Source organism: Rhineura floridana, chromosome 6, assembly GCF_030035675.1.
Source record: "Rhineura floridana isolate rRhiFlo1 chromosome 6, rRhiFlo1.hap2, whole genome shotgun sequence".
NCBI lineage: Eukaryota > Metazoa > Chordata > Lepidosauria > Squamata > Rhineuridae > Rhineura > Rhineura floridana.
The window spans coordinates 5,300,114-5,368,805 of NC_084485.1; the positions used below are offsets into that span (position 1 = coordinate 5,300,114).

General features: G+C 48.1%; 1 protein-coding gene and 1 pseudogene across 2 annotated transcripts; one reads left to right on the forward strand and one right to left on the reverse strand.

Moving 5' to 3' along the window:
* Nucleotides 1–7,779: 7,779 nt before the first annotated feature.
* LOC133388113 (5S ribosomal RNA) lies at nucleotides 7,780–7,898 on the forward strand (annotated as a pseudogene).
* A 28,025-nt stretch (nucleotides 7,899–35,923) lies between these two features.
* On the reverse strand, nucleotides 35,924–38,581 carry ID1 (inhibitor of DNA binding 1). 2 transcript variants are annotated; one of them, XM_061630195.1, is made up of 2 exons: nucleotides 38,082–38,581; nucleotides 35,924–36,463 (listed from the first exon to the last, which is right to left on the reverse strand). In XM_061630195.1, the coding sequence occupies exons 1-2, from the start codon at nucleotides 38,483–38,485 to the stop codon at nucleotides 36,337–36,339; spliced, it is 531 nt and encodes a 176-aa protein (XP_061486179.1). In that variant the 5' UTR covers nucleotides 38,486–38,581; the 3' UTR covers nucleotides 35,924–36,336. The 2 variants fall into 2 exon arrangements, with proteins under 2 accessions (XP_061486179.1, XP_061486178.1); XM_061630194.1 differs by having other exon boundaries at nucleotides 36,333–36,463; nucleotides 38,087–38,564.
* Between the last annotated feature and the right edge of the window lie 30,111 nt (nucleotides 38,582–68,692).

Sequence of the window (68,692 nt, forward strand, 5' to 3'; positions counted from 1 at the left end):
AACTCTCGGGTGGATGCCATCCGGACCCGGTGATTTGTCAGTTTTTATATTGTCCATTAAGCTTAGAACTTCCTCTCTCGTTACCACTATTTGTCTCAGTTCCTCAGAATCCCTTCCTGCAAATGTTAGTTCAGGTTCAGGGATCTGCCCTATATCTTCCACTGTGAAGACAGATGCAAAGAATTCATTTAGCTTCTCTGCAATCTCCTTATCGTTCTTTAGTACACCTTTGACTCCCTTATCATCCAAGGGTCCAATTGTCTCCCTAGATGGTCTCCTGCTTTGAATGTATTTATAGAATTTTTTGTTGTTGGTTTTTATGTTCTTAGCAATGTGCTCCTCAAATTCTTTTTTAGCATCCCTTATTGTCTTCTTGCATTTCTTTTGCCAGAGTTTGTGTTCTTTTTTATTTTCTTCATTCGGACAAGACTTCCATTTTTTGAAGGAAGACTTTTTGCCTCTAAGAGCTTCCTTGACTTTGCTCGTTAACCATGCTGGCATCTTCTTGGCCCTGGCGGTACCTTTTCTGATCTGCGGTATGCACTCCAGTTGAGCTTCTAATATAGTGTTTTTAAACAACTTCCAAGCATTTTCGAGTGATGTGATCCTATGGACTTTGTTTTTCAGCTTTCTTTTTACCAATCCCCTCATTTTTGTGAAGTTTCCTCTTTTGAAGTCAAATGTGACCGTGTTGGATTTTCTTGGCAATTGGCCAGTTACATGTATGTTTAATTTAATAGCACTGTGGTCACTGCTCCCAATCGGTTCAACAACACTTACATCTTGCACCAGGTCCCGGTCCCCACTGAGGATTAAGTCCAGGGTTGCCGTCCCTCTGGTCGGTTGCATGACCAACTGGTCTAGGGAATAGTCATTTAGAATATCTAGAAACTTTGCTTCTTTGTCATGACTGGAACACATATGCAGCCAGTCTATGTCCGGGTAGTTGAAGTCACCCATTACTACCACATTTCCTAGTTTGGATGCTTCCTCAATTTCATATCTCATCTCAAGGTCTCCCTGAGCATGTTGATCAGGGGGACGATAGATCGTTCCCAGTATTAAGTCCCTCCTGGGGCATGGTATCACCACCCACAACGATTCTGTGGAGGAGTCTGCCTCTTTTGGGGTTTCGAGCTTGCTGGATTCAATGCCTTCTTTCACGTATAGAGCGACTCCGCCACCAATACGTCCTTCCCTGTCCTTCCGATATAGTTTATATCCAGGGATAACCGTATCCCACTGGTTTTCTCCATTCCACCAGGTCTCCGTTATGCTCACTATATCAATGCTCTCCTCTAAGACCAAGCACTCCAGTTCTCCCATCTTGGTTCGGAGGCTCCTAGCATTAGCGTACAGGCACTTGTAAGCAGTGTCTCTCTTCAAGTGTCTTTGACACTTGTGGTTAGGCCTGCGGTAATTTTGCTCTTCTGAATTTATATCCTGTGCCCCTGCTCTCACAATGCCTACTTCTAGGCCTACGCCTTTTAAAATTTCATCATTTCTTTGGTTTTTATCCCAGGGGGGAGGTTTATTCCGAACCGGACCTTCCTCAGCTCCTGTCGGGTTTCCCCCCTCAGTCAGTTTAAAAGCTGCTCTGCCACCTTTTTAATTTTAAGTGCCAGCAGTCTGGTTCCATTCTGGTTCAAGTGGAGCCCGTCCCTTTTGTACAGGCCCGGCTTGTCCCAAAATGTTCCCCAGTGCCTAACAAATCCAAACCCTTCCACCCGACACCATCGTCTCATCCACGCATTGAGACTGCGAAGCTGGGCCTGTCTGGCTGGTCCTGCGCGTGGAACCGGTAGCATTTCAGAGAAAGCCACCTTGGAGGTCCTGGCTTTCAGCATCCTACCTAGCAACCTAAATTTTGCTTCCAGGACCTCACGGCTGCATTTCCCCATGACGTTGGTGCCAACGTGCACCACGACCACTGACTCCTTCCCAGCACTGTCTACCAAACTATCTAAACGACGGGCGATATCCGCAACCTTCGCACCAGGCAGGCAAAACACCTTGCGGTCTACACGCCCATCAGACACCCCACTGTCTATGTTCCTAATGATCGAATCACCCACTACAAGGATCCCTCCACCCCCTGGAGATATATCCTCGGCATGAGAGGATAGCTGCTCATCCCCCAAGGAATGGGTCCCTTCTAAGGGATCGTTTCCCTCTTCCTCAGCTGGATGCTCTCCTTCCCCGAGACCATCGTTGTCCATGATAGCAGGAGAGCTATCATCGTTGGAGTGGGACACAGCTATAACGTCCCTGAAGGCCTCCTCCACACACCTCTCTGCCTCTCTCAGCTTTTCCAGGTCCGCCACCTTGGCCTCAAGGAAATGGAGGACCTCATTGCACCCAGAGCATACCCACGACTTCTGTCCAACAGGCAGATAGTCGTACATGCTGCAGGCGGTGCAAAACACTGGAAAGCCCCCACACCCCTGCTGGCTTCTTACCTGCATAGTTTTGTTTAAGGTTTATTACATCAATGGGTTGGAGACTGCGGTTTAGTTGAGGTCAGGGAACAGACGGGCAGAGTGGGGGGCCCTGGCTGCCTCACCCTGCTGCCGAACTCGCCCTGCTGCCGAACTCGCCCTGCTGCCGAACTCGCCCTGCTGCCGAACTCACCTTGACACTTTGTCAGCTGGGGCTCCCTCTAGCTCACGGAGCAGGCTCCCTCGCTAGGGTGCTCTGACTTTATATGTGTGGCTGGTTCCTCCCAGCTACTGCTGCGAGCCAATGATGTGTTACTTGAGGCTGATGGCTATCAGCTGGGGCTTAACTCTTTAGTATTCTCACAGGCTTCCTTCCTTCCTGAGCGAGGGGCAGGGCTGTTTAAGCTTTTGGCTGCTTTTAATCTAATCAAGGGGCTAGCCTTCCAGGCAAGTCTTTTGTGTTTGTTGTTTTCCCACCTAGAACAGCCTGACCTTTCTTTAACCTAGGGAAACAGAGCTTGTGGTTGTGTTTCAGGAAGGCTGTAGCTGCCCTTTTTAGCAAGGACTGAGCTGACTCTCTCCCTGTATGTATCGGTGGAGTTTCCTTTTCCCCCTTCTCTCCGACTGGAATTTAGCCTTGTTTACAGTGTCCCCTGAAGCTTTCCTGCTAGGGTGGTGTGGAAAACTAGCTTTCTATACGCTTCCTTCTCCTAGGATCTGTCTCCTAAGATATAGGTTCTTTCAGGATTTGGCTCCTAGCTCAGGGTGACCTTGGGCTGCCCTTATTAGTTATTGCTCTGAGGTGTTTTACTTCAATTCAATAATGGAATAAATGGGAGCTACTTACCCTCTTTTCGCTCTGCTGCTTAACTCGACTTGATGCTTTGTCAGCTGGGGCCTTGATGCTTCGTCAGCTGGGGCTCCCTCTAGCTCGTGGAGCAGGCTCAAATGTATGGTGTGACTGTGCATTATGGCTTAATGCAGGGGTGGGGAACTCGTGATGCTTCAGATGTTGATGGACTCCAGCTCCCATTAGCCCTAACCAACAGGGCCAATGGTAAGGGATAATGGGAGATGGGAGTCCTAGGGAAATCTGGAGCGCCACAGCTTCCCCACCCCGGGTTTTGCTGTAGGCTCAGGCAGAGAGTGATTGACCCAACACTTTTGCTGTGGCAGCCATGAAAAATCTGAAGCCAGCAGTGGGGAAGGGAGGTGTATCCAGCCAAGAGCAGAGTCACTTCCACACACAGCCAGAGAAAACATCCTCACTGTTTTTAAAAAAGCTAGTACCCACAGCCAGAGCTTGGAAAAGTTACTTTTGTGAACTACAACTCCCATCAGCCCAATCCAGTGGCCATGCTGGCTGGGGCTGATGGGAGTTGTAGTTCAAAAAAGTAACTTTTCCAAGCTCTGCCCACAGCCTTACAATCAACTTCTGGATGGCACCGTATTGGCTGCCTCTGCACTGTAGTAATAGCAGCAGCAACATTTGGCTGTTAGTTTTGTCTTCTGTTGTCTCTTGGCTTTCATAGTTGGTTGTTTCGGTAGTGATAAAGCTGCTTTGGATCAGCGTGGCATCTCCCAGCCTGATGACATCCATCTGTTTTGAACTACAACGGGTTCAGGCTGATGGGAGTTGTAGTCCAAAACATCTGGTGCAGTCATTCCCAACCTTTGGGTCTCCACAACTCGCTGGACTTCAACTCCCATCAGCCCCAGCCAGCATGGCCTATGGTCAGGAATTGTGGGAACAGTAGCTCAGCATCATCTGGGGACCCAAAGGTTGGGAAAGGCTGATCTGGAGGGCACCAGGTTGGGGAAGGCTGGAATAGTGTATGATCCCTTTGAGGTTGCAATTTTATTTGATTTGTTTTGTTTTTATATTTTCTTTGACACAAATTGCCTTGAGAGCCTGCGGTAGAAGGCAATGAATAAATAAAATCATTTACAGTGAGCAGGGGGTTGGACTAGATGGCCTTATTAGACCCCTTCCAACAATGATTCTGTGATTCTAAGAATAATATGGAACTCTCTGACTTTAAATGCAGTTGATCAAAACTGAAAAATGAAATGGACTGCCTTGAAGTCGATCCCGACTTATGGCAACCCTATGAATCGAGTTTTCATGGTAAGTGGTATTCAGAAGGGGTTTACCATTGCCTCCCTCTGAGGCTGAGAGACAGTGACTGGCCCAAGATCACCCAGTGAGCTTCGTGGCTGTGTGGGGATTCGAACCCTGGTCTCCCAGGTCGTAGTCAAATACACTAGCCACTACACCACACTGTCACTCCCCAAATACAAAGCTGCACAGAAAAAAAATGTGATCAGGAAATGATCAAGTTAGAATGCTGTCCTTTGTTTACAGGGCTGGGGCTGTGTCACCTGTAAATCCAATTTGTAAAGGTTGTGCATGACAATAACACTAAATCACTGAGAACTCAACAGGAGGTTGGTCAACTCACCCATTGCATGTACATCAATGAGCATAACAGGAGCCTGGATTCCACAATGTATCAGAACATGGGTGGTGATGATTTCACCATGAATATGTGAAAACTGTTGCCTTCCAGATAATCTTGTTAGTGCAGCCTTTGCCAGCTTGGTGCCCTCCGGATGTTTTGGACAACTCCCATCAGCCCCAGTCAGCACATCAACAGCCAAGAAAATAAAGGGCTCTATACATGCAGGGACTAGTCACTGCCCCATACTGCAGAACTTCTCCTGGGTAAACTGCAAGGAGTTAAGGTGAAGTGGCTACCCACCAGGGATGTAGTCGTCCAGGGGTCTTAGACCCCCTACTTTTTGGGGAGCAAGGTCCCAGCAGGGTCCCTATGTCTCCAGCATCCCACAAGCCAATCAGTCTGAAAGGGGAGTGTGTTAGCCACTGAGAAGAGTCTTCTTCTAACATGCTTCCTTGTCTTTTCCTGCTGATTGGAGCCAATCAGAGTGAGGAGGTGAGCCAGCTTCTGAGAAGACTCTTCTCAGTAGCTAACACTCTTCTTTCACACTTATTGGCTCCTAGGGACGTCTCTGGTTGTGGGAGAAGACATTAACAAGGACCTCATTCTCAACCCTGCAGCAAAAAAAAGGGGAAGGGGCGCGGCTGTGTCTATCATGAAGGGACCCTCCACTTCTGAATTTGCCACTACACTGCTGCTACACGTGTCAAATACTGGGTACAATTTCAAAAGCAGACCAGGCTGTAAGGCCTTTATCAACATTTGAGTTGATTGTGCTCAACAAACCAACAAATTTTAAAGGGTTAATTTCCCGTAAATACACTGATTTATTGGGACACTCTATTAAACCCCTGGATGGCCTGAGGGCAATTTGAGAAACAGTTCTGAGTGAATCCATCGATCAAAATAAATGGAACTCAGCATGGGATAAAAAGCTCTTCTGACTCCACAGTGCTGCGGGAAAAACCCTTCAAGACACTTCACAGGTAGCATTGCACACACCCCTTGCACATGGCAAAGATATGGGGAGACGTTTCTGTAGGCTGCTGGAGGGGGTGTAGATTTAAAGCATCAAATTTTCATCTGTGGTAGGAGCACCCCATGGCTGATGTACTGAGAAGATGCAATTGGTGAAATCAGCCTGATAATTTGCTGTCCAGTAGTGAAAGCCCTATAGCTCCATCTCCTTTCGTTGTTATTGGGGTGAAATAGGGACACCCCCTCTAAGGACTTTACACGATCCGTGCTGGTGGCAGCAAACCCTGTAATCATCCAATATTGGAAAGATGCAGCAGGTTTAACCATCCATCTCTGGTACAAAAAGCTATGGAACCTTGCTGTTATGGAGAACTTTACATGCCATTTAGGAACTTTAAAAGACCATAAAACCACCAACTCATTTAATAAAACTTGGCAAGATTTTATTTCCTTTATTGACAACAGTGTTACAGAGCTACAAGTGCCAAACCAGTATGCTGGCTTTTGGAGTTCATAAATATCCCTTCTAGGAAACAGTAGCGAAACCAGTTGCTTGCACTTCATCCAGAACAAACAGGGAAAACACTCACTTGCAAGAAGGCAAAATGAGAGCTTTTTAGTTTAATCTCAACCTACTTCTCTGCCCCCCAAAATATACCCATCTCCTTATTTAACCTTTTGTCATTATACATAGACAATGGCACAGTTTTTGTTATTGTTTTGCTTTATGTTGGCATTGTTGGCATATCATCATCATCTAAAAACAGTTTTTTAAAATAGTATTATTTATTAAATTTATATCCCACCCTTCCTCCCAGCAGGAGTACAGAAAAATTGCACACCTAAGGCAGAGACCTTTTCATCCAACTGGAAAACCTTGTCAAAAAAGATGTCTTCATTTGTTTCCGGAAAGTACAGATAGTGGGTGCCTGGCGACTGGCATATCTCAACAGGAATACTGGTCCACAGAACAGGAGGAGCCACACTGAAAGCCCTGCTCTGAGTTACTCAGGAGTGGGCTTCTGATATTTTGGGGACTTTAAGGAGAAACTCTCTTGCAAAATGCAGTAGTCTACTGAGTGTATCATGGATAAGGGCCATGCCTCTCAAATGACACATTAACTGCTTTGTTCATGCCCCTAAGACAGCCAGTGTGGCGTAGTGGTTAAGGTGCTGGACTACAATCTGGAAGAACAGGGTTCGATTCCCCACACAGCCATGAAGCTCACTGGGTGATCTTGGGCCAGTCACTGTCTCTCAGCCTCATGAAAACCCTATTCATAGGGTCACCATAAGTTGGGATCGACTTGAAGGCAATCCATGTCCATTTTTTATGCCCCTAAACGTATTGCTTACAACCTGCGCTGCTTGTGCAGCTGTGCACCTCTTTTGCAAAGAAACCATAGGTTGCCTCCAGGCTGTCAGTATTTTGCAGGAAGGATTCAAGCGCATAGCAAGAATTTGCACAATTAAATTTTCTAGGTCTGTTTGTTGTTGCAGTTAAAGTGGATTAAAAGTGCTGTGTTAACCTAGCAGAACAAATCCACTTTAAAAAGAAATAAATAACAGACTTTTTGCGGTTTGGGAAGTGACAAGGAAGTGCACTGGACAAGTGTGGAGGGAATGAACGATGAGCAGGCAGACATGCAAGCACCCCACCAGCAAATCAGGATGAATGGGAAGGGGCATAGCTCAGTGGCTGAACATATGCTTTGCATGCAGAAGGTCCCAGGTAGTGATGGTAGAGAAACTCTATTCAGCTCGTATTTCAAGCTGAATCTATCAAATTCACACTTTCCGAAACAGTATGAGAATCGAAACTCAGCCATCCTTTGAAATTTGCAGGTCTCCAAATAAGTTCTCTAACTAAAGAATGTTTACAGAAATGTATGTATTAGGGGAGTGTATGCAGCCATACTATCCTGAATACGCCCGATCTCGTCTGATCTTGGAAGCTAAGCAGGGTCAGGCCTGGTTAGTACCTGGATGGGAGACTGCCTGAGAAGACCGAGTGCCGTAGGCTTAGAGGAAGGCAATGGTGAACCACCTCTGAATACCTCGTACCATGAAAACCCTATGAATATATTCAAAAAAGGTTCATAGGGTCACCATGAGTCATAATCGACTTGAAGGCATATAGGATGCATAAAAATGAATATATTTTTGAAAATAACATACAAAATGCATTATACTGGGAGAAATTGCTTGTAAAATGTGTGCATTAGTCAAAACGTCACACAAAAATGTGTTTATTAGGAGGCATTTGCATTAAAATGCTATAAATGTTTCATGAGGATTTTTTTTAAATTGCAATTGCTGCACAAATGTGGAGAACTGACATAAAGATGGGGGGAATGAAAAAGTGGGAGGACCGCAATGGCCAGACCCTCTGTCCCTGGTCCCGGGGTTGATCCCCGGCATCTTCTGGTAGGGCTGGGAGAGAACCCTGTCTGAAATTCTGGGGAGCTGCTGCCGGTCAGTGTAGACAATAATGGGCTATGTGGACCAATGGTCTGATTCAGTATAAGGCAGATTCCTGTGTTCCTGCGTTCCTAATGCAGGTCAAATGCTCCTTATTCTATAACTGCCCCAGAAACTAATGCTGAATACAGGCCAGATGCACTCTAACCACTGCATACGCTTTGTACAAGCCAGTGGCAGGACCAGGAGCGTAGTGGGAAAAGTGCAGAGTCCCTTCATGACAGTCACAGCCATGCCCCTTCCCCTTTTTTTGCTGCTGGGTTGAGAATGAGGTCCTTGTTAATGCCTTCTCCCACATTAGACATCCTATAGGAGCCAATCAGCACAACAGGGGCATGTGTTAGCTACTGAGGAGAGTCTTCTCAGTGGCTGACAACTCCTTTGATTGGCTCCAATCAGCAGGAAAATACACAGAAGCATGTTAGATTCTTTCACAGAGGCTAACACACTCCCTTTTCATGCCGATTGGTTTGCAGGATGCTGGAGACATAGGGACCCTGCTCCTAAAAAAGTAAGGGGCGTAAGAGCCCCTGACACCCCAGACAACTACACCCCTGGGCAGGACAAATGCAGAACAAACAGGTTGCCTGGAGGGGCTCATCCAGGCTAGCGTTATTCTCCCACCCTTGGAGCTGGGCAGAGAGGCCTCTGCCTTTCAACAAAGAGGCCAACGTGAATATTTTACACCTGGGGAGGCCTCTGAAAGGCGATGACTCCGGAGACACGTTTGATGTTTTCAGGCTCTCCCTTGCAGTCTGATGAAAAGAAAAAGGCAGGAAAACAGGCATCCCCTTTTGAAGTGCAGCCTGCTAATTGCCACCACGATGGGCCTCCTTAAACCTTTCCGCCAGGTGCAGAGGCCTCCCCATCTCTGATGTCAACAGAGCCCAACGGGATGAAAGGTTCCCCTCCTTGCTTTACCACCAGTTTGTTCAGAATCCAGGCAGACTGCAGGTGGAAGACAGGCAGAATTTTTTTTTGTGTGGGGGGAGAAAGATTGAGAAAGATACTCTACCAAGATGAAAGGTTCCCACAGCCCAGACATGAACTTCCCTTGACCTTGGGTGGAGGAGTGGGAAGTGGAGAGATGTTGATGTTACAGAGGGAGGCGTTGTTTACTTGTTTGTTTTTATTATAAGATTCATCTTCCGCCCTTCCAAAAGATTTTTCTCTGGGTGATTATAACATGAGTATAACATGAAATGCAATCAGTGAAAGAATTCAGTGGCATCTTTATGTAATATAATTGTGTTGTTGTTGTGTGCCTTCACGTCGATTATGACTTATGGCGACCCTATGAATCAGTGACCTCTAAGAGCATCTGTCATGAGCCACCTTGTTCAGATCTTGTAAGTTAAGGATGTAATATACTAGCCGTATATAAAAACAGCATAAAACCAGAGTGAGTAACGGCTCCTTCAGATGACCTGTTTATTCAGCATTCATCCTAATTTGCTTGCACAAAGCTTATGCAGTGAACACTCATTCTGAATTGTTTGCTGGGTGGTTATCTCACACTGAGCATTGATCCTATGTTTAGCCTAATTCGTTTGAGTAGTATTTACACATCTTGCTGTTAAACTAATTTGTTCATCCCACAATTTTCAGTGTATTTCCCTGTCACTTTCCAAACCACAAAAAATCCTTTAAAAAAAAATGGATTTGTTGTGTGAGGGTGACAGAGTGATTTAATCCACTTTGATTGTGCAAACCTAACCTTCTGGTATGTGCTTGAACCCTTCCCACAAAATACTGATAATCTGGAGGCATCCAGAATATGGAGGCAACCTAAAACTACTAAAATGTCTGGGAAAATTAAAGATTTACAACAGTTCATCCCCCATCTGTTCAGGCTGTTCTCCAAACAGGAGCTGCTTGGGGGCAGCAGAGGAGGTGGAGGACATATTCAGCACCCAGCTTAGGACAAAAGTTGGGGTTGTAGTGGACACCTCGATGAAGATGTCGACTCAGTGTTGCAGCAGCTGTGAAAAAGACAAATTCCATGCTAGGGATCATTAGGAAAGGAATTTAAAATAAAACTGTCGATATCATAATGCCGTGATACAAATCTATGGTGCAGCCACATTTGGAATACTATGTACCATTCTGGTTGCCGGACCTCAAAAAGGATATTGCAGAGCTGGAAAAGGTTCAAAAAAGGGCACCCAAAAAGATCAAGGGGATGGAACAACTCCCCTATGAGGAAAGGCTGCAGCATTTGGGGCTTTTTAGTTTACAGAAAAGGTGAGTCAGAGGGGACATGATAGAAGTGCACAAACTTATGCATGGCATGGAGAAAGTGGATACAGAAAAGCTTTTCTCTCTCTCACAATCTAGAATTTGTGGACGTCCAATGAAGCTGAATGCTGGAAGATTCAGGACAGACAAAAGAAAGGACTCCTTCACACAGCACATAGTTAAAGGATGGAATTTGCTCCCACAAGAGGCAGGGATGGCCACCAAATGTGGAGGCTTTAAAAAAGGATTAGACAAATTCATGGAGGATAATGGTATCAAAGGCTATCAATGGCTGTGCTCTGCCACCATAGTCAGTCTGCTTCTGAAAACCAGTTGCCGGAAGCCGCAGGAGGGGAGAGTACTCTTGCACTCAGGCCCTGCTTATGGGATTCCCATCTTGGGCGACTGGTCGGCCTCTGTAAGAATAGAACAAGACTAGATGGGCCACTGGCCTAAGCCAGCAGGCTCTTTTTATGTTCTTATAGAGGAGATGCCAGTATCCCCTGGCTGCCCCCTTTCCAGGATCAAAGCTGTGAAAGAAACAAGGAAGCCTATTCAAGTCCCTAAAACTCAGCTAGCATCCGTCCCACCAAATATTACCTCGTGCCCTTCAAGTGCCGGTGTATGTTATTATTGTTTGCAATTTGTTTGCTAAGAATCAAAGATCATATCAGCTTACTAAAACAAAGTCCTGGAGATGCGGGAAAGATGTTAAGAGGGTGTCTACACTTTAAGAAAGGCTGGCTAAAAATAAAAGAGTTACATCAACAAACCCTGCCAAGAAGGGAACCAAAAATCACTTCTCTACCATCTGGGGATAAGTAAAGGTGCGAAAAACAATAGCAAGACTCCTGTCACTGGTCTGAAGAGCGACCTGTGAAAGGCGAAGCAAGACTTGTTTGTGCCATTTGTTGTCCTTTTCAGCACCAGCCTTACAGTAGGATCAGGCTACACACAAAATACTGATGCTGCGGACCAAAAATAAACAGGCAAACAAAACGTTCCAGAAGGTAATGATTAAAACAACAAAAAGCAATTTATCTTGTTATACTTGGAACCATAATCAGAGGTTGACACAACCGGGCACATCCCAAGCTACTGGCTGTAGCTCAGTGGCAGAGCACCTGGTTTGCATACAGAAGGTCCTGGGTTCAAGTCCCGGGTTCAGTCCCTGGTGTCCAAGACCCAGGTGTGAAATCCTGCTGCTGGTCACTGCAGACCAGGAGTTCCCAAACTGTGGTCCATGGACTACCAGTGATCTGTGAGTTTCATTCAGCGTATCTGTGGCTTTGTGGCTGAAGGTGGGAGACGACACGTTCACCACATTAAATATTCATATTGATTTCTAATTGCATTTTCATTGCTGCGTTTAGTCCTTGTTCTGTATTTTATTGTATCACGGTTAGAATCCTATGGAATTACAGTGAGTACAACAGGCACAAAAATTGTTCAGTGGCCTGCCAAGACCCTCAGCAATTTTCACGTGGTCCGTCGGGGAAAAAAAAGGTTTGTGAACCACTGCTGTAGATGATCCTGATCTAAATGGACCAATGGTCTGACTCAAGATACCTCCATATGTTCCAGCAGGGGTCCACGGTCAACTCTTGGAGGCCCCAAGCATAGCTGCTCCTCTTCCTTGCTGGGACTGCCTGTTCAGCTACTAAGCAAGCGGCAGGGAAGAGATCACGGAGAAAGAGCGTCAGCCTATATTCTCACTTTCTGGGTGGCTATGCAAATGCTCTGCTTCCTTGCTGACGAATGTGAGCTTGTGGAAGGAGTTTTGCCTGACAGCTCTCCAAAATCTGGAAATGACACTGGAGAGAGCCCTCGAGACTAAGGATTAATTTTAGCCTTGAAAAGCACATAGAGCTGAAAGAGGAAGTGGGAAAGAGTGTCACTCTTCTAACTTCCTTCCAGTAGTGTAGTGGCAAATTCAGAAGTGCAAGGTTCCTTTATGATAGTCACAGCCGTGCTCCCTCATAGCCACATCTCCTTCTAAGATTAGACAGCCTTCTATGAGCATGAAAGGGGAGTGTATTAGCTACGGAGAAGAGTCTTCTCAGTGGCTGACTCACCTGCTTTCACTCTGATTGGCTCCAATCAGCAGGAAACAACAAGGCATGTTAGGAGACTCTTCTCAGTGACCAACACACTCCCTTTTCCTGCTTATTGGCTCATAGTAAGCTGGGGACATAGAGACCCTGCTGGGTCTAAGTAAGGTGTCTAAGACATACACACACCCCGAGACCCTGGACAACTTCACCCCTGCTTCCTTCATTTACCAGTAGATAAGCAGAGGTAAGTGGAAGCAGAAGATCCCCAAGAGAGTAATGTGGGCCCTGCATGGTCCTTCCACTCCAGGCTGCATCCCATATTCCAGCTGCTTTCTGTGTGACAGACACACACATATGCACAAGCTTTGGTCTGAGATCCCACCCTCCATGTGAATGGCACATCAACCTTCTTTTGTCAAAGTCCCTGACTCCCAGCAGGAGATGCTTTAAACCAAGCATCGCCAACCCTTCTAGGTGCATAGTCACATTTGGATTTTTGAGCAAGGGCTATGGACACCAACCGTTCCGGTCACTTTTCAGCCCCCTCCCCCAAAGACAGAAGGAGAGAAAGGGTACCCACATAAACATGGAAAGAGCTTTTCCAAAGAAGAATCCAGTGGCATTAATCGGAGCCTTGAAAAGCACAGTGTCACTGTTCCAACTTCCTCCTTCAGGTCTGTGTACTTTTTGAGGGAGGAAAAAGTAGGTAACCCTCCTATTTCGGTGGCAGTGAGTGGGAGGAGAGCTCAGAGGCTTTATGGGCACCATGAGAGGACTTAAAGGGCACTGTTGTGCTTGCAAGCACCATGTTGGCAACCCCTGTTTTAAGCAAACATCACAGCAATAGACCCACAAATGTAGAAAAAGAATTATCCCAAAGTTAAGAGCGAAGGCCAGCTGGGTGCATGCCAATTCCTTTGCAGCCTGTCTTCCCAGCATGTGCCAGCTGGGGTCGCACTGCATGTACCCTTTGAAGGAAGCAAGATCCCACCAAGCAGCTGTTTGGCAAGGAGGAAGGGCACCCACCCACACTACTCTGTTCCCTCCTGCCAAAGAGCTGATTGGTGCAATCCCAGCTTTCTTTGAGGGGCTCTGTGCATGCAGCTCCTGCTGTGGGAGTGGGCAAGGGAATCACACTTCTAGACAGCTGTTGCACATTCATTTCCCCCTCCTGTTAGGGACAGGCATTTGGAAATCTGCTTCCAGAGGAATATGCACCCCAGGTGGATCAGGCAGAGTGAGATCAAGCATTCTCTGAGGTTGGAATTGGCTAGGCTCTTACAACAGCAGTCATTCTCTCTCTTTGGTACAGATTAGCCTTGGCCAACCTGGAGTTTTGGAGTACAACTCCCATCAGCTCCAGCTAGCACACCTTTGCTGGCTGGGGCTGATGGTAGTTGTAGTCCAAAACATCTGGAGGGCATCAGGTTGGCAAATGCTCCTGTAGAGATGTCTGATCTCTCCCTTTTGGGGAACTATTAATTAAAATCCTCTCCAGATATGTTCCCCACGGAACCCAAAGCAAGTGTCTAAACTGGTGGCCTGCATTTTCATCTCTTGGTTGTCTCAAAGATTTGGATCCTGCATTAAGATCTTATTCTATGCTAAAATGTGGCTCCAGGTGAACAGCAACCTGCTGATCTGCAAAATCCTTTCCAACAAGATTCAACACTACATGATGCTTTGCTGTGATAGAATTATGTCAGATAATAACAGTAGAGTGTTTATCTTTAAACACCCAATTGTTACTAATTTCCCTGCTCACGTTATGGGGTCTTGGAAGGTCTGGGCTTGGATTATTATTTAGCAGAAGATGATGCTGGAATGGAAGCATTTAAAATGATTATTGCATGGAATTAACACCTAAGGGCCCATTCAGTTTGGGCAAAGCTCTGTACACTGAAGCCCTGTTGATTTCAATGGGAGATATTTAATTGCTTGCTTAACTCTACAGTGTGGCGTAGCGGTTAAAGTGTTGGACTACGACCTGGGAGACCAGGGTTTGAATCCTCATGTAGCCATGAAGCTCACTGGGTGACCTTGGGCCAGTCACTGCCTCTCAGCCTCATGAAAACCCTATTCATAGGGTCACCATAAGTCGGAATCGACTTGAACGCAGTACATTTACATTTAACCCATTCTAATCAGTGGGACTCAAATGTGCTTGGGCTGTGCTCCAGATTTTAAACACTGCATATTATTTATTTATTTATTTATTTCATATTCTGCTTCACACTTTAAAAGAAACCTCTACGCAGTTTACAGTGTTATAAAAAAATCAAACAAAATTACACATCTAAAACAATACAAAACATCTGAAAAAAAAATCATCTTAAACATTAACATTAAACATCGTAAAAACCAAATTGCACATTTAAGACAATTCAAAGCATTTTTAAAAGATATCTTAAACTTCAATATAACCTATAATAACTAACATAATAAATCACAATCACTACTAGCAGATCAAAACACGAACATACCACAAAGACGAACAATCCCACCCACCAAACACATGAGTGTGCGTGTACAGGGGGCAGCATCACTCTAATTTCTGCCGCTCCCTCCTCTCACCAGGGAACGCTCACAATCATTCCACCCCCACACAACACCCATAACAACAACAGGGGCTGACATCGCCATCCTGAGGATCACACGCAAAGAGTGCTCTCCAGGTAGCAGAAATTGTATGTCCACAGACTGGGATTTGAAGATGCACCACGTTGAAGCCGTCCAGCGACTAAACTTTTCTTCCCCACCATAAGCTGGCACACTCCGTTAATGCCTGATAGGCCAGGATCTTGTGATCAGGCTGCTCACCCCGAGCTGTTTGGCTCGCACACTTACCAGGCGTGAGTTTATATAGGTCCCCGGAGAGCCAAAAAACACAGCATTCAGTGCAGGTGCCAGGCAGGGCTGTGGAGTCGGAGTCGGAGTCGTGGAGTTGGAGTCAGGAGCAATTTTGGGTGGAGTCGGAGTCGGGAGCAATTTTGGGAGGGGGAGGAGTCGGAGTCGGTAGAAAAGTACCGACTCCAACTTCCAAATAAATTTTGATTGACAAGAAGCAATTTTGGGTGGAGTCGGAGTCGGACAGTAGAAAAATAGAGGAGTCGGAGTCGGAGGTTTGGTGTACCGACTCCACAGCCCTGGTGCCAGGTGCACCTCCTTTCCCTAACACACACATCCAGCAACTAATCTTACCTGTATTTGGTTGTAATGGAAGAGGACAAGCTGTCCACTTATGCCAGCAAGCGACCGAAGTCCTGCATCCAGAATTACCTGTCTGCACCACTAACTGTGGGCTCTCCAAAGACAATAATGCTGGGAACAAGAGAAGGCTTGCCTACCCCCCTGCCCACTCAATAGGTAGGTGGGCCGTGCATGTGGGTGCCAGGGCCCAGGGCAGACTGGTGCCCAAGGGCCTTGGCATGCCTGGCGCCGGCCCTGCAAGCAGCTGTGGGGTATGCTTCCATTTGGATTCCTGCATTGAACAGGGGCTGGACTCAATGGCGTTAGAGGCCCCTTCCAACTCTGTGGCTATGATTAAAGATGTTGAACAGAATCAATGAAAGAGTTTAAAACAGAAGAAAGAGTTACAAAACAATTATTCCAAAGGCATGCTTGGGAATGCATAGGAGAACTAGATGAAAGAGAAATGGGCTGCCTTCGAGTCGATCCCGACTTATGCCGACCCTGCGAAGAGGGTTTTCATGGTAAGCGGTATTTGGAAGTGATTTACCATTGCCTCCCTCTGAGGCTGAGAGGCAGTGACTGGCCCAAGGTCACCCGGTGAGCTTCCTGGCTGTGTGGGGATTCGAACCCTGGTCTCCCAGGTTGTAGTCCAACACTCTAACCACTAGGCCACACTGGCTCTCTTCATAGAAGAACCAAGGGGTGCGGTGAAATGGGTCAGGGAAAGAGATAGGAACGGGAATTTGGCTGAAGCGGTGATGACAGGGTTACTTGCCACAGGAAGAGAAGGGAAGGTGGCCAGAGAAGAGGAAGGGAGTATAGGTAGCAGGTTCAGAAGAGGTTCAAGGCAAGAATCAGAAGAAAGCCTTTGGAAGAGATAAGAGCATCAGGAGAGGCTTGCAGTGGTTGGATCAGACCACAGGAGGCCCATTTCGTCCAGCACCCTGTTCTTACAGTGGCCAACCAGGTGGCCATTATGGGAAGCCCCAAGCAGGACCTGGGGGCAACTGTGCTCTCCCCTCTTGTGATTGCTGGTAACTGAGGACCACATAACCATGTCAGGCCCAAAAGTAATCTGAACTGATACAGCCTAGACAGAGGTGTAACTTTAACATTGACCATGAGGACATTGAACTTGTCAATGATTATCAATACCTCGGCACAGTCATCAACCAAAATGGAGACAATAGTCAAGAAATCAGAAGAAGGCTATGTCTGGGGAAGGCAGCTATGAGAGAACTAGAAAAGGTCCTCAAATGTAAAGATGTATCACTGAACACTAAAGTCAGGATCATTCAGACCATGGTATTCCCAATTTCTGTGTATAGATGTGAAAGTTGGACAGTGAAAAAAGCGGATAAGAGAAAAATCAACTCATTTGAAATATGGTGTTGGAGGAGAGCTTTGCGCATACCATGGACTGCGAAAAAGACAAATAATTGGGTGTCAGAACATATTAAACCAGAACTGTCACTAGAAGCTAAAATGATGAAACTGAGGTTATCATACTTTGGAAACATAATGAGAAGACATGATTCACTAGAAAAGACAATAATGCTTGGAAAAACAGAAGGAAGTAGAAAAAGAGGAAGGCCAAACAAGAGATGGGTTGATTCCATAAAGGAAGCCACAGACCTGAACTTACAAGATGTGAACAAGGTGGTTCGGGACAGATACTCTTGGAGGTCACTGATTCATAGGGTTGCCATAAGTCGTAATCGACTCAAAGGCACATAACAACCACAGACAGAGGTGAAGAGCTAGTTCCCCTCTGTTCGGCCCATAGAACCAGGCCTGGAACCTCAATGGCATCTTCCCCTAGGCTTGAAGGACCAAGGACCTCTATCATCATTGTTCATTTTTTTATTTAAACAATATCTATACCACTTAATACATAACAAATACCTCTAAGCAGCTTACAGAAAACTAAAATAACAACAGACAAATTAAACGACTTATAAGTCATATGTTACACAAAGGTCTCCAAGCAGCTTACAGCACATTTAAAAACATAAGCATTACCTTCCACTAATAAGGCAACAAGGACGACCAGGGGACTGGAAACCAAGCCCTATGAGGAGAGACTGAAAGAATTGGGCATGTTTAGCCTGGAGAACAGAAGACTGAGGGGAGATATGATAGCACTCTTCAAGTACATGAAAGGTTGTCACACAGAGGAGGACCGGGATCTCTTCTCGATCATCCCAAAGTGCAGGACACGGAGTAATGGGCTCAAGTTGCAGGAAGCCAGATTTCAACTGGACATCAGGAAAAACTTCCTAACTGTTAGAGCCATACAACAATGGAACCAGTTACCTAGAGAGGTGGTGGGCTCTCCGACACTGGACGCCTTCAAGAGGCAGCTGGATAGCCATCTGTTGGGAATGCTTTGATTTTGATTCCTGCATTAAGCAGGGGGTTGGACTTGATGGCCTTTTAGGCCCCTTCCAACTCTACTATCCTACGATGCTATGAGGTTGACTACCTTAACAGTAAGAACTAAGGCCTTAGAAACCCATATAACCCAGTGGTTAAGCCAACCACGTGCCCTCCAGATGTTTTGGACTACAACTCCCATCAGCCGCAGCCAGTTCAATTGCTAGCCATGGTGAGGAATCTGTGGCCCTCCAAGGTGTGATGGACTACCACTCCAGTTGGCCCTAACCATTGGACATGCTGGCTGCTGGGAGCCGTGCAATGTGAGGACCACCCCACCTGCAGCCCAGGTTTAAACTAGTTTGGGTTTGCTCTGTCGACCTCCATCTGTCTTCTCCAGAAACAGACACAAAGACAGACCCCTGATGCTAATGCTGCCGCTGGTGTATGCATCCGGTGCGCTAGTTTACTGTTGGTGTTAATTAGGATTGTTATTACCCGTAACCTCTAGGGCTGGAGCGGAGTCCCTGACTAATTATCACCCGCTTGCTTTCATTAGCAGCAATTAAAGCACTTCCAGGCCTCCCGTGAGGCTGGAATTAACCCTTTCCCTTCTCCACGTTCCTACTCCATCAACAACAGATGCAGTGCAATCCTCTGGACACGAGAGGGCAGCAGAATCCCACAGCGGCCCATTCCACAGATTCGAGCGCACACAGAGCCGCCCCCGTTTTTCCTCTTCTTGCTCTTTTAATAGTTGTGTGTAACTGGCAGAAATGCAACAGGAGTTGAGTTTCTCCTCATCAAGGGAGCACTGAACTGAGGAAAGCTTGATTTGTTGAGTTACTGCCTGCCACACCAGCGGCTGACGGTTAAGTCGCTAACTGACTGGGGGTGTCAGGAAAGACCTCTGAACCAGTTGACAGCATTTTGGCTGTCAAGGCCAGAATGTCGGGCTGGTTGCTGGAACATTTTGAGTCGAAGACAGCAGCAGACGTTGTGCAGGCAATAAAATTAACAGATGCAGAAAGAGAAAACAGTGGAGTTTGCTTATATCCTAGCGGAATGAACAAATGCAAGATGCAGTAAACCCTTATGTGGTATTGGGAAAGAGAGATAAAACCTGAACGTTTTAGAAGTATATGTCCATGTGGAGAAAATACTTAATTAAGAACATAAGAACATAAGAAGAGCCTGCTGGATCAGGCCAGCGGCCCATCTAGTCCAGCATCCTGTTCTCACAGTGGCCAACCAGGTGCCTGGGGGAAGCCCACAAGCAGGACCCGAGTGCAAGAACACTCTCCCCTCCTGAGGCTTCCGGCAACTGGTTTTCAGAAGCATGCTGCCTCTGACTAGGGTGGCAGAGCACAGCCATCATGGCTAGTAGCCATTGATAGTTTGTCTGCGGTGTGCTGTTGCTGTTGTTATGTGCCTCCAAGTCGACTACGACTTACGGCGACCCTATGAATCAGTGGCCTCCAAGAGCATCTGTCATGATCTTAAGTTGATTCTTTGTACAGAGTTTTATGACATACGATGAATCTGATTTTGTAACATTTTCAATAAGTTACAAAATAGTAGTAGTGGTAGTAGCAGTGACAAATAAATAACTTTCCCATTTCAGATGGTCACTATAAGAACCAAAATGGGTTCCAAAGTGGCTTACATACCATCAGGAGTGTAGTCAACTCAGGGGGTCTTAGACCCTTTACTTTTTTGGGAGCAGGGTCCCTTTGTCTCCAGCATCCTATGAGCTAATCAGCAGAAAAGGGGAGCTTGCTAGCCACAGAGAAGTCTTCTAACATGCTTCCTTGTCCTTTCCTGCTGCTAGGAACCAATCAGAGTGAAAGGAGGTGGGTCAGCCTCTGAGAAGACTCTGCTCAGTAGCTAACACTCTCCCCATTCATGTTGATTGGCTCCTAAGGGTATCTGTTGTTGTGGGAGAAGGGATGAAGAAGGATCTCATTCTCAACCTAGCAGGAAAATAATAGAACGGGAGGGGACGTGGCTGTGCCTATCATGAAGGGACCCTGCACTTCTGAATTGGCCACTACACTACTGCATGCCATCAATTAAAACAAGACATCCCCTGTCCACAGACTTACAATATAAAAGCCATGACTAATGGGATGGGGGGGGGAGAGCAAACTCAAGCACCAATTCTTAAAGTTAAAGAGTAGTTCTTATAATGACCATCTGGAATGGGGGGGGGGTCAAATAAATAAATAAAGTTGTTGTCGATGAATAATAATATCACTCTGTTGGGAAGTAATCTGGATACTCTGCTTGAGGCACCAAAATGTCTTGGGCCGTTCTCTCACCCTCCTGCCCCTTTGCCCTCTGGCCAGCCTCAACCTTTCGGGGTAATGATGATGCATCATGGAGTCTCCGTGGCTCTCAGCTGTTGCACAAACTGCATTATGGAAGAATCTCAGCATATCCCACAGAGGTTGCACAAGCCTCACTGATGCATGGATGACATCATTGCCCGTACACTGTCAGAGAGGGGAGCATCTGAACCCGGACCAAAAGCACACATTCCACTACCTCACACTGCCCCTGTTTGGGAGGCTCAGAATTGTGAGACAAAGGGCAAGAGGCGTATCTCTTCAAGCAGTCTGGCCTATGAATACCCTGCAGACAATTGTTTCATTTCAGCAGCTTCACTGTGAATGAACCCCCCCCCCCACGAAGACTAACGATTTGATGGTGGCTGGAGTTTTCATGGATCAGAACAGGGGCAGGGAACTTCAGGCTGGGGGGAGCCAAATGTGGCCAGGGGTGGGGAGGTCTAGCGACCCCTGCAGTAATGGTGTAAGGGGAAGAAGGGGGAGGGGAGTTCTGTCAGCCCCAGGAGTGGGTGTGGGAGAAGGGGATTTCCAGTGGCCCCTGGGATGGGGGTGGGGAGTAGGGAGGATGTTCTGGCAGTCCCTGGGGTGGGATGGGGGTGGTGAGAAGCGGGAGGAGAGTTCTGGTGATTTCTGAGGGGAGCTTTGGTGATCTGGGGGGAAGGGGGGTTGGTGAGTGAAGCAAGCAGGGGTGGAGCCCCTAATATATTTATGTTTATAAAGATGCCTCCTATTTATAAAAATGCCTGTTCCTTGCCTTGAGTGAGGATGGGCAGGTATGTGACAGTGTATAGAAACAAGCCTACTGTAGAAAGATAAATTCACATCCGTTGCTCCACCCACTTTTGCCTCTGGCCCCACCCACTGCTGGCATTTGGCCCCTGCAAGGTCATCCGTAAGGCAATGTGGCCCTCATGCTGAAAAAAGTTCCCCATCCCTGGCGCAGAGTATATGTTGATGTTTCTGCTGCAAGAGGCCAAAAACCAAACAGCATGTGATTACAGGAGATCCGCTCTTGAATCTTTCAATGTTTTCTTTCTTTCATTGAAAATAGCCATGGTGTGCCGACGTTCATATTTAGTTCATTTTTATTCCACCCTTCCTCCAATGAGCATAGGCTAGCGCATATGGTTTTCCCCCTCCCGCGTTTTCTCCTCACAACGACCCTGTGAGGTATGTTACGCTGAGAGTGACAGTGTCACCCAGTGGGTTTCATTGCCAATTTGAGGACTGAACACAGATCTCCCTAACCCTAGCCAAGTACTCTGACCATTACACCCCACTGGATCAGGTGCTGTAGGACAAAGGGTTAACTCTTGCCCCATTTCCCCCACATAGGGTCTTTGTCTTTTTTTGCCCTCTGCAATCCGCAGCAGCAGCTTGGGAAAAGTGATTTGGATCAGGGCCACAGGGCCTTTCCCCCAGTGCCCTGGCTCTGATCCAAACGGAAACTCACAGACACCTGCCTCCAGTGCAGCTGCTTTTAGTGTGAGAAAAATATATGAGGAGACCCAGTCATTGATTTTGGGTGCCATGCGCCCTTTGATGCAGCCATGCTGGCCACTCCCCTGGAAAAGGAACCAGAGCGGCAGTTATGGATTGGGGTTCCTGTTGGTGGTGGTGCGCATTTTCTAAAGGCCAAACTTCATTACAACTCCAGATGGATACATGAATGTAGTCAGCTGTGCAGCGCAACAGAGGAACAAAAATGTAAATTGGAAAATCCCAATCACTATGTTAAAGGTAAAGATGTAGGTGTCCCCACACTTGTAGTGCGAGTCGTTTCCGACTCTTAGGGTGACGTCTTGAGACATTTACTAGGCAGACCGTATATATGGGGTGGGGTTGCCAGTTCCTTCCCTGGCCTTTCTTTACCCCCCCAGCATATGCCGGGTACTCATTTTACCGACCAAGGATGGATGGAAGGCTGAGTGGACCTCGACCCCTTTTACCGGAGATTCGACTTCCTCCTTCCGTTGGAATCGAACTCCGGCCGTGAGCAGAGCTTCGCCTGCGTTACTGCCGCTTACCACTCTGCGCCACGGAGGGTGTCACTATGTCACTATGTTACATTACAATAAATTGTATCACGGAGTACATTCAAATGGTTTTAGGAACATGGGAAGCTGCCTTAAGCTGAATCAGACCATTGGTCCATCTAGCTCAGTATTGTCTACACTGGCCGGCAGCAGCTCTCCAGGTTTTCAGGCAGAAGTATTTTCCAGCCCTACTTAGAGACGCCATTGGGGACTGAACCTGAAACTTTCTGCATGCAAAGCAAATCCTTCACCACTCGTTGATGATCCACCCTCTTGTTTGTTCACAGCAACAAATAAATTAGTTTGATTTCGATTGAATAATATTTCCAATGTGTTTGTGGGTGTATATTCAAATGTTTTGTTAAAGAGGACACCACTTTGTTATAAACGTTAGACATATGTAAAATTATCATCACCCTTAACCTTGATATAAGCTACTGTTGTTATGTGCCTTCAAGTCGATCACGTCTTGTGGCAACCCAATGAATCAGTGAACTCCAAGAGCATCTGTCGTGAACCACCCTGTTCAGATCTTGTAAGTTCAGGTCTGCGGCTTCCTTTATGGAATCAATCCATCTCTTGATTGGCCTTCCTCTTTTTCTACTCCCTTCTGTCTTTCCCAGCATTATTGTCTTTTCTAGTGAACCATGTCTTCTCATGATGTGTCCAAAGTATGATAACCGCAGTGGTATCATTTTGCCTTCAAGTGACAGTTCTGGTGTTATTTCAGCAGCCCTTACAACAATCCCATAAAGTAGATCAAGCTTTATTGTTTCAATATCGCAGGCCGCAGGCTGAGGCCAAGAGAGGGGGAGCAGCTTGAAACGGGACATTTCCTGATTGGCAGTACAGAGCGTTAGCCCCGTGCCAGGGAGAAGAGACTGATATTTCCCACGTCACCATGCTAACCTCCCTCTGCCTCCCACCTTGGAGATAAAAAAGCCATTTGCCGCCTTCTCTTTTGCTTCCAGTGAGTTGTCGAGCGGGCCCCGGAAGGCAGAGGCAGCCGGCTGAGTCACCCTGAACAGGATGTGCTGGAGCTGGGCTTGGCTGGGTGCCCTGATGCCCTCTGCTCTGTCTGTTGACTGCCCTGTGAGGCCTGCCTGCAGCTGCAGCTGGGCTGTTGCACAAACCCCACTGATGCAACGTGCTTCTGTTGCTGGTGGTGCCGCTTCTCTGAAGCGCTGCCCTTCCTGCAGCCCACAGCGGGGTGGCTGACAGGCCTCCTCCTCCACCCCCTCCTCTTGTGGGTGATGCAAAGCGTTAGCCAGGGGGGCCTCACTTCACTGTCATCCATCCCCTGGTCCCTTTTTCCTCATGGAGCACGAGGGCTGACGCAAAGCTAAACTTGGCTGAACCCCTGACTCACGGGCGACCTCATGCAAGTCACCAAACCAACTCTCAGACACACCTCTCCCCACAAGGGAGCTGGGAGATTGGGCAAGAGGCCTTGCAGGAAACCAGCTGCAGCAGCATTTTCCCTGGGGTGCTCCAAAGAATTGCCACCAGGCTGGTTTGAAACCAGTCTGAGTTGGATTCCCAACACCCACCCAACTCTCGGCCTTCTCTTTTATTTCTTTTCAACCACTCGGACGTCTTCTTTCAACAAGCCCTGGGCAGGATTTCCTATTTTCACCCAGTCTAAAACAGATGTAGGTTTTCAGTTTGCATCGATCGGCATCTGCAAAAAAGCAATGAAGAAACTTGGACTGAACAGAGAGCACAGATTTAAAGCACATTTTAAAATACATTCTACAAAACCCAAAGAAGCCTGAGAACTGTATTTGCCCCTCACAGAGCTACACTTTTATTTTATTATTTATTTATTATTTAATTTATATCCCACCCTTCCTCCCAGCAGGAGCCCAGCACCCTTAACAAGCTCCAGTTCCCAGGATTCTTTGGGGGAAATCATGTGGTTTGAATGTATGGTGCCCCAAACATCCTTTCCCTGTCAAATAATTCAACTTATTGGAGGTTTGACCAAATAACACGGTTTTTAATTCTCTTTTTAAAGCACTTTGTTGTTCAGAAAATGTATTGGTTAGATTAACTAATTAACAACATTGGGCGGTATCCAGTGCCCTGGTACCATTACCGCAAGGATTTACACTTGTGCAACAGAACTCCCCCCTCTTCTACCTCCTCCCATGCATGTCCCACAGCCTCCCCAGATCTGCTCCAGAGGATAGGGAGAAAACCCAGAAAGATTTGGGAAGAGGAACTTAAATCCTTATGCGAATGGAATGAATGACTTTGCGCTACTTTGGATACTAGCCATTGTGATCCACTAAAATGGTGCCTCTGATTAATCTGCTGGGCGCCAGACTTTTTGCGCTATACATTATTTTTAATACAAATACTTATTTGTATTAGAATATACTTTTTTGCTTTAGAATTATTGTTCATCTCATGCAACAATATATTATTAGCAGTAGCAGTAGCATTTATTGCCCACCCTTCTTCACCCAGAGGTCCCAGGGCGAGTTACTACAACCTTAATATACAGTGTTAAAAACAATTAAAAACAGCCAGACTCACAAAATAGTGCGGGTCCAAAAAATATATGTCTTGGGTATCCAAGGCTATGGTCAAGAGGTGCACTTTCAGCTCTATTGAGGTTTCCAGACGCACTTGGTAGGGAAGGAGTTCCACAACTTAGGGGCCACCATGGAGAATGCCCTCTCCAGGACCACCACCCCAAGCTTCTGAGGGTGGTAGACCTACCAAAAGGGCCCCCTCTACTAATCTCGTGGGTCTATAGGGAAGGAGGTGGCCTTTTTTTTAGATATTTGATGCCCAAGTCATTTAGGGCTTTAAACACTAGCACCTTGAATTGAGCCCGGAAACGAACTGGCAACCAGTGCAGCTGTTTTGAAACAGGAGTTATATGAGTTCTAAAAACAACCCCTGCTAATAATCTGGTTGCTGCATTTTGGACCAGTTGAAGTTTCTGAGGGCAATTTCAAGGGCAGCCTCATGTACAGCGCACTGCAATAATCCAGTCCGGAAGTTACCAGAGCAAGGAGCACTGTGGCCAAGTCATCTCTGTCCAAAAGGGGCCGAAACTGGCAAAACAGCCGGAGCTGGAAAAAGGCACTCCTAGCCACTGAGGCCACCTGAACCTCCAGTGACAATGTTGGATCCAGGAGTACTCCCAAGCTGTGGACCTGCTCCTTTCCCTGTCCAGAAACAGACTATCTCCCCACCACCTGGACTTTATTTATTACATTTATACCCCACCTTTCTTTTCATGATAGAAACCCAAGGTGGCTTACATATGGTTCCCAGGTGGTCTCCCATGCAGGCACCGACCAGACCTGACCCTGCTTAGCTTCAGCAGGGAGCTGGCCTTATGTGCCTTCAGACCATAGCCTGGGACATGAGAGTTCTGGACACCTAACACCTCTGTCTTTTCAGGATTCAGCCTCATATATGCAGATTTATGTCATTTTTTTTACTAACAGCACCAATCCTGCAAATTTACTGAGCACAGTAAGTCCTTCTGTGTTCAGCCAGGCTTCCTTCCGGGTTACTACAAGATTGCAGCCTAACATGCATAGGATAGTACTGTAAAATCCATATGTTGAACCAAATCAGATGTCTGGTCCAAAGAGTGCTGGGTTTGGGGGCTCTGGAGTCAAATCCACCATCCGTGGCTTTGGTGCACAAAACAGGATTATGGCCTCAGACCCATCAATGAAACATGTGTAGCAGCTGTTTTACATCTGCCCCCACTTCCCCACATGGCTGAATAAGGATGCTCACTTTATCAAGTGGCTGCTTCCTACAGGGGACCAGCATCTCCCAAACTTGGGTTAACTTTTTCCACCCTGGAAGAAAATTGGAGGCACAATGTCCCTCTTGCATCCTGAGTCTGCACAACACATTTCAGCACCTTAGGCAGACTGTGGGACCAGCAAGATTGTGCCCCATGGGGGCCAGATCTGGCTGACTCATTTTGTGGTGTTCCAAATCTGCTGATGGAGGTGGCTGCCTCATTTCACCTTTTGTTAGGGCCACCTCTGGCTTTTGGCTAGCAACCCCACTGAGAGTGGCAATTGTGAGGCCAGCAGGGGCTACAAAATCGACTCAGGGCAGGGCCTCTTACCATCGCTCAAGATGCCTGGCTTAAATAAGGACTTGCTCCTCCTGGCTGAGCACCATGGCATCAGACTGAGAGTGTGGGCAGACAGGAGTGTTATGACTCCCCCTCCAAGAGATAGAGACAGAGAGTTTTTATGTTAAAAAGTCAATGAGGGTGATGATGATGTTTGTGATTCTATCACAATCCATTGTCTTCAGAGCCGATCAGCTTTCCCTGTTGAAAGTTGGTGTACAGTTTTTTCAAGGGCACATGGACCAGTCCAAAACAGCCAGGCTCAGAAGAGGTCAATCTAATTATTTTCCAGGCAGAAGTTAAAAGGAAGTGTGTGAAAATGTGTGTGTGTGTGCATGCTATCTCTCCCTCCCACCGTCTCTGCTCCCCGCCTCCCCCCCCCCAAGCCGCCTTTCCTCTCTTGTCCAAGGGAATGGTTCTCAGGGCCCAGTTGCAGCTGTGGGGAGGGAGGGGGTTCATTAGCCACACAAGCCAGCTCTGTGTGTGTGTGTGTGTGTGTGTGTGTGTCTGCTGGGGGGGAGGAGGCATGTTTTTATAACTGTTCAGTGCCAAAGGGAGGTGAGGCAGCCTGGGAAGGGCTCAGCGCCTCAGACAGAGTGGCGCCTTCCTACACCTGGGGAAGTTCAGGTTAAATAACGTGCACATTCCACAGCACACAGCTGACTGAAACATTAACAAACAGGCAGGCCGAGCCAGGCTCCAGATGGGCTGGGTGGAAGCCAGGAGAGAGAGAGAGAGAGCGAGAGCAAGAGAGTGCAATGCTGCAGAGCAAATACCACCAACCACGCTAACCTCTCCCCTGGCTGCCCCCCAGCTGTGAGCCTGCCTCCCCCTGGGCCAGCATGGGTGCCATTTCCAGGGGTGGGGAGAAGATGCTCAGCAAGGCTTCAAAAGCCTTCTCTTAGGTATGGTCATGATTATATTGTAATAAGAAAAAGAATAATTTTAAAAGTAAAAGTGCATTTTAAGAGCATTTGTTGCTGTTACCTTTTTGTGCCGTACCATAACTAGTGTTGTCTTTTTTTTCATAGTGCATTTGTGGTGGATTTATACTGGGCCATCCACACATCATTCCTCTTCATTCGTTGCTCTGCGATGCTTCCCCACTGTTACTGCGTTACTGCTGCCTGGAGAGCCACTCTTGCCCTATAACACAACAAAAGCAGGACCACAAAACAACCCCCCCAGAACATTTGTGGGTGTGGGAAAAGTTGCAGCATTTCAGCAGGAAACTACAGGACATGAGCTGATTGGAAACGAAGCAGTGTGTCCACCCCAAAACCTTTGCAGGCACAAACAGTATGTAAAGCGGGATTGTGTACGACCATCAGCCTGATCCCATCATGAGCACAAATAATCATGAACGCACAATAAAAAGGACATGTAGACGGGCCCTGTGTGGTGTCATCCATAGGCCTGGTTCTTAAGAGAGGAACAAGCAAAAAGGCAGGCCGCTGTCCCAAAGGGCTTCCAATGTAAGGTTTGCCACAAGAGAGGCAACAGAAAGATGACCGCCATGCACTCTGTGTGGGGTTTCCCTTGTGCTTGATCTGGAAACTGCAGTTAGTGCCGAATACTACAGCATGGTTGGTGACAGGAGTGAGACACGGCCAGCATATGACACCTCTGCTCAGAGATCTGCACTGCTGATTCGTTACCAGGTGAAATTCAAGGTGATACTATTGGTATATAAAGCCCTCAACAGCTTGGGACCAGTGGGATCATTTTACCCAACATGTGCCCATTCAGCCGGTCTGATCTGCAGAACTGGCACAGTCACTGCTGCTGTATAATAAGAAATGCTTGTAATAATAATAATAAATAAATTTAATTTCTTCGTCACCTATCTGGCCAATGGCCACTCTAGGCGACTTACAAAATTGTTAAAATACAATTGATAAAATACAGTAATACAACATAAAAAACAACACATCTGCAGCAACAATATTAAAACTGGGCAGGAGGCATTTCAGTTATAACAATTAACCCTCCCCGGATACCCCGAAGGCCTGCTGAAAGAGCCAGGTCTTTAAGGCTTTCCGAAACACATTTAGGGAAGAGGCGTGCCGGAGATCTTGTGAGAGGGAGTTCCAAAGAGTGGGGGCCGCCACTGAGAACGCCCTCTCTCTCGTACCCGCCAATCTGGCTGTTTTTGTTGGCAGGATTGAGAGAAGGCCCTGTGTGCCCTTGTAAGAAATCAGTCTATTGGTATAGCAGCACCTACACTTTGGAACTCCCTGCCTATCTTCATCAGGAAGGTGCCGTTGCTGTACTCTTTTTGGCGCCTGCTTAAAAGCCACTGGATGAAATAATGCTTTTAAGTGTAATTGTGTTTTACAATGTTTTTAAAGTTTTTACCATACTTTTATTTTTGTTATTGTTTTGTTGATGTGAATGCTGCCCGGGGCCCCTTTGGAAGGAACGGCAGGACATAAATTCAATAATAACAACAACAACAACAACAAACAATAATAATAAATACCCAGACATGTAGAAGTTATGCACATTTTAATCCGATTTTAGCTCACTGCTGGTTTTAATTATCTTTTGAATGTTTAAAAGTATCTGGTTTTAACTGTCTTTTATTGATAATTTTAGCATGTATGTGTGTGTTTTGTAAACTACTTTGAGGTTTTATTATAACCAAGCTATGTAGACGGAGAGTAAACAGGGATGGGAGAAGGAAGAGAATGATCAGCTCAGTGATGGACCAGGGATGAAGGGTGTTGTTTCAAAGGCTTCGCAGGAAAGGTGGGCTCTGCAGTGGGTTTTGGAGGAAAGAGTGAGAGAGAGGAGATAACAGAGTCATAGAATCATAGAGTTGGAAGGGGCCTATAAGGTCACCAAGTCCAACCCCCTGCTCCATGCAGAAATCAAAATTAAAACTTATCCAACAGGTGGCTGTCCAGATGCCTCTTGAATGCCTCCAGGGTTGGTAACAGTTAGGCAGTTTTTCCTGATGTTCAGTCGAAATCTGGCTTTCTGTACCTTGAGCCCATTATTCCGTGTCCAGCATTCTGGGACGATTGCGAAAGAGATCCCGGCCCTCCTCTGTGTGGCTACCTTTCAAGTCCTTCAAGAGAACTATAACATCTCCCCTCAGTCTTCTCTTCTCAAGGCTAAACATGCACAGATCTTCCAGTCTCTCCTCATAGGGCTTTGTTTCCAGTCCCCTGATCATCCTGGTTGCTCTCCTCTGAACCTGTTCCAGTTGGTCTGCATCCTTCTTCAAGTGCGGTGTCCAGAACTAGACGCCATCATGTTGATGTCCAGAGAGGGAGTTCTGGGCATGAGGGGCAGCAAGGGAGAAAGAGGAGAGTCCTTTGAAGGATCAGGAGAACTTCAGGCTGCTGTGTGTGTTGCAGAGCCAGAGGGATGGAAGCCAGACAGGCCAGGGGCACACCGGAAGATTAGGATGGAGAGAGACGGGGGAAACGAAGCCACGGAGGGCTTTCAAGGGCAGGGCAGTTTGTGCTATCCACAGAGGCCAAAGAGGGCAGGCAAAGAGATGTTGTCTGTCTTCAGCCAAGTACATAGCCCCCTTTCCATTGTCTGCAAGGGCAGTTGCTCTCTGAGCAGCACAAGGTGCTTCTGAGGAGGAATATGCACAGGTGGTCTGAACGACCTGCGAGGGGAGTATGAGGCTCCCCTTTCCAGCCCTACCTAAAGGCTGCCATGATAATTTAAGAACATCAGAAGAACCTGCTGGATCAGGTCAGCGGCCCATCGAGTCTAGGATCCTGTTCTCACAATGGCCAACCAGATGCCTCTTTGGGGAAGCCCCCAAGCAGGACCTGAGCCCAAGAGCACCCACCCCTCACGCAGTTTCCACCAACTGGTATTCCAAAGCAGGCTTCCTCTGACCGTGCAAGGAGAACATAGTCATCGTCCTAATAGCCATCAATAACCTTATCCTCTATGAATTTGTCTGATCCTCTTTTCAAGCCGCCCAACTAGTGAAAGGCTGCAGGGTTTTCAAGGCTAGGCAACTAATGGCCTCCACGGGGCCATCTCCAGCTCCCAGCACTTCCCACCAAGGCTCCAGCATCTTCCTTCCCCCCCCCCCCGCCACTATGCACCTCAGCCCCTCCCCTGAGTTGACACATTGGCAAAGGGCTTTTAAATCCACCTCACTTCCTGCTGCCTTTTCTTTGCAGTTCAGTTGATCATTCAAGCCCTCAAGCCAAAATGTGGGCCAACGGGATTGAGCGGCTGGGGGGGGGTAAGGGCTGTGCCAAAGCACCTGGGGTGGAAGGGGTTAAAGAACCCTTTGGGAGGGAGTCAGCGGGCAGAGACAACACTGCTGGCTTTTCAGCCTTTACCCTGTTCAAAACGCATCATCCCTTTTTAAAATAAAAGTTGCCGACCAGATGTGTTTAAACTAACCATCCAAAGGGAGAAGTTGTTGAGGATTTATTTTTATTTCGGCAGCTCTTGGGCCATGCAGCACAGATGAACAGCGCAAGGTGTTTCTTCAGCATAAGGACTTCCTGTTCTGTATGGAGGGGATGGAGAACCTTTTTTTTCAGCCCAAGGGCCACATTCCTTCTTGGGAAACCTTCTGGGGGCCACATGGTAGTGGTGGGCAGGGCTCTGATTCTTACCTTTGTGCTGGAGGCTACATTCCAGATACGCAAAAACCAGAGATTTCAATATACCCCCCTTTCTCTCTCTTGGCTAGGCACAATCACACAGGGAAGGTGTGGAGAAGGGCTGGCGATCAGTGTCATCTAGGTATAGGGTTAGGGTTACGGAGAGTCCCAGGGGCCAGACAGAAAGGTTTGGAGTAGGGTTGCCAGGTCCTGGACTGAGACTGATCCTGTATCTTTAGGAGAAGAGAAGGTCAGCCAAGTGCAGGTGTTCTTGCAAGACTGTAATGGGAAAAACCACAAGGTGGAATTCTCCCTTCCCCTTGCACAACTTTGAAAGATACAGAAGACCTCTTGGTTGCCAGGCCCAGCCTTCAAGAGGTCTTCTGTATCTTTAAAAGTTGTGCAGGGGGAAGGGAGAATTCCACCTTGTGGTTTTTCCCATTACAGTCTTGCAAGAACACCTGCACTTGACCCGAGTTTGGAGAGCCACATTAGGCCCCTGGGCCAGAGGTGCCCCTCTGCCATAAATGGACGCTCTACGTTCAGAAGTACATTGACTTTAGCGAATTCCTCTGCTACGTTTTCTAAAAACAGAGTTGTTGCTTCAATGGCAGAGGAAGGAACCTCATCCAGAGGTTCTTCTGTGAGGCACCGTGTGCCCTAGGCAGTTAAAACACTCTTATACCCAATGGAGACTGGTGGCTCCGACGCCAGTGAGGCAGGGAATCTTCTCCAGGTTTTAGTCCATACTTTCAAGGGTGCTGACCAGGCTCAGGTGTCAGAGCAACCAGGCTCCACTGCATTAGAAACACCCCATGGCTCCTTCCAAAGGATCCTGGGAAGTGCTGAGAGTTGTTAGGAAGCCCTTACTCCCCACCCAGAGCTACAATTCCCAAAGCGGTTTAGCAATCAGTCCTTCTTCCCCCAGGGATCTCTGGGAATTATAGCTCTGTGAGGGGAACAGAGATCTCCTAACAGCTCTCAGCACCCTTCACAAACTAGTCCCCAGACTGTTTAAAGAGGAGTGATCCTACTTCAAATCATGCGTAGTGCAGATGGGGCCCGAGGTCATCTTCCTAAATGAGCGAGGAAGAGGTGCCAGTGCTCCTCTTTCCAAAGGGGTAATTACCCCTGTCCCTACCTCACTTTTCTCAAAATAGCATCAAATATCTGAGAGCCACAATGCAACACGTGCCACAAAGCCGCCTACCCAGACTCAGAGTTCACCCTACATACTTTTGCTCACACTTAAGTGTGTTGTTACCCACCCCACCCAGAGGGGTGTGTGACTTGGCATGGTAAAGGAAAGGAGGGGGGGGGGGAACAGGGATGGAAGTTACAAAGAAACACCAGCTGCCTCCGTAAAGTGCCACTTTTCCATTTAGCCAGACTGGTATGATTGCTGTTTGCTGTTGCCAACATTCTAAAAGGCACTTGAAAGTGAGTGTCTGGGTGTATGTTTGCAAACTATTGCTACAGCAATGAGGACCAGAAGCATTTATTTTCTGCACAGAAACGGGAACACTTGGGAAGTTGGGATTCCTGCCAGAGCTCACACAAATAGGTTCTGGGTGGCGTGAAAGGTACATCCCCCCTCCTTCTGTTAAAGTGGTTATTGATGACTTAGCTCTGTTCCCAAGCAGGATTGCTAGGGCAGGTTACTCACAATTCCCCATGGGCCAAACAGCTGCAGTTACGGCAGGGCAGATGCAAGGACTGGAAGCCAAGGAGCAGGTTTATGTGCAACTGGGCCACAATCCACATCCACACACACACAGAGCAAGTTTATGGTGCCAACAGCAGCTGTGATGCCTGCCCCTGTAACTGCAGGCAGTCCTTTGCTCGGTCCACAACTCCCTCTTGCAACTTCTAACAGAGAATCCTCTGCAGACTACAATTCCCATTACACTGTAGAGGAAGCCGTAACCAGAGGTGTAAATACAACACACCAGGGAAGGTGTGTGGCCCTCTAGGTGTTGTTAGATTAATAATCCCTTGGAAAAGTTACTTTTTTTGAACTACAACTCCCATCAGCCCCAGCCACCATGGCCACTAGATTGGGCTGATGGGAGTTGTAGTTCAAAAAAAGTAACTTTTCCAAGCTCTGTCCCATCATACTCAAGCACTGGCCATAGTGGTGGAGGCTGATGGGAACTGCAGCTCAATAACATTTGAAAGGCCACAAGTCCCCATTCCTGCAATACACAATTGGCAAGCGCCTAGATCAGCCTTGTCCAACCTTTGGGCCACAGATGTTGCTGGACTACAGTTCCCATAATTCCTGACCATTGGCCATGCTGGCTGGGGCTGATGGGAGTTGCAGTCTAGCAACATCTGGGAACCCAAAGGTTGGACAAGGCTGGCCTAGATGAAGGCTGTGCCGCATCTGGACCATGTTTTGGCACTTGGTCACAACGCAGGTTTCAGAGTAGCGACAATCAAGTGGCTAAAGCCAACCCTTGCTGAAGGCTGACCTGGTCACACTAGCTGAAACAAGTGGTAGGTTCCCAACTTCTGTACTGAATGCCCAATGAGGAATCACATTTAATTCTCCCAAAGAGATTTCCTTGCATACAATAAACTAGCGCATCCGGGGAAAGCTAGAAACTTGCCCTGCCTGCTGTTTGGGGTTTTTTTTACATACATGTTTTGGAAAGGCATGCCTGCCCCCACCCCTGAAGTGGCACAGTTTGGGAAGGACTCTGCCTCATGATTTTGTACCTCCCAGGTTCAGCCCTTAAGTTGAAGAGTGCAGGATTTACCTCACGACCCAGACCGAAACAGAGGCTGGAATCTGCACCTGCCTCAAATGAGTATGCCAAATGCTATGGGGATTTCTGTAAAGGGTGTGTGTGTGTTCTAGGGCAAAACCCACTTGGATGATGATGATGATGATTTAATGTATTAGTCGCCCATCTGGCTGGTTGACCAGCCACTCTGGGCGACGTACAAGATAGAAACAGTACATTAAGCATTAAAAATTTAAAACATAACAATAAAAGCCTAACCCATCTTAAAAGCTTTCCTGAAGAGCCAGGTCTTCAAAGTCCGGCGGAAGGTCATCTCAGAAGGGGCATGATGGAGAGAGTTCCATAGGGTGGGGGCCACTATTGAGAAAGCCCTCTCTCTAGTCCTCACCAGTCTTGCTGTTCTTACCGGTGGGATCGAGAGAAGGTCTTCTGAGGCTAGTAGCCCTAACCCCCAGAAGCACAGTCAGTCTTTATTCAAAAGATGTGCACTCTGCACATGCTCAAGGGCACTCCCACCACCGTCCAGGACTCAGCTTTAAGCATGACACATCCTGGGAGAGAGGAAAGCTTTGTATTCCTCCAGCAGTTGCTCCTTGCAAGAGCTTCAGGCGTGAGGGAGTCACTTCCTAACTATGGGAGGCCAGCCCCTTCTCTGTCGCACTAACAACTGGCAGGACTTCCTTTCCTTCCCACCCACAGCTGTGGCATTACTCACATGCCCAAGCAAAATCCTCACCCACCCAGTTTGCATAAAAGCCACCCAAAAGCAGTAGGCTCTCTTTACCTCCATTACATACGGCCCAGCGGGATTTGGGACCCGCATGCCAGCTCAAGCCCAAAGGCTTCCCTGCAGCCAGCTTTTCTTTTGGCCTCAGTTCTCCAGTCTGTGAAATGGGAAATAAAAGGGACCTGTCAAACCTGGTCAATGTATGGGCCAATGAGAAGGAAGACCATTACGTGTATTAGCCAAACAGCTAATTTGCTTTTGGAGCTGGAAAGCACTTGGACCAGAGAACCATCCTTTGCTTATCTTGGTCTGTATGCCCATCATATAAACACTACCACAGAGGGCATTGCAAAGATGCTCAGTCTAGCTCAGCCTCTCCCAATTTCTTGTTGAATGGAGCTGAGGGAAGGTGTAGCCCAATAGATCTGGAGGGTTGGGAAAAGCCAGGCTAGCCCAATCCATTCATCCACCCACTTGCAGGCTTTTACTTCCCTTTCAGTTTCTAACACTATCCCTTTTGTTGAAAATACTATGCAGAACTGATGAAACATTTCCAAAGAACTTATGATAGGCTAGAAGGAGACCAACAGAATCCCCCTTGCCCAGTCAGGAGAGCAAAAAATCCAGCACATCACACTTCCCATCATCTCCACTAGGAGCACCTCTGCCTGTAGTCACGGAGGCTCCTATCAATTCGACTAGCTGAGGCTGACGGGTCTTGTACTCTAAAAACAGGGTGAACCAACATGGTGCCTTCCAGATGTGTTTCTCCCAGCAAGCATGCCCAACGGTCAGAAACGATGGAACAGCAGTCCAGAAAATATTCAGAGGGCATTATGTTGGCTAACCCTGCTCTAGAACATCTGGAAGACAGCAGTTTGGGGAAGGCTGCTAAGATACAACCTGCACGGTTCCAGTAATTTCCCCATGAGTCTGAAGATGGCCCTGCCTTCTCTAGGGAGCCAGATAATAACGCTGGCCTGCCATGAAGGGCTGTTAAGAATGAGTGCTTGAATTTGATGGGGAAGGTGGGTCCTGTTTTACCAGAAGGGGGTTGTGGTCCATACAGCTCTTCCTGACTTTATCCCATCATGACCCTTTGGCCCAATAAAATTGACGTGACCCACAAGGACCATTCATAGCAATATGCATTTGTTTAATAACAAAAACCTCAAACTATTGTAGAACAATATTCTCAGAAAAATATATCATTGTAATATACAATACAAGGATTATTCTCAGAAATCTGAGAAGTATTGGAGAAGGTTAAAAACATTCTGCTTTTTAAAACAAAAAACGAGCACTGCCCTGTGTAAGCATGAAACGCCCAAGAGGGGTGTCGCTGACGAGTTTAGTTCTTGTTTGCTGGTGCTGATTCCTCTTTCTCCAAGAGACACCCAGGTGACACCCTTTCAGCATTAGAGAGGCAGGGCTGATGCTCCTGATGACAGTCTTTCACCTCCAGTAAAAATATCTATGAGCTGTCATCCAGCCTCAGTCTGGAGGAACTGGGAGGTGGCAGAGGGAGACCAGTTGCCAAATCTTCACCCTGGAATTCCTTCCCCTGCCATTGGAGGGGCAACAAGAAAGTTTTCCATCCAAGGATCTTCTGCAGGCCCAAACTGACCCTCAGCGACACAAGATTCGGTCATCAGGGTTAACACAAGCAGCCTGCAAAGAAAACACACAGAGATTAGCACCTTGTGGCCACACCACCACTAAGTTCTGCGCAGTTGTTGGTCAGCAAAAGGCTGTTTGCCATTTGGTTCCTCCCAAAAAGGGAAGAAAGTAAGTTCTTAGCTCCCAAATTTCACAGGTGGCATCAGGCTGAAGCCAACTCCCTGACAAAGACTGCTGCGAATTTGCATTCATCTGCAAAATGTTTTAATAATGATGCAACTGTATTCCATTCCATCAAGCCTGACCTAGAACCACCCACCACAGTGTGGACACCCGGGTTCTCTTCAGCATGAGTGACATCTAGAAAACTCCTTTTTTCCCCCTGAACCAGATATTCCTGCACCTCATAGAATAGTAGAGTTGGAAGGGGCCTGTAAGGCCATCAAGTCCAACCCCAGTCTCAGAAGGGTACTCAAAGGGCAGCCACCCAGATGGCAATTCTGATCCTAATGATCCTTGCCCCAGGCCAATAAGGTGCCCTCTGAGGCTTTTCAGCCAACATGACCAGGGATGATGGCAGCTGGCAAGATTCCGGAGGTCTACAGGTTTGCCACCCCTGCCATAAGCCAAAAAAGGTGCCGCATTTGGGGCAGCAGATGAGGATAAAGGAGGACCAGAGCATTTTCCATAAGGTTCCCTCCAACCAGCTTCGGATGTCTATGTTGCTCCATCAATGCAGGGGTACTTAAGCTGTGGGGCATGAACCCCAGCAATGGGCTTCAGGAGGCCCGTGAACAGGGTGGACCCCCCCCCCAATTTCCAATGCAATAAAACTAACTGTATATATAGGCTCCATAGCTTTCATCAGACTCTCAGAGGGGTCTGTGACCCAAAAAAGGTCAAGAAACCACTGCTTTAACATGACCGCAAAAGAGTAAATATTGATATTAAGGAGGAAAAGGCATTAAGATTGACTAAGCGGCCTGTTCACGGGAGACGGTGCCTCTTTTCCTTCTAGATAGAGAGAAGGGGGCACAAAAGGGGCCATTATAACAATTCTGGGGGGGGGGGTGAGAGAGAAGAAGGTGCCCTGGATGGAGCAGTTGCCAGAAGGATCAGACAGAAGAGGAATGCAGGTTGAAGATACCAGCCTCTGGAATGGGTGAAGAATGCCCCCCCTTCAACGGACAATGCCCGCAAGGGGGTAAAAATGGGGGGGGTTGTGACTAGGAACACCAGAAAGCCTGGCTAGAAGGCATAGCCTCAAGGAGGTCAAGAGAGCACCTATGGTGGCGTAAACCTCAGAGACACCCCAAAACCTCTAGAGAGCACACTACCCCCGGGAGCACCAGAGGGAATCTGGGTCAAAAAAGTCCACGCACAGCAGGAAAGGGCGGCGCGGCCAAGCCTTGAGGGTGGGCACGGAAGAGAATATCCCCAGGCCTCTGAAGCTTAAAGGAAGTACCTGGCAGTTCCACCGAGTGGGTCGAGGAAGGCTACTCCGTGGCAAAAGAACGGGGCAGAATTGCCACGGAGCCCAGGGGAAGGAGGTGCGCAAAGGGAAAGCAGGGGGAAGTCAATGCGATCGGGGCCAGGGGAGGTTGGCCGGGAGACCAACCGCGGGGGCCCCAGGCGGGGCGCGATCACGGTCGGCAGCAAGGAGACGGACCTCACCTCGGGCCCTGCTCCGGCTGGTTCGTCCGTCCCCCGCGGCGGGGGCGGCCCGGCGCCCAGCGGGTGTTGCAGCTCCAACTGAAGGTCCCAGATGTAGTCGATGACGTGTTGCAGGATTTCCACCTTGGAGACCCTTCGGTGGCGGGGCAAGGTGGGCACGAGCGCCGCCAGCCGCGAGTAGCAGCCTTTCATGTCCATGAGGAGGGAGGCGGCGGCGGCGGCTTGGTCCGGGCACAAAGGCAAACCCCGAGGGGGTGGACTGCCCGCCCGGGACAAGGAGACGCTCTGCTCCGACAGGCACCGCGGCACCGGCTCGCCCGCGCCCCCGAGGCGCACGCCCTTGAGGGCGCAGCTAGTGCCGGGGGACACTGCGGGGGCTGCTGCGGGGGCCACCTTCATAGCTGGAAAACAGGGAACGGAGCGAGCCGCCAACTGAGCTTTTTCAAAATAAAAATCCAGCTCCAAAGACAAAAAGCCAAACGCCGCAACTGGCTGGCTGTCGAGCAAGATGCAGCACTTATAGAATTCGGGGGATTGTGGGTGGAGCCCAACGGCTCGCGAAGAAACCAATCACAGAGGCGCCCGTAGGGAAGGGGGCGTGGCTTGCACAACACTCTTTACAGCTATGGATCTGAATTGAAACAAGAGTTTTGGGAATTTTTTAAAGTCAAACGTCTCGGGAAGCAATCCTTTTTTAAAAAAAGAGAAATTGGGGAGAACTGCAGGTGGTAGGAGCTCGGGGCATTTTATCTGGAAAAAAGAGGATGAAAGGAATGTGACAAGCAGTTGAAAATAAATAGTGCTTAACGACAGATTTGACACTTTCCCCTCCCGCTCTCTCCTCCCCGAACCCGCATCAACACATGGGAACAAACGTGGCATTAAATCCCCTTGATCACCTCCTCTTCCTCCCCGCCAGCCCTCAAGCACACACTTTTGTTTGCAAAATTTCCGTCTCTCCCAGAAGTCATTCACACACCTTCCTTACGCAGAGGTCAAGCTGTTTCGCAGAGAGGCAAATCTGTTGAAGAACTGCTTATTTAATTATATTAAAAGGCTGTCCTGCCCCACATGGTCAATTTCTGCAGGCCCCATCCAGCGTCATTTCAAAATGTAAATGTACTGCCCAAGTCGATCCCGACTTATGGCGACCCTATGAAGACGGTTTTCATAGTAAGCGGTATTCAGAGGGGGTTTACCACTGCCTTCCTCTGAGGCTGAGTGACTGGCCTAAGGTTACCCCGTGCGCTTCATGGCTGTGTGGGGATTCGAACCCTGGTAGTCCAGCACCTTAACCACTACAGCACACTGGCTCTAGCGTCATTTAAACTGGGCAATTAACGACCCAAAGTAGACTCCAAAGCTGCTCGAAGGGCGGGAGAGGGAGCGACGTTCTGGTCGTCAAACTGTCGTCCTGTGGATGGATTTGATTATCTGAGAAAATAAGCGACATTCAGTGGATTCAGATTTTAATACCCCTCCACTTTTGGAGAGTGCAAAACACCGGGTCTCATAAGCACCACTTTATTGGTGTTTACTCGTCGGTAGCACGACGGCAAGAGGAATCCTTCTAGCCAGCAGATGAATACGATGACGTTTTTACACGGGTTAATTTCTGAAGAGCTTCCAGGATGCGTGTCGAGTCCATGTCTGGTCACGTGTTAGAGCATTCAACAGCTGTCTTAACTTGTTGTAAACCCTACTGGCGGGGGGCGGGAGATTTTTTAAAAGTGCGTGCGTGCGGGTGAACCATCCCTCCAACAGCCTTGCTACGTACAGTATCACTGCATTTACTGAACGTGGATCAGACCGAAAAATTATTTCAATAAACCAATCTAGAAAAAACCCCAGGTACATTATAGTGTCCTGCGGCCTTTAGCCGATGATGCACTCACAACATAAATCCAACCCAAGTTTTGTAGCAAACATTTCTCGTAGGCGTTGGTTGCGATCTTACACAGAATTCGGCGCGCTTACTTTGAAGGAGCGCCCGCAGCCGCCTAGGATCGGGCTTGTCCTCCGCTCTTCAAAAGCAACTCGGTATTTTTGCATTCAACTCTCTTCTATTTCCAAAACACCCCGCCCAAAAAACCCTTTTACCCTCAATGCATTCATCTCTATGCATGTGTGTGCAATGAATTCTGCAACTCCAGTGTGACAAAGTCTCCCAGGTCTTGTCATTGTCCTAGTTCCTGCAGTGGAATTTTTTAAATTATTGTTAATATTATTATTAAAGTAGCTTTGCGCTCTCTCCCGGGCCCCAGTTTCATTTTGGCCCACCACCAGCCCGCCCCATTCTGCTCGGCAGTTCCCAAGCCGGCTTCCCTTTCCGCCTCTTCCGCGCTGGACCTTTGCCATTTATAGCTCTTCCCACAAACGCCGCCGCCCTCTCCCCCCCCCCGGGCTGTTTCTGCGCCTTCACCAGCGTCTCAGACCGCGCGACGCCAAGGCCTGTGATGTCACCCATTCATAAAACCCCGAGCGCTGTCAGCCTGGCGCCTCGCGGCCGGTGTCCATGGAAACGGCGAGCTGGGGAACGCGGGAGGGAGAGAGCCGCGCGCCTCCCCCATTCACCTGCAAGCTGGCCGGCGGGGGGGGGCGCCCTCTGAGAACCCAGCCGGGCTCTTTTCTCGCCTCGGATCCACGCCCCCCCCACCCCGCGCGCGCGACAAGGGGCTCTCTCGCGGGGGCCAGAGAGGGGGCGCAATCCCCTTCCGCTCGGAGTGTGACCCCCCCGCGCGCGCTTCCCTCGCTGTCCTCCGGCACAACGCAGAGCGGGGGTTCCACGCAGCTCTTGGGGGCCCCTAGAGCAGGGGTGGAGCGGGCCTGGGGAGGATCCATTTGCTTGGCGCCCTCCCCGCGCCGACGCCGCTGCTGCCTGGCGCTCGGCATTTGGCGCAGCGCCCTCCCTGGCGGGTTGTCCGGAAACGGGACAATTGCACGAGGGGGTGACCCACCCTGCCAAGCCACGGGGGGGGGTGGCTTCCTGCCACCTTATCCAGCTCGAGGAAGCCTCCTGCTGCCGGCCGTGCCTGCAGACTAGAGGCGGAACCCGCGGTGAGGCTCTCATCCTCGCCAGCGCCGGCCCCGCTCACACTGCTGCTGCGACTGCTTTTAACTGGCTGCCCTGCAGAGCCCAATTTTCTGTGCTGAGTCATCACTTCTTCCTTCCAAGACAGCCTTCGCCAACCTGGCGCCCTCCAGCTTTGTCGGACTACAACTCCTGTGCGAGTCTTAGTCTGACAACATCTGGAGGGCACCAGGTTTATTATTTATTTATTTCATGTATATACCGCCCCATAACGGAAGCTCTCTAGGCAGTTTACAACAATTAACATTAAAAACAAATATACAAGGTATAGGTATAGGTTGGTGAAGGCTGCTGTAATAGTTGTGACGGGTGGTCATGTGCTGCTCCTGCACCAGCCCAGTAGGGCAACTCACTAGCAATGGGTGACTTATCCCGCTCTCTTCTTGCCAGCACCTGTTTATTTATCACCTGAAATGGAAATGGCCTGCCTTCAAGTCGATCCCCACTAGCTACCCTGTGAATAGGGATTTCATGGTAAGTGTACTCAGAGGGGGTTTCCCATTGCCTCCCTCTGAGGCTAGTCCTCCCCAGCTGGCCAGGGCCAGCTCAGCTTGCCACAGCTGCACAAGCCAGCCCCTTCCTTGTCCGCAACTGCCAGCTGGGGGGCAACTGGGCTCCTTGGGACTATGCAGCTTGTCCACGGCTGCACAGGTGGCAGGGTGCATAACCCCTGAGCCACTCACTGTGGGGGTTGATCTTTAGCTGGCCCTTGACACCCAGGAACATGAGAGAGGATTTGAACTCACAGACTCTGGACTCCCAGCCAGGCTCTCCTCCCCACTGTGCTAGACCAGCTGTGCCATTTGTCACCTAGGCAGAGGGTATAGGACTCCCACTCCCTTACAGTAATCTACTCAGGAGTAGGGGGACATCCAGCTGAATTCCCAAGCGTGCTTCCAGACCATCTTGTTTATTCAGCAGCCATCTTGATTTCTTTGCAAGGAGGTTAGACGACGTCAGCTATTTAATGAGTGCCCATCCTGATCTGCATACGACGAGGCTAGATGACGTTGCCTCAAAACAAGTGCTATCCCACAGTTCCCAGGGCATGTTCCTGGCACTTTATCATAAAAAAAAGTCGGATCTCTTGAGGAAGCGGGTTTGTGGCGCAACACCTCCTAATCAGCTATAATTCCACAACCTGAATATGATTGAATCCCACCTGAAAATAGTGACAGTCTGGAAAGGCCCGGAGTCTTCTGCCTGGCAGGTTCAGTCTGCCACAACCCTCCTGATTTTTTCAGTCCTTTATTTATTTATTTATTAGATTTATATCCCGCCCAGGGCAGCATCCCAGCACTTTACACCATTAGCCCAAATGGTCTAAGCAATGGGGGGGGGAGCAGCTCTTGAGCATATCCAGAAACTGCAACAGGAACAAAGCAGTTTGTTTTCAGAAGGGCTGTAGCGCAGCGGCCATCTGTTTTGCAAGCAGAAGGTCCCAGTTCTATCATCTCCAGGTACAGCTGGGAGAGATTCTCTGCCTGAAACCATGGATAGCCACTGCCAGTCAGTGTAGTCAATACTGAGCTAGATGGACCAATGGTCTGACTGAATATAATGCAGCTTGCTGTGTTCTTTGCCATGAGTATAGAAAGCAGGATAGGTAGCAAGTATGTGCGGTCAAAAGAAAAACAAAATACTAAGCCAAGACGTTGGTCAAACTGACCCTAATTAACACAGCAGACTTTATTCTTGTGGTCACCTCCAACACTGGCAGTCTCTGGAGTTGGTTGCAGGAAGACGAACAAAGGACTACAAAGGAGCACGTTGATGTTTATGGTCCCCTGTGCCCAAGTAGCTTTGAGTGACAGCTTGCTAGGCCCAGCCAATCGCACGATGGGCACATACTTCAGGGAAGTGAGCTTAACATCTTTGGGAGGTTGGGCGAAGCGTCAACTGATGTCCAACCTGAATATGCCAGTGGCATGTGATTGAATCCCATCTGGAAATGGCAGTATCCAAGGGCATTTTTCAGGTCATATACCAGCAAATTCAGTTTGTGCAATTAAAGTTGATTTGGCGCGTAGTCACCCCCTCCTCCCCACAAAACGGGGTTCTTTACGAGACTTAAGTGAGGGGGAAATTGCATTGCAAAGCGTGGGATACCACTTCCTCTGATGCAAATATCATCTAGCCTCCCTGCAAATAAATCAGAAGGAACGCTCAGTAAACAACCGCCGCAGTCTAGCCTCCCTGCAAACTTCGTGCAAACAAATCTGGAAGAATGCTGAATAAACAGGTCGTCTGGAAGTGACCCAATTTCCCTGCTAGACAGCCGTCTTTCCTCAGCATGTATATATTTGAGAGGAGACAGGAGATGTGACCTCTCCGCTTGGACATGATAAAGGGACTAGGCAATCTTAAAAGGTGCAGGTTAAGGCAAGGCAGCACCGCGCTACAATAGTGAACTCGGGTAGCGAGTGCTGATAGCAGCTAGGTTGACAGAATGGAGAACACCGGGAAGAGAGTAACATGCTGTGTAGAACCTGCAAGATTTGCAGGAGTACAATTTTTTTTAAAAAGCCAAAGGAGGCAAATGCATTCCAACCCCCACCCCAGGGCAGGAAAAACGCAACCTTTTGAGGATTGCACATGTTCACCAGCCAAGGCATATTTAGGGTCAACAGAAAACCAGGCAAGGGAAGATGAGCGGAATCTTGTCTCTCACAAGAGGTAGGGATGGTCACCAACTTGGATGGCTTTGAGGATAAGGCTATCAGTGGCCACTAGCCACAATGACTATGTTCTATTATTTATTAACAAATATATTTGCTTACCACTATTTCATTTATAAATATCAAAGCTGTTTACAAAAACAAACAAACTGTAGAGCAAAAACCATTAAAAATACAGTAAAAACAAAGGTTAAAAAGGTAAAGGTGTCCCTGCGCTTGTAGTGCGAGTCGTTTCCGACTCTTAGGGTGACGTCTTGCAATGTTTACTAGGCAGACCGTATATATGGGGTGGGATTGCCAGTTCTGTCCCTGGCCTTTCTTTACCCCCCAGCAAAACAACTTTGCTATTGGGGGCAACATGCCCTGGCATACCTGTTGCTGGGAATCTCAAGTGGGAGAGTGCTGCTCTTGCACTCAGGTCCTGCTGGGAGGCTTCCCAGAGGCATCTGGTTAGCAGCTTGAGGAGCAGGATCCTGGCCTAGATGACCATTGACCTGGTCCAGCTCCAGGGCGCTGCTTATGGTCTCATAGAATCATAGAGTTGGGCCTATAAGGCCATCAAGTCCAACCCCCTGCTCAATGCAGGAATCCAAATCAAAGCATTCCCTACTTGGAAGGAATTGCTGGCTGGAATCCTGAACAGGGACGCTCCTCTTAGGAGGAAGGATACCCTGCAACAAAATGTTGCACTTGCTGCAGTTATATCCCACCTTTCCCCCAAGGAGCTCAAGATGGTGTTTGTCCTATAAGCACGATGCACAAGTTAAACAGGTTGCACGTGTTCCTGGGAGTAAGCCTCATCCAACTCAGTGGGACTTCTGAGCAAGTATGCATAGATTTACACTGTTAGTGCATTCCATAACCAATACAAAGCATCATTTTATGTACATTCAATTAAAAAGAGTAATTCAACTCATAAAAATGGGACAGCTACATAGCTAAAATGATGAAACTGAGGTTATCATACTCTGGACACATAACGAGAAGACATAATTCACTAGAAAAGACAATAATGCTGGGAAAATCAGAAGGGAGTAGAAAAAGAGGAAGGCCAAACAAGAGATGGACTGATTCCATAGAAGAAGCCACAGACCTGAACTTACAAATCTGAACAGGGTGGTTCATGACAGATGCTATTGAAGGTCACTGATTCATAAAAAAATGTAAATGTACTGCCTTCAAGTCGATCCCGACTTATGGTGACCCTATGGGTTTTCATGAGGCTGAGAGGCAGTGACTGGCCCAAGGTCACCCAGTGAGCTTCATGGCTGTGTGGGGATTCGAACCCTGGTCTCCCAGGTCGTAGTCCAACACTTTAACCACTACACCACACTGGCTGTCTTGACTGATTCATAGGGTTGCCATAAGTCGTAATCGACTTGAAGGCACATAACAACAACAAACTCAAAAAGCACATTGTATAAAATAACTCAGCTTTTGTGAGAGCCAAAAATTACTTGAAGTAGTAGTAGTAGTAGTAGTAGTAGTAGTAGTAGTAGTAGTAGTAGTAGTAGTATTAATAACGTACATGTAGTCATGTTGCTTTCTGAACTTGTCTTCTGCATTGCTTCAAGCAGAGACTGAGTTCCACAATCCTGTTCTAGTAATAGAAGAGAACCTCTGGGCATGGGGAGAGTGCTTTCCCTTTCCCACTAAGTAACCTGAACCAATGTCCACACATCTGGGATTACTGTGAGCAGGTCTTTGTAAAGCTCCTGGCCAGGTGGCATAGCTTGACTTTTGCCCATCGCCCAGCTATGGAAGGCACAGGAATCCTGGCAGAGAAAAAGTGAGGAAGCAGATAAACAGCCAACCACAACTTTTGTCACAAAGGGGGATATCAAATATTGGGGATCTGATCTGCTCGGGAAAAAGAAAACCATCAGAGGCAGAGACCCCCTCCAGTGGAGAATTATTACTTACTCCATACCAGATCACCTACTTTCAGTTTACTTTTAAGCTGCTAGCATTGTGCATATCTGTAGTTTTGACTATGGTCAAGGAATTGGCAATTAAAATACTACTGGCATCACTGAAGCCTGAAAGCTTAGGGTTAAGATCTATTGTTGAAGCTGACTTCAATCAGCAGCTTCAGTTGCAAACAAATGGGCCTCATTGATACCATATTGGAATACAAATTGTTACTTGATCACTGTTGAAAGCAAAAGGCTTTTTGTAATATTTTCATGTTGATATTGTAAACTTTGAAATGCAAAGCCCTCTTTTGTCTGATTTGAGTAAGGGGTGGGGCTAAGAGATCCCAGGAGGGGAGGGGGAGATAATTAGCCAAGTTTAAAAGCCCCCTCTTAGATATATTCTATTTTAATTTACAAAGAAAAAAAGAAGACGGGAGGGAAGCAGGGAAGAGCATTAGTTGTTGTGGCTGCTTTTTCTGTACATCATGACTACCGGCGAAGGACAACTACCTTTTTTCCCCTTTAAGCAAAAGTAACTTATGTTCTTGGCCTGCATGCCTGATCAGCCTATTTGATTGATCATTTTGTATTAACCCTTTCATTTGCAATCCAATGCAAAATCTAATCAATGCAAACTCTAGTCAGAATTATAAATTCAATTACCCTGAGGAAGGACTGCATGTGGTGTGAAACACACATGCCAGGGGGCATCAAGGTAGTATGTGTGTATACAAACAAACCTGGACAACACATTCAAACAAAGACACTCTCTGGATTTTGCTTTTTGCCACCCATCAAGCTTGGTATTCATTTATTAACCAATCTTTCTCCAAGGAGCACAGGGTAATGTACATATATTGCCTCCTTCTCATTTTATCCTCATAACAACCCTATGGGGTAGGTCAGGCTGGGAGACAGCAGTTGGCCCAAGATTAGGCCCTAAGTTTCACAGCAGAATGAGGATTTGAGCCCAGGTCTTCCCATTCCTACAGTTACACTCTAACCATTACACCACACTGCTTCACGCCTTGGCTATTGCCTGCGGCTGAAACAGATGCCAAGGATGTATATAGAACCAGATGGAATTTGATGTGTGGTTTGGCTCAGTTGCCTGAGTCATGGATTCTGGGGTGCGCCATTGGTCCGTGTGGCCTTGTCAGTGGTTTCCAAATGTTTCTTCTTGGAAATGGCTGAGGGTCTTGGCGGACCACTAAATGATTTTTCTGCCTATTGTACAGGGCTGGCACCAGGCATGACTGGGCCCTTGGGCACCAGCCTGTCCTGGGGCCATGGCACTTGCCCACAAGCCACATCTACCTCTCCTGTTGCCTCAGTGTGAATGCCATGCGCCTGTGCACACTACACATGCACATGGCTGCCATCAACCAAGATGGTGGCAGGGGTGTCAGCCCCTTAGGGAAGCCTCTGCCACCATCTTGGTTGGTGGCAGGTATGTGTGCACAGGGCACCCAGCATTCACTACAACAAGAAAGGTAGGTGGGGCATGCAGACAGACGTTGTGGGCCCATGAGGTTTGGGGGGGGCTGGCAGCTCCCTCACTGCGATCTGTGGCAGGGTCGGGAGTCGATGCTGCCACAGATTGTGGAACGGGAGCGCTACCCTCCCACCCGAAGGAGGAGCCCTTCAGGGGCCCTCCGCCAGTGCCCGATCTGGCCGCCCTCTGGCGCCAGCCTGTTGTAGCAGTTGTAATGTGTTGTGCTAGATGCTGCATTATTTGTAACTATATCTTATTGCTTCTTTTATTACTTTTATTTTTCTGTAAATTCCACAGAATTCAAATTGTAATAGAAAATAAAAGCAGTAAAAACAATATGAATATTTAATGCAGTGGATGTTCTGGTTCCTAATCCACAGATATGCCATGGACCACCTGAATGAAACTCATGGACTGCCCTTGGCCCATGGAACGTCTTGGCCCATGGAACACAGCTTGGGAACCCCTGGCCGAGCTCATGGCCCTTCAAAATCCCAAACCCCACCCTGGAAACATGCAGGGAGGGACCTGGGTGGAATTACCTGCCATTCGTGCTAAATGTTGCCCTTCCTTTTGCTACTGCAAGCTCGCACATTGAAAGGCACGCCAGTGTAACTTATGCGCTTGCCCTCTTCTCGTTTCCCCTCTCCCTCACTCAGCTGTGTGGCCTGGAAGCCAGATGAAACAGGGTCCAGCTGTGTGCGGCTATTGTTGGCGTCAGCAGGAAGCATTGATAGCTGAACAAAGCAGCGAGAGGTTAGAAAGGGAGAGCCCAGACAGACTGGCTCCAGCGCTCCTCTCTCCCACAATCCTGCACTGATCTCCCATTGTTCTTGGCCTGCCCTCGGCTCTCTGAGGAATGACCTGCGCCATGCCCGCTGCCAAGACAACAGGATGTGAGTGTTAAAAGGTGTTGCTGTTCTCCTGCAAAGGTAGCAAAGGAAAGACGGGTGGGACAGGCCCAAAGGAGGATGGTCCCTGCAACACCTTTCGGGGCCACTTCCCTCAGGATAGTCTGCACATGAGATGCACACACAGAAAAAGCAGCCATCTGAGATGGTGCCAAAGAGAGCAACGGATGGGAGTTCAAGTTAAATCAGAGCATAAGGTGTACGCGTTGGGGTGGCCAGTGACTAGTCCCTAAGATGAGAAATGTTGGGGCTGCTTTCCAGTATCTTTAGTTCTCTTTTTCTCTTAACAGCAGCAGTCAGTGACCAGGTAGCACTCTTCAAGAACATGAAAGGTTGTCACATAGAGGAGGGCCAGGATCTCTTCTCGATCGTCCCAGAGTGCAGGACACGGAATAATGGGCTCAAGTTGCAGGAAGCCAGATTTCGACTGAACATCAGGAAAAACTTCCTAACTGTTAGAGCCATACAACAATGGAACCAATTACCTAGAGAGGTGGTGGGCTCTCCGACACTGGAGGCATTCAAGAGGCAGCTGGACAGCCCTCTGTCGGGAATGCTTTGATTTGGATTCCTGCATTGAGCAGGGGGCTGGACTCGATGGCCTTATAGGCCCCTTCCAACTCTACTATCCTACGATGCTATGTGCTTTCTCTGGGTTGTGCTGCAGGCACTGAGACACTGCAAGTCTGCTCTCTGGTTTTTCATCCACTATTCTGACAATATGTGCAATCATTCCATACTTAAAAGACACGAGTATTTAATATAGCACTATCTTAATGTGTCAACATATCACACATTGTTTGGCCGCAATTCTGCACCCCTGTGGAGTCATTGCTCTCACTCTTGTTATTATATACAGGCCATGCAATAATACGTACTTGCAATGCAATATCGATACACCAAGGTGGTATTATCAGGGATGGGAAATGTGTGGCTCTCCAGATGCTGCTGGACTATACAACTCCCATAATATTTAGTGTAGTGGCCCCTACCCTTTGGAATCCCCTCCCCTTAAATATTAGAAAGGTGCCATCTCTGTTGTCTTTTCAGTGCCTGCTGAGGACCTTCCTCTTTCAACAAGCCTTTTAAGTAGAGACCTTATCCCAGTCTGCATCTGAGTTGGAATTGCTTTTTAAGGTGTTTTTAAAGCTTTTGTTTTTTAAAAGATGTTTTGTTTTCATATATTTTAATGTCTGTTTTTTAAGATGTTTTAGATTGTTTTTAGTGTTGTTGTTTGCTGCCCTGGGCTCCTACTTGAAGGGCAGAATATAAATTGAATACATGGATAACTACCGGCCAGTGTCCAATATTCCATTCTTGGGTAAGGTAATAAGAGCATGTGGTGGCCTCCCAGCTCCAGAGATTCCTGGATGAAACGGAGTATCTAGATCCATTTCAATCTGGTTTCAGGCCTGGGTATGGGACGGAGACGGCTTTGGTCGCCTTGATGGACGACCTACGCAGAGAACTGGACAGGGGGAGTGTGTCCCTGTTGGTTCTGCTGGACCTCTCAGCGGCTTTCGATACCATCGACCATGGTATCCTCCTGGACCGCCTAGCTGGGATGGGACTTGGGGGCACTGTTTTGCAGTGGCTCCAATCCTCCCTGGAGGGACGAACCCAGAAGGTGGTATTGGGGGACTCCTGTTCGACTCCTTGGCTGCTGGCCTGTGGAGTCCCTCAGGGCTCAGTTTTGTCCCCTATGTTATTTAACATCTACATGAAACTGCTGGGAGAAGTTGTTCGGGCGTTTGGAGTTTGGTGCCACCAGTACGCTGATGACACCCAACTCTATTTCTCCTTTCCACCTTCTTCCAAGGAAGCTGTCTTGGTTTTAAACCGGTGTCTGGCGTCAGTGGTGGATTGGATGAGGGTGAACAAATTGAGGCTTAATCCAGACAAGACAGAGGTGCTCCTGGTCAGTCGTAAGGCAGATCAGGGAATAGGGATACAGCCTGTGCTGGATGGGGTTATACTCCCCCTGAAGACACAGGTTCGCAGTTTGAATAATAATTTAATTTGTGGGTCGCCTATCTGGCCAATGGCCACTCTAGGCGACGTACAATTTAACAACAATACATTACATCATAATAAAATACATCATAAAATACAATATAACAATAAAACAATAAAACAGTTCCAGTACAGAGTAGTAGGCTATTCGTCGTAAAAATTTAACCCTCCCCGTAAGTCCCAAAGGCCTGTCTGAAGAGCCAGGTCTTCAAAGCTTGGCGGAATACATTCAGGGAAGGGGCATGTCGAAGGTCATACGGGAGGGAGTTCCAGAGAGTGGGGGCCACCACTGAGAATGCCCTCTCTCTTGTCCCCGCCAACCTAGCTGTTTTAGTTGGCGGGATTGAGAGAAGGTCCTGTGTGGCTGATCTTGTTGGGCGGCATGGTTGGTGGCGCTGGAGGCACTCCATCAGATAAACTGGGCCGAGACCGTATAGGGATTTAAAGGTTAATACCAACACCTTGAATTGGGCCCGGAAAATAACTGGGAGCCAGTGTAGGTCGAATAACACTGGGGTGATGTGTTCCCGGCGGCGACAGTTTGTAAGTAGTCGAGCCGCAGCATTTTGTATAAGTTGTAATTTCCGGACCGTTTTCAAGGGTAACCCCACGTACAGCGCATTACAGTAATCCAACCGAGAGGTGACCAGGGCATGTACCACCAGTGGGAGCTGATGAGCAGGAAGGTAGGGCTGCAGTCTACGAATGAGGTGTAATTGATACCAAGCTGCCCGGCTCACTGCCGAAATCTGAGCCTCCATGGACAGCTTGGAATCAAGAACAACCCCAAGGCTGCGGACCTGGTCCTTCAGGGGCAATTTCACCCCGTCGAACACCAGGTCAACATCTCCCAGCCTTCCCTTGTCTCCCACGAGTAGCACCTCAGTCTTATCAGGATTCAACTTCAGCCTGTTCCTTCCCATCCATCCACTCACGGATTCCAGGCACCAGTTTGGGTGTCCTCCTGGACTCAGCATTAAATTTGGATTCCCAGGTTTCTGCAGTGGCCAGGAGGGCTTTTGCACATTTGAGATTAGTGCGCCAACTGCGCCCATTCCTTGACCCGTCCAATCTGACCACGGTGACACATGCCTTAGTCATATCCCATTTAGATTACTGTAACACGCTCTACGTGGGGCTGCCTCTGAAGACTGCTCGGAAACTTCGGTTGGTACAACGTGCTGCAGCCAGAATGTTAACTGGGGTTGATTACAGGGACCATACAACTCCCCTGTTAAAAAAGCTCCACTGGCTGCCAGTTTGTTTCTGGACACAATTCAAAGTGCTGGTGCTGACCTATAAAGCCCTATACGGCTTGGGTCCAGGCTATTTGTCAGACCGCATCTCCCTCTATGTGCCTGCCCAGACCCTGAGATCCTCAGGAGAGGCCCTTCTTTCAATATCTACATCTGCACAAGTACAACTAGTGGGAATACGAGATAGGGCCTTCTCGGTGGTGGCCCCTAGGCTTTGGAATTCCCTCCCTAGGGAGATAAGAATGACCCCTTCCCTGCAGTCCTTTCGCCGACAGTTAAAAACTTTCTTATTTCAGCAAGCCTTTGATTCCGAAGGCGGCCATGGATAGGCCCCAAAGGATGTTATATGGTTCTTGCCAGTTTATTTTTTAATTATTCTGATTTTATGACTATGTTTTTTAATTATTAGAAATGGTTTAATGCTATTTTAAACTAGAGTTCATTTTTTAATTATATCTGTTTATACTTATTCATTTATGCATTATATGCTTTTATTTTTGATAGGTTTTTAATTGTATGTGTCTTTTATCTGGAAGCCGCCGTGAGTTCCAATTTGGAAAAACGGCGGGGTGTAAATAAAGTTAATAAATAATAATAATAATAATATAAATCATCATAATCTCTGTGCATGCTGAGGCATGCTGGTCGCAAGAGCTGATGGAGTCAAAAGCACCTGGGGGGCACAGGTTCCCCGCCCCAGATCTTAATAGACTTTATGAAACATATTTCTTAAAAAAAATAATAGAAATTTCGGTCATGACGTAGGAGAGCCAGCTCTGGCTATTCAGTGGAGGAAGTGCCCTTCACATGTTCAGAGACACTCTCCTCTTCATTAGGGCTTTATAGGAGAGACTGGATCTTGCCCGGCTGTAGTCCTGGGGTGGTCCCAACCTAGTCTGTTTTAGGCTGGCCTGGCCAGCTGTCATCACACAGCAGAGGCGTCTCAATGGAGGAGGGGGAGAACAGAAACAGAGGAGTGGTCACTTCCACGTTCCACCACAGGCATCCATTTGTCATCCGCTAGGAATCCGCCTTCCAGATCCCAAATGTGGTGTCACACACACACACACACACACACAAGGGAAGACAGAGCTGGCTGGGAAATTATCAGAGAAGCCTCAGTCCCAGGGTTGCAAAAGTCATTCAGCTGGATTGCAGGGTTGGTAGGGAGAGGGCGCAGGGCCTGGCCAGGACATTTTCCAGCCTGAGGCGAAGGGCAAGATGGCACCTCCATTCCACGTAAAGGATCAAGCCAGACTGGCAGCTGAATCTCGTTCTCCTCTGGAACATAGGAAGCTGTGTCAGACCCAGGGGTCCATCTAGCTCAGTATTGTCCACACTGACTGGTAACGCCTCTCCAGGGCCTGAGGCAGGAGTCTTTTCCCAGCCCTGCCCGGAGACACCAGGAGCTGGCCCCGGGACCTTCTGGAAGCGCGGCAGACGCTCTTACCACTGAGCTGTGGTCCCACTGGCAACGGCACAATACCCTCCACTGTACCCGAGGACACAGTAGGCAGGCTTAGAGGACTCTGAGGGAATTGGAGGGGGCTACGGTTGCCTCTGTGGTGTAGTGGTTAAGGTGTTGGACTAGGACCTGGGAGACCAGGGTTCGAATCCTCACATAGCCATGAAGCTCACTGGGTGACCTTGGGCCAGTCCCTGCCTCTCAGCCTCATGAAAACCCTCTTCATAGAGTCTCCATAAGTCAGAATCGACTTGAAGGCGGCACATTTACATTTTTTACGGCTGCCTCTACTGTCACCCAGGCATCTACCACCAGAGGCAGCTGCCTCACTCACCTTTTGAATGTGGAGCAAAGTGTGACTTTACGTTTAATCCTGGCAATTAACCGTGTCCCAAGTATCAAAGGTTTGGGAAACACAGAAGGGAAGAAAGCGTTAATGCGGGCAATGCCTTTGGATAAATAAACTCATTGGCATGAGATGGCAAAATGGACTCTTCACTGCTGCTCTCTTTCTGTCTGTGTTTCTATATCGTATTCCAGCTACTCCTAACCAGAGCCCGGTTGCGGCTGGATCAGAATGAAGGCCCATCTAGCCCAGCAAACCACTTCCCATAGGGGCAACGAGATGGCCCTGGGAATCCAGCAAGCAAGGCATGATGACAATGGCCCTCTCCTGCAACTGGCAACTCAGAGATATACTGCAGCTGATCCTGGAAGTTCCATATAGCCCTTTTGACTAGAAGCCATGAATAGCCTTATCCTCCATGAATTTGTCTTGTCCCCCCCCCTTTTTTTTTTAATGTCAACTCTCTTTCAGTCAGAAATCGGGGGTATGAAAGAATAACAATTGTTATAAAGTTATCTAAAAAGATTTTTTTTTTTAAATCATCATGACTAAGCTACCTTGTTTAAGTGCTTAAATCTCACCTCTTCTATGAACTCACTGGTGTGCTTTTGGCCACAACCACCTTTCAGCCTCCGTGTCCTTGTTCAGAATATGAGCCTCAAAGTACTGATCTACCAGACTGTGATGTCAGGCAGCCTTTGCCGAGCTTGTGCCCTCCAGATGTTGTTGGATGACAACATCTGATGGGAGCTGCAGTCCCGACAAAATCTGGAGGGCACCAACTTGGCAAATGCTGTTGCAAGGACTGTTGTGATAAGGGACAGAGTGTGGGGCTGCTGTTCGCCCTTGTATAAGTGGTGCCTCAATGCCCCTGCTCTGCTACCTAGACAGAAGGGCTCCCACTCCCATCATCCTCTATGCTGGCAGGGGCTGATGTGAGTTGGAGTCCAACAACGTCTGGGAGGGGGGCGCAGCGTCCCCATCCCCTGTTTGAAAGCAACTGACTTGCAAAGGTCCTCCTGTGGCAAAGCTAAACCTCATGCTGGTGTTCCACACCTGAGCGCACCCCCCAGAAAACATCCTGTGCCCGAGAGGTGCATAAATCATGCTCCCGGGTGACATTTCTCCTTTCCCTTGGCCGTTTGCTGGCTCACTGACAAGGAACAGAGTTTTCCCACAGCTGAACACCTGAGCATCTTTGGCTCACACACCTGCTGCAGCTGACTGATGCCTATCAGCCAGCCAGCCAGACGGACAGAGATGAAAGGGCCCCATGGCAACCTACAAGAGATGTCCTTGGCATGATTAGTGCACCTGCGGTGGGAATTGTCTCCAAGCCGGGGGGTAGAGCAGACCCTGGGTGGGTGCCCAACACTCCTTGTGCCAGCCAAATTTAGGCTCTGCTAGGCTGCAGCATCCCAAGAGGAGGAAAGGAGATGGATTCAGTGCAGCTGCAGCCTCCTTCTAATGAGCTAATTGCACCCTTGTGCAATCCAAGCTCCTTTTGAACATGCCGTTTCAATCTAGATTGTGGCAAGGTAGGAGCAAAGGAACCCCCCCCCCCGCCACCAATTATAAATCAGAAAACAACTGGGGCTCAAACCTGACTTTAGGGAGACAGGAAGATGAGAAGTTGCCTGCGCCAAATCAGACTATCTAGCACTCTGTTGTCTACAGTGGATGGCAGCTGCTCTTTAGGATTTCGGACCGGAGACTCTCTCAGTCCTTTTTGGGAAATGCTGGCGACTGAACCAGGGACCTTCTGCATGCAGAACAGATGTTTTCTTGCTGAGCTGCGGCCCTTCCGAAAAGGGTGGTAGAGCATCTCTTTGTCCACACAAGGCCCTTTGCTTTTTCAGCTGGGCATCCTGAACCCCTTAACCCCAAACATCTGGCTACTGGATAGAATGAGTACAGCACCCTGCACATGCTCAGGAGCTCTCTTTTTCTTATTATTTTTCATTTTTCAGGTCTGGCTTTTGGCTTTGAATAGGGTCTGCGCCTGCACCATGCATATCTCTAACTCGGTTTTCTCCCCAACCTCTTGAGAGGTGAGGACTTCTTTTCTTTCTGAATTAAAATGGGAGCCATGCTTCATTCTCATAAGAACATAAGAACATAAGAAGAGCCTGCTGGATCAGGCCAGTGGCCCATCTAGTCCAGCATCCTGTTCTCACAGTGGCCAACCAGGTGCCTGGGGGAAGCCCGCAAGCAGGACCCGAGTGCAAGAACACTCTCCCCTCCTGAGGCTTCCGGCAACTGGTTTTCAGAAGCATGCTGCCTCTGACTAGGGTGGCAGAGCACAGGCATCATGGCTAGTAGCCATTGATAGCCCTTTCCTCCATGAATTTGTCTAATCTTCTTTTAAAGCCATCCAAGCTGGTGGCCATTACTGCATCTTGTGGGAGCAAATTCCATAGTTTAACTATGCACTGAGTAAAGAAGTACTTCCTTTTGTCTGTCCTGAATCTTCCAACATTCAGCTTCTTTGAATGTCCACGAGTTCTAGTATTATGAGAGAGGGAGAAGAACTTTTCTCTATCCACTTTCTCAATGCCATGCATAATTTTATACACTTCTATCATGTCTCCTCTGACCCGCCTTTTCTCTAAACTAAAAAGCCCCAAATGCTGCAACCTTTCCTCGTAAGGGAGTCGCTCCATCCCCTTGATCATTCTGGTTGCCCTCTTCTGAACCTTTTCCAACTCTATAATATCCTTTTTGAGATGAGGCGACCAGAACTGTACACAGTATTCCAAATGCGGCCGCACCATAGATTTATACAACGGCATTATGATATCGGCTGTTTTATTTTCAATACCTTTCCTAATTATTGCTAGCATGGAATTTGCCTTTTTCACAGCTGCCGCACACTGGGTCGACATTTTCATCGTGCTGTCCACTACAACCCCGAGGTCTCTCTCCTGGTCGGTCACCGCCAGTTCAGACCCCATGAGCGTATATGTGAAATGAAGATTTTTTGCTCCAATATACATAATTTTACAGTTGTTTATATTGAATTGCATTTGCCATTTTTCTGCCCATTCACTCAGTTTGGAGAGGTCTTTTTGGAGCTCTTCGCAATCCCTTTTTGTTTTAACAACCCTGAACAATTTAGTGTCGCCAGCAAACTTGGCCACTTCACTGCTCACTCCTAATTCTAGGTCATTAATGAACAAGTTGAAAAGTACAGGTCCCAATACCGATCGCTGAGGGACTCCACTTTCTACAGCCCTCCATTGGGAGAACTGTCCGTTTATTCCTACTCTCTGCTTTCTGCTTCTTAACCAATTCCTTATCCACAAGAGGACCTCTCCTCTTATTCCATGACTGCTAAGCTTCCTCAGAAGCCTTTGGTGAGGTACCTTGTCAAACGCTTTTTGAAAGTCTAAGTACACTATGTCCACTGGATCACCTCTATCTATATGCTTGTTGACACTCTCAAAGAATTCTAATAGGTTACTGAGACAGGACTTTCCCTTGCAGAAGCCATGCTGGCTCTGCTTCAGCAAGGCTTGTTCTTCTATGTGCTTAGTTAATCTAGCTTTAATAATACTTTCTACCAGTTTTCCAGGGACAGAAGTTAAGCTAACTGGCCTGTAATTTCCGGGATCCCCTCTGGATCCCTTTTTGAAGATTGGCGTTACATTTGCCACTTTCCAGTCCTCAGGCACGGAGGAGGACCCGAGGGACAAGTTACATATTTTAGTTAGCAGATCAGCAATTTCACATTTGAGTTCTTTGAGAACTCTCGGGTGGATGCCATCCGGGCCCGGTGATTTGTCAGTTTTTATATTGTCCATTAAGCTTAGAACTTCCTCTCTCGTTACCACTATTTGTCTTAGTTCCTCAGAATCCCTTCCTGCAAATGTTAGTTCAGGTTCAGGGATCACCTCTGGGAAAAAAAGGTTTACTTTCAGAGTGCATAATAGTAACAACTAGGAGGGACCAGCAACAAACTGTTGCAGTGTATGCCCCCCTCCCCATGGGTCCAGGGTTTAGGTCAGTCCGTCATGCCCTCCCACTGGATACTCTAAGGGGCTCAGGTAGCCCCCTCCTTCCAGCCTCCCCCCACCTCTGATCTGCTCAGATTTTTTTAATTGGAAGGAGGCAAGTCCAGAACAACAACTCATGCGGAGATACAACAGATCACCTTCTCCAAGGGCGGGTCATTCATGTGCTGCATCACTACAATGAGAGCAATTTAATTATCTGACCATGTTTGATGCAGAGTTGCAAGATAATATCAGCAGAGGCTGACTGGAATGAGCCGTGATCCTGCAGAGAGACAGTGGGCAGCCTCAGGGAATCTCTGCAGCAGTAGTGTCGTGGAAAATTCAGAAGTGCAGGGTCCCTTCATGATAGTCATGCCAAGCCCCCTCACTTGCTTGCCCTCCATTACCATTTCCACACTTCTCAGTCCTTCCCACATGTGCCTTCTTCCACAACGACAGATGAAAAGGGTGTGTTAGCTACTGAGAAGAGTCTTCTCTCATCTCTCTTATTGGGTCCAATCAGCAGGAAAGGACAAGGAAGCATGTTAGAAGATTCTTCTCAGTGGCCAGCACACTCCCCTTTCATGCTGATTGGGTTGTAGAATGCTGGAGATGTAGGAACCCAGCTGGGACCCTGCTCCGAAAAAGGTATGGGGTCTAAGATCCCCCCCAAACCCCATGTGACTACACCCCTGCCCTGCAGAGGCTGATAGGAATAAGCTGTAATCATTCAGAGGGACAGTGGGCAGCACTGGGGAATCCCAGCAAAGGCTGATAGGAATGAGCCATGATGCTTCAGAGAGACACTGGGCAGCCTCAAAGGGAGGCTGACTGGAACGAACCATGGTCATGCAGAGAGGCAGCAGGCAGCCTCCTCCACAGGTGGGTATTTTGGGCTCACAGGAGTCATTAATCATTCCACAAAATGAATTTCTTGCTGCACCCAGTGTTTCCCCAGACCCAGCACCCCCACCCCTGGGAGGCCTGCAATGCTCAGCTCTCCCGCATCGCCTATGCCCTTGTCCCAATTGCTGCCTCATCAGCTGCATCCCGCCACTGCTTTCTGGCAGACAAAACTTTTCCCAGGGTGGGCACTGGCTGCAGGTTGGCTTCTCCATTCACAGCACCCCACCCCACCCCCACAGGAGCGCCATGTGGATGCCCGGTTCCCACACGGGCTATCAAAGCACCTAATTAGCCCCCATCTGCTGCTAGCATCCCAGCCCCCCATCTCCCCCTTTCCTGCCACCGGTGGTTTGTGAGCCTCTATTGAGACGCCGGGGCAGGGGCTTTGTGTGCTGGAATGCCTTTCTCTCACCAGCCGGAGCGCAGAAGAACAATCCGAGGGGCCCCCCGATCTGCCCCCCCCAGCCTCTGCTGCCTCCCCTTACATCTGAGGCTGGGCTCTTGTGCCGATTAGCCCAATGTCAAAGCTCAGGTCTCCTGGGGTCAGAGGTTACGGCACCGAAGCGACTGCAGAGGTGACGGCCGTTTGTGCCGCAGGGAAAGTCCTGATGCTGACCCCGGATCGCCTCTGAGATGAGCCTGGTGGAGCCCAAACAGCACTCCTCTCACGCAGCATCCTGAGGATCGAAAAGCCTAGGCCACAGCATCATAAAATCAGTGCCTCTGAGCAGGTTCAGAGTTCTTTCTCCCAAAGCATGAAGTAACTCCAGCCAGCTGGCACCTGTCTCTGATGTGGAAAGGTGCGGGGGGCCATGAATGTGGCCTTTGGGCAGGGCTGTTTCTTGGATCTTCTCTAAACACCAAGCAGCTATGAGTAGCAAACGTTTCCATTTCAAAATTTTTTGAAAATTAGAGCTATCAATGTTCAGACTTGCCTTTAACTTCACCTTCTCTGCTTCGGGATCCTTTACTCTTGATTCCTGATGCTGTGGCATGGTTGCTCCTTTAGAAGGGGAAAGGCACTCTGCACATGCTTAGAAACACTCTCCCCTTTGTGATTATAACACACTGAGATTTATGCCATTTCTCAAACAAACTGGTTCTCAAAGCAGCTTCCAGAAATGAAACGTGGGTGCACCAATTTATCTATTAATTGCAACCCGCTATTATAAGACAGCAGACTGCAGTTAACAAAGCTTTTGCCCATCTGGTCCCAGATAGCTTGGAGGGAAAACAATATTTTGGCCAGTCTTCCAAATATGTGTGTGAGAAGTGAGCAAGCTTTCATAGGCTCCCAGAGAAGGGAGCTCTGCAAGAAAACCGATGCTGGCACTGCAAGAGACCCGCTGCCCTAGGGCCCAGGTTCAAATCTCTGGCATCTGCAGCGAAAGGAGCCAGGGAGAAGACCTCTCTCTGCTTGAGAATTGCTGCCACCCAGACTGGACACTACAAGGTTAGATGGCCAAAGAAGAGACAGTTAATTCTCTGCTGCAGGGGAACGGCTGTTGCTCAGTGACAGAACAGCTGTCTTGCATGCAGAAGGTCCTAGGTCCTGGCATCTCCAGGCAGGGCTGGGGGGAACTCCTGTTTGAAACCCTAGAGAGCTGCAGGACTGTGAGGCCTGGGAGCTGCCGCTGCGGCGTTGGAGGGCCCACGTGCCAGACCACTTGGTCAGCCTGCCAGTTGCCGCCACCCTGCTTCCACTCTACCAGCGTCATAGTTGTTGTCATGGGCCAGTGCATGCAGACGGAGACCCTCAGCGTTAAGCTGTACTACTCTTGGCTTGAGTCGCAGGCCATTGCTGTTTCGGACTGGTGTACTGCCCTTGAAATAGTTGAAAGTTCAGGCGAGACAGAATGCCTTCCTGGATATTTTTTCTTGATATAATGTTATTTGCTATTTAATTTAATTTTTTGTACAATGTATTGCCTTGTTGATGTATTTTTATATTTGTGTTTACTTTTTCTGTAAGCTGCCTTGACGGCCTTTTGGCCGAAAGGTGGGGTATAAATAAACATTAACATAACATTAACATAACATAACAGTCAGTGTAGGTAACATTGAACTAGATGGATCAATGGTCTAACTCAGTAAAAGGCAACTTCCTATGTTCCTAATTTTATTTATTCTCTCACTCCAGTGTCGGAGGCCATTTGCTTCTGAATACCCATTGCTGGAAAGTTGCCCTTGTGCCCAGGTCCTGTTTGTGGGCTTCCCATAGGGGCATCTGGCTGGCCACTGTGAGGACACGATGCTGGACTAGGCGGGCCATTGGGCTGATCCAACAGCCGGGATCTTCTGATGTTCTTTTTTACTTATTAATTTATATCCCAGGCTTCCTCCTGAAGGAGCCCAGAGTGGAGGTGATATAATGGCCATCTTCAAATATTTGAAAGGCTGCCGTGGAGATGATGGAGCAAATTTGTTTTCTGTTCCTCTGCATGGCAGAACCTGAACCCGCAAGTTCAAATTACAAGAAGAGGGATTTCAATGAGATGTTGGAAACAGCTGTGGCTGGTGGATCCATGTCAGTGGGACAGCGGAATCCGCTCTGGGTTTGAGTCTGCACGTTCAAGGCGCTGTCCAAGGTGCTTTCAGAAAGTTCAGACTAAAACCTAGAGTGGATTCCATTACTCACTGACATGGAGCCACCAGCTTTAGGAATGATTAGGAAGAACTTCCTGCGACTGTCCAATGTGCTGTTGGACCATGGAATAGACTGGCTCGGAAGGTGGTGGGCTCTCCTTCATTAGGTTGGATGGTAGCAGCAGATTTCCTGTATTGGCATAGGGCTGAACTAGATGACCTTCAAGGTACCTTCCAAGTCTGTGATTCTGTACTCTGAAGACACTTCTGCACCCTGAAGACACTTCTGTCTGTATTGCATTCCCTGCCTCCCAACGATCATTTGACTTTGTCATGGCCATCTTCCCTGAACAAAGTGTCCAGTTTGGAAGACCAGGGTGACACAGGGGTGACCAGGATTAACAGTGCATGGTCACAGGTGATACCGTCTTACAGGAGGGTTAGCCTCCCACATCCACTTGCATCAGTCCTCAGAGATCAGTCTGGACCAGGTGTGGTTTAGTGCTTAAGACAGAATTCAGGGTTGCAGTATCTACTTTGTTTTTATTACTAGAACTCTGAAGTTCACAAAAAATTAAGGACCAGGGTGCCTCTGAGCATGTGCTCAATGCAGGGATTGGTGATCAGTACTAGAACCAAGTTCAGAAGCCTTTCACACAAAAATGGAGGTCTGGTTTCCCCAAAAATGTTTTCAGCAAGCCTATTATTATTACTATATTTATATTTAAATTTATTACCCATCCTTATTTTTTTATTTATTTACTTATTTATTATTTTATTTGTATCCTGCCCTTCCTCCCAGCAGCTCCCAGGGCAGGTAATGGCAGATGTTGGATACTGGAACGGAGCAAGGAATTTCAGAAGAAAATCACCCTGTGCTTTATAGACTACAGCAACGCCTTTGACTGTGTAGATCATGAAAAACTATGGAATGCTTTAAAAGAAATGGGGGTGCCACAGCATCTGATTGTCCTGATGTGCAACCTATACTCTGGACAAGAGACTACTGTAAGGACAGAATATGGAGAAACTGACTGGTTCCTCATCGGAAAGGGTGTGAGACAGGGTTGTATTTTATCACCCTATTTATTTAATCTGTACGCAGAACATATCATACGGAAAGCAGGATTGGACCAAGAAGAAGGAGGTGTGAAAACTGGAGGGAGAAACATCAATAATTTAAGATATGCAGACGATACCATACTCTTAGCAGAAACCAGTAATGATCTGAAACGAATGCTGATGAAAGTTAAAGAGGAAAGCACAAAAGCAGGACTACAGCTGAACATCAAGAAGACTAAAGTAATGACAACAGAAGATTTATGTAACTTTAAAGTTGACAATGAGGACATTGAACTTGTCAAGGATTATCAATACCTCGGCACAGTCATGAGCCAAAATGGAGACAATAGTCAAGAAATCAGAAGAAGGCTAGGACTGGGGAGCGCAGCTATGAGAGAACTAGAAAAGGTCCTCAAATGCAAAGATGTATCACTGAACACCAAAGTCAGGATCATTCAAACCATGGTATTCCCGATCTCTATGTATTGATGTGAAAGTTGGACAGTGAAAAAGGCGGATAAGAGAAAAATCAACTCGTTTGAAATGTGGTGTTGGAGGAGAGCTTTGCGCATACCATGGACTGCAAAAAAGACAAATAATTGGGTGGTAGAACAAATTAAACCAGAACTGTCACTAGAAGCTAAAATGATGCAACTGAGGTTATCATACTTTGGACACATCATGAGAAGACCTGATTCCCTAGAAAAGACAATAATGCTGAGAAAAACAGCAGGGAGTAGAAAAAGAGGAAGGCCAAAAGAGATGGATTGATTCCATAAAGGAAGCTGCAGACCTGAACTTACAAGATCTGAACAGGGTGGTTCATGACAGATGCTATTGGAGGTTGCTGATAAGTCACCATAAGTCGTAATCGACTTGAAGGCACATAACAACAACAAAACAAATGACAAGCACAATTTAGTGAGGAAAAACTTTTTAGTTGTTGCTCTTGTTAGATAGTTGGGAGTTTAAAAGTCACAGTGATCTGTTAAAGTCACCCTAAGATCCTGGTCTACATTCTGCCCATTCCTGGCTTAAGAGAGCTGACGGGGAGTTAGAAAATCCCTGTTCAAAGCTCAGCCCAGCCACGAGAGCCTTAGTCAAGACTTTTATCCTCTTAGCCCTCCACCACCACCCCGCCAGCAACATGGGAATAACACCACTGGCCTACCTTATAGGGTCGTTGCAAGGATTATTGAGATAGCGGCATTCAAAATGCTTGGGAGTGCTGCACTAAATGGTAAGTGGTGTGGATAGGCAGAAGATAAGAGCCAGCAGAATTGCAGCACAGAGCTGGATAGATTGGGAGTGCAGGGGGCAAGGGGAGAGGAAAAGGAGAGGAGAGCCAAGCGGAAGGGAAGTCCCTTGTCTCCCCATTATGCCCCACAGTGGGAAAACCAAACAGGTGGTTTAAAGTCCATTGATAGCATGTTGTGGCTGCCGCCTGAAAGGCCCAGAGCGGCTCCTTTTGCCTTGCAGCAATGTGGGCAACACTACCCTGTGTCCCAGCGCAAGACGAACAGCTTCATTACCATGTGAATTCTGGGAAAGCGGAGAGGGCTCCAGTACCACCATCCCTGACCATATGGCGCTCGCTCCGAGCTAAGCCGGGAACTGCTGGGGGCTCCCGCCCCCTCTGGGCCAGGCAGAGGTTGCCCAGCAGCGGTGGATATCAAAGGCCCCAAGTTCTATAGGCACTTCAGAACAAGGTTTCTGAAGAGACCACACAAGGCAAGCACAGGCCTTCCCAGAGAATGAGCGCTCACTGGCCAGCCAGCCTGTCTTCACATCCCTGTCTCCATATAGGCACAGATGTGCCCACTCTGTGGGATCCTTTCCCCCCCCCAGATACCCAATTTTAAGTGTGTACTCTAAACTCTTGCTTTTGTTCTGACTTCTGACTACACATATTCAAAAGCAACAATAAACTGAAAATGTCTTTGCAAGGAAGAGGTTGCGAGGTTAAAGCAAAACACTTTGACAGACAGCTTAGCACCTTTGCAAGCGGATGAAACGAAACACTGCAGAACCTGAGCTGCTCCGTGAAAAGTCAAATTGTGGGAAACTGGACAAAGCCTGAGCTGCTACATGGCTTGGCTGTAGGTACCAAGAGGGAACTCCAGCTCATTTCCTGACAAGCTGTGCCAGGGTTAGCATCTAGAAGCACCACAGAGTCATAACTGAAATTTTAAAAAATTTACTCACAGCTCAGCTTCGAAACTGAACCTGTAGAATCACAGCCTTCATGGTACCTGAGATCCCCTCTTGCAGGATGTCACAGCACCTGATTTTAGAATGGAGGCTGAGGGAAGGTGTGTTGTCTGCAAAGGTGCACATACAGAGAGCCATTGCCTAGAATGACAGCGCTTTCCACATAAGAATGTAAGAAGAACTTGCTAGATCAGGCCGAAGGGGGCACATCTAGTCCAGCAATCTGTTCTCACAGTGGCCAACCAGACGCCCACGAGAAGCTTGCATGCAGGGCCTGAGCACTAGGGCACTGTCCCCTCCTACAGTTTCCAGCAACTGGCATTTGGAATCATACTGGCTCGGACCAACTGTGGAGACAGCACATAACCAGGTTCTTCACATCAGAGCCCTAGGCCCATTGCAGTGATGTCTCTGCCATCCGTGATTTAGCAACTGTCGTAGGCTGTGTGCATCTGTCCACCATTCTTCTCCCTCCCTTCCCCTTGAGTAATTACATCCAGAGGCTCCCATGGTACCTACTTTGCTGTTACTTCCTCTGCTCACTGTAAATTACCACTGTAGTAAATTGCTACCCATTTGCACTGGTTTTTCATTTCCTGCAGCTCGTGCTGGCAAGGAATGGCTGTCCCATCCTCACTTTTGTAGAGTGGATTGAGAGAGAAGAGAAAGAGAGCTGTATTTACTAAGGACAGAAGGAAAAGCTGCCCTGAACCCCAGAACTCTGCAATGTCTGCTTCCAGGTTAGCACTGATTCTCCTGCTGTGATGGGCATCTCTGGAACTTCCTAGAGGAATAGCACACAGAGGCTGACAGACAGCAGAAGGTGTGGGATTCCAAGCTGGTGAAAGAGTGGATAATCAGGGCTAGCCCTACCTTTAAAGTCTAGTGGGTGGGGAACCTTAGGCCCGAGGGCCAAATGCGGCTCTCGGGACTCTACCTATGCCACACCTCTCACTGGCCCTGCTTTGCACTTTCCTTTAGTCCCAGGCTATGGTCTGAAGGCACATAAGGCCAGCTCCCTGCTGAAGCTAAGCAGGGTCAGGTCTGGTCAGTGCCTGGATGGGAGAGAGCCTGGGAACCATATGTAAGCCACCTTGGGTTTCTATCATGAAAAGAAAGGCGGGGTAGAAATGTAATAAATAAATATGGAGGCCTTCAAGAGGCTGCTGGACAGCCATCTGTCGGGAATGCTTTGATTTGGATCCCTGCATTGAGCAGGGGGTTGGACTTGATGGCCTTACAGGCCCCTTCCAATTCTGCTATTCTATGAATAAATATTGCCTGGCTGCAACGTGTCCTTGAACTACGAACATGGGTCTTGCTTGCCTGGTTGGAGTATAGAGAGGGAAGGTGTGTTGACAGCTGTATGTCCAGTGTGTAGCCTTCTGTATAAAGGTAAAGATTACATTTGTTCTCCCACCCACATTTGCCACTGGCCCCCCATGGCCATTCAGAAGGGAATGCGGCCCTTGCCTGAAAAAGTTCCTCCTCCCCAGCATGACAAGAGTGAGAGGGTCGCTTCAGGTGACAGATGTGTGATCTGCCCTGTGCCCCCTAAGCCATCCTGAATCCCTCCGGTGCCATGGAGGGTGCTGCCCCATCGCCTGTGTTGAAATAAGACTCAAGCACCCATTGGGTTGATGTCTGTACCTGCAATTGGGGAGGAGCACCAGCCTCCTGCCTTTGCCTCAGGCAGCAATATGTCCTGGGCCAGCCCTGAGTGGATCTTTTTTTACAAATTCAAACTGAGTAATGCAAGGTAGACAAAGGAAGACGTAAATGAAGGCACAGTTTCCTGAAGGGTGGCTGTTGCTTGACCAGGAAAATGGAACGGGCCCAGTCTGCTCATGTACTTTTACCAGCAGTTTGATTGGAAGAAATCGACACAGAAGCTTCTCATGGCTTGGAATAAGCAGTGCGGCCGGTGGGTACATGTCAGCGGGGCAATGGAATCCACTCTGGATTTCAGCTTGAACTTTCAAGGAGATGTCCAAGGTGCTGAAAGCATGCCGGACAGCTCCTTGAAGGTTCAGACTAAAACCTGGAGCGTATTCCTCTGCACCACTGACATGGAGCCATCAGCCGCCTCTGCGAACAAAAAGTTATAAACAATGTCTCACAATCATATCCCCATTCTTATATCATCCTTATTCAGAGCTTGGAAAAGTTACTTTTTTAAACTACAACTCCCATCAGCCCCAGCCAGCATGGCCACTGGATTGGGCTGATGGGAGTTGTAGTTCAAAAAAGTAATTTTTCCAAGCTCTGCTTATATTAATGGCTACTATCCATGACAGCTGCATTCTTCCTCCACTCTCAGAGGCAGAATGACTCTGAATACTGGTTGCAGGAAACCGCAGGAGGGGAGAGTGCTGCTCTTGCACTCAGGTCCTGCCTGTGGGCTTCCCATAGGGGCATCTGGTTGGCCACTGTGAGAACAGGATGCTGGACTAGATGGGCCACTAGCCTGACCCAGCAGCCAGACTCTTCTGCTTATATTCTAAGGGGTGGGTAACAAAGACAGCAGCCGTTTTTTAGATTTTGGCAGTTTATCTATCTATCTATCTATCTATCTATCTATCTATCTATCTATCTATCTATCTATCTATCTATCTATCTATCTATCTATCTATCTATCTATATCCTGCCCTTCCTCCCAGCAGGAGCCCAGGGCGGCATTCCTGCCCCATCAGGGCCAGCCCTACTATTAGGCAATGTGAGGTGCCTGCCTCAGGCGGCCGATGCTACAGGGTAGCCCAGCAGCAGCAAAGTGTTGCAGGACAGAGCTCTCTCTTGCTCTCTCTCTCTGTGTGTGTGTGTCACAGAGCCTGCCCTGCACCCCTAAGCTATTGTGGTGCCCTCAGGTGTGGTGGGGGATATTGTCCCTACTCCAGTGTTCAAGTGCTGGCCCACTTGGAGTCTGTATTGAGGGGCGCTTCATCTTGTCCTTTGCCTCAGGTAGCAAAAGGTCGTCTTGCACCCCCAATTCCACTGCCGCCAGAGCGAATTCGTAACTGCAAAAGGAAACAACTTGCAGTTGTGCTGCCGAAGCTAGTATGAAACCAGTCACATGTTCTCTCCAGTCTGCTGCTGGAGAACAAGGTCTGAGATTTAAAGTATGGGAGGGGTCATAACTCGATGGTCGAAGCAACATGTGTGTGGTGTGGCGAAGGTCCCAGGTTCATTCCAAGCTGTCCATGGAGGCTCAGATTTCGGCTGTGAGCCGGGCAGCTTGGTATCAATTACACCTTATACGTAGGCTGCAACCCTACCTCCCTGTTCAACAGCTCCCCCTCGTGGTGCATGCCCTGGTCACCTCTCGATTGGACTACTGTAATGCGCTTTACGTGGGGTTACCCTTGAAAACGACCCGGAAATTACAACTTATACAGAATGCGGCGGCACGCTTACTTACCAACAGCCGCCGACGGGACCACATCACGCCAGTATTATCTGATCTACACTGGCTGCCGGTTGTTTTCCCGGCCCGATTCAAGGTCTTGGTTTTAACCTTTAAAACCCTGTACGGTTTCGGCCCAGCTTACCTGAAAGAGCACCTCCACCGCCACCAATTATGCCGCCCAACTAGATCAGCCACACAAGGCCTTCTCTCAATCCCGCCAACCAAAACAGCTAGGTTGGTGGGTACTAGGGAGAAGGCCTTTTCTGTGGTGGCCCCCACTCTCTGGAACTCCCTCCCATGTGATCTTCGACATGCCCCTTCCCTAGATGTATTCCGCAAGGCCCTGAAGACGTGGCTATTCCAACAGGCCTATGAGGTCCTTGGGATGGGTAAATCTCCATGAGTCTGTCATCTATCGTATGTTGTTAATTTAATTGCTTTTATATGTATTGATGACTGTCCAGTATTTCTATCTATTGTTTTAATGTGATTGCATCTGATATTATTAAATTTTATCTTTTTTAATGTACGTCGCCTAGAGTGGCTAATTGCCAGATAGGCGACAAACAAATTAAATATTATTATTATTATTATTATTATTATATTCCCTGGCATCTCCATGATCAGGTGGCAGGTGGGTGGGTGAGGGGGACTTTCTGCCTATGACGCGGAGGAGAAGCTGCCTGCCTGAGTAGACAATAGTGAGATGCACCAGTGGTCTGACTGTAAGCGTATATAGCAGAGTCACATGCTTGACATCCCAATGTTTTAAATTATTTGTTCCTTACATTTCTATCCCACTTTTTCCTCAAAGGAGCTCAAGGTGGTGTACATGGTTCTCCCTTTCCCATTTTATCCTCACAACAACCCTGTGAGGTAGGTTAGTTTAAGAGACAGTGACTGGCCCAAGATCACCCAGTGAGCTTCATAGCTTGCTTATTGAGCATTCATCCTGATTTGTTTGCAGGATGACATGGTGTCAAAGGAAGTGTTACAAAGGAAGTTACTCAAGATGAGGCCTAACCAGCCGAATAGAGGAGAACCAATTCTTCATGCCATTTGGAAATATAGTTTCCAAATGGCATGAACCATTGGTTTCCCTCTGTTCGGCACTGGATTAGGCCTCACCTTGAATACTGTGTCCAGTTCTGGACACCACACATTAAGAAGGATGCAGACAAACTGGAACCGGTTCAGAGGAGGGCAAGGAGGCTGATCAGGGGACTGGAAACAAAGCCCTATGAGGAGAGATGGAAAGAACTGGGCATGTTC

Coding starts and splice junctions, on each gene's coding strand:
- ID1 (XM_061630195.1), bottom strand. CDS start 38,485: ATGAAGGTGGCCCCCGCAGCAGCCCCCGCAGTGTCCCCCGGCACTAGC. Junction 36,464..38,081: donor GGAGCAGGGCCCGAGGTGAG/GTCCGTCTCCTT, acceptor TTTTCTTTGCAG/GCTGCTTGTGTTAACCCTGA.